The sequence below is a fragment of the Heloderma suspectum genome, chromosome 1, assembly GCF_057233095.1.
Source record: "Heloderma suspectum isolate Gila_16-S chromosome 1, 16-S_ref, whole genome shotgun sequence".
In the NCBI taxonomy this organism is placed as follows: Eukaryota; Metazoa; Chordata; class Lepidosauria; order Squamata; family Helodermatidae; genus Heloderma; species Heloderma suspectum.
Window position 1 is genome coordinate 312,229,334 of NC_139458.1, and position 61,086 is coordinate 312,290,419.

At 42.2% G+C, this 61,086-nt stretch overlaps 1 protein-coding gene and 1 long non-coding RNA gene across 4 annotated transcripts; one reads left to right on the forward strand and one right to left on the reverse strand.

Moving 5' to 3' along the window:
• Positions 1-9,531: 9,531 nt before the first annotated feature.
• On the reverse strand, positions 9,532-21,410 carry LOC146359354 (uncharacterized). Its single transcript, XR_014786630.1, has 4 exons — positions 21,350-21,410; positions 18,262-18,418; positions 16,631-16,830; positions 9,532-11,548 (listed from the first exon to the last, which is right to left on the reverse strand). It is a non-coding gene; the product is annotated as an uncharacterized LOC146359354 (long non-coding RNA).
• A 1,679-nt stretch (positions 21,411-23,089) lies between these two features.
• UFL1 (UFM1 specific ligase 1) lies at positions 23,090-58,562 on the forward strand. 3 transcript variants are annotated; one of them, XM_084827143.1, is made up of 20 exons: positions 23,090-23,239; positions 26,022-26,167; positions 27,360-27,518; positions 28,683-28,711; positions 29,379-29,476; positions 30,783-30,897; positions 31,819-31,949; positions 33,715-33,773; positions 37,133-37,279; positions 38,189-38,364; positions 42,482-42,661; positions 45,194-45,314; positions 47,920-48,042; positions 48,727-48,847; positions 51,370-51,536; positions 52,377-52,507; positions 53,160-53,240; positions 54,897-54,982; positions 56,641-56,821; positions 58,314-58,562. In XM_084827143.1, the coding sequence occupies exons 3-20, from the start codon at positions 27,491-27,493 to the stop codon at positions 58,527-58,529; spliced, it is 2,190 nt and encodes a 729-aa protein (XP_084683269.1). In that variant the 5' UTR covers positions 23,090-23,239; positions 26,022-26,167; positions 27,360-27,490; the 3' UTR covers positions 58,530-58,562. The 3 variants fall into 3 exon arrangements, with proteins under 3 accessions (XP_084683269.1, XP_084683267.1, XP_084683268.1); XM_084827141.1 differs by lacking the exon at positions 27,360-27,518; XM_084827142.1 differs by lacking the exons at positions 27,360-27,518; positions 28,683-28,711 and having other exon boundaries at positions 26,022-26,175; positions 29,357-29,476.
• Positions 58,563-61,086: the final 2,524 nt, after the last annotated feature.

A 61,086-nucleotide genomic window follows, 5' to 3' on the forward strand; every position in this document is an offset into this window, starting at 1 on the left:
GAAGAGCTGTTTGGTCTCTGCCACCCTTTACAAGCACCCCAATCCACCAGTTAGGCACACCGCTCCTTGAGTTTAGCCACACAGCTCTCAGCCCTGGAAAAAGGGAAAGAGGTATTGTTTGCTTGTCCTGGGCTGTAGGCTTGAGAGGCTTGAGAGGCAACTTACCCTGTAACTTTAAGAGTGTTGATGGTTTGTCCTGTGGCTTTTGAGATGCTTGGACCATTTGTGCTGTCCTGTGGCTTTGAGAGACGTTGCATACTTGTGCTGTGGTGGTGGATTTGAGAGATGTTGCTTGTTTGTCCAGGGCTCTTTGGCTTCAAGATAAATTGTTTGTTGTCTCTGGGCTCATCCAGTCTTGCTAACCATCATGGAAGTTTTTAGGCATTTTGGCAGTTTTTAATGCAGGAAGGGATTTTGAAGGCTGGGCAATTGGGGTGGAATCTTTTTTTTTTTTTAATTTACATGTATGAAAATGGAGTCTGGTGTATGTTAAATATTATTCAGATCTTGGACGTAGCTGTAAGAAGAATATAAAACCATCTGGATGTTTTGTCAACACTGTCATTTTTGCTGTTGAATGGATAGGCACACTTGTAGAGGAATTCTGTCTGTGACAGAAATTCCCCCTTCCTCTCCCTGCTTTGTTTAACAGTAAGATGATGGTTGTTTGAATGCTTTTTTTTTTTAACCATCTGTGCTTTGAAATGGCAAGCTTATGTAAATGACATTTTCATGTATTTTCCCCAGAGTAAAATACAATAGTCATATCTCCAAATCTAGCCATCTCTAGGGCATGTATTCATACCCTAGAGATGGGTATGTATACATCTCTAGAATATGTATTCATAAATCTGTACTTATAATCTAATTTGTTGGAGTAATGTTATTAAGAGAACAATAAGGTGTGACAGATCTTTTGTTGTTGCTGTTGCATACAAATGTTATCCTTTCAAGAAGCCCATTTCTAGCTAACAACCTCATTGCTATTATTCATGGTGTGAATGCAGTTAACACAGGATGAAATGGTTGCCCCGGATAAGTCTAAGCAACCTTAACACAAATCAAAAGAATATCTAAGCAAGACAGTCTGTTTTGTATCATGGTGGAACTATATGAACTGGATCCATCCAAAGATTATTTCAGGCCAAGAAGAACAAGAACACACATTCTGTATTGAATTACTTAGGTTTCAGCTTAAAACTATCCTTAACTCAATACCTGATGGAGTGCCTCTCCTGGTATAAACCTACCGGTACACTACAATCAACATCTGAGGCTTTCCTCTGACAGCCATCTCTGAAGGAGGTTCATAGGATGGCACCAAGGGAGGAAACATTTTCAGCTGTGTCCCCCCAACTGTGGAATGCTTTCCCCAGTGAGGTCCACCAGGAACCAACATTGTCATCCCTTGGACGTCAACTAAGACTTTCCTCCACTCCCTGGCATTTGACAGCATGTGATGGGCTTCTTAATTTAGGAACCACCTACACTGGGCTTTTACTCCGGGGCGGGTGAGAACCGAGGTCCCTTGTGATAGATGACACAGTTGTGACTTTGCAGCCAACCATGGTTTTCGCCCGGAAAATGCAGAGTTCCAAGGAGTTGTTTTACTGCAATTTGGGGGATTTGCCGTGGGTTTCCCCTTGGTTGCGGGCCATCTGTTCCTTCCCCGAACCGACTTCACATTTTGCAGTGGATGTGTTGCGGGCATGCGTAGTGCCTGCATCACTCTGTGATGCCCCTTTACTCCCCCAATCCCTTCGCAGCTGTGCAGCTACAGAGGCACAGAAGGGCATTTTCATCTATTTAATCACAGTTTCGCACAGTTTTGCAGGTTCGTATCTTCGCAACGGTTGTGGACTCAGTACCCAAAGGCCGGGGGGGGGGGGTTCTTGTGGAAAGACCAACATCACTCCGACCACCATTTTGGAGCGATGGCTAGGCACATAGCGCTCATGCTTGTGAGTGCGAACCATCACAAGAGTCTCAAGCTGGGAAACTGCCAAACTGATGGTATGGAAATCAAGGAGCACAAAACACCCACTTTTTACCTAAAAAGGGATGGAAAGACACAGCAGAGCCCGTCAAATACAAAACAGCCACTGAAGTGTCGCACCCCCATACTCACGGGACTGCACAGCTGTACATTTCAGTAAAATGGCCAAAAAAAAAAGGGCACGGCAAGTCTGTTAGGGAAGTATGCCATACATTGCGAGTGTATCGCAGGGCATGCTGACTCAGAGCCGCATTTCTGCACAGTTGCGACGGGGTGGGGAGTCATAGAATCCTAGAATAGTAGGGTTGGAAGGGGCCTACAAGACCATCAAGTCAAAGCAGTGCCATATAGATCAGGTTGTGGTATTTTATTTTTAGTTGCTTTTAGCTGTTTGAAATTGTTTAAATTTTTTGTATGTTTTAATTTTTGTAGTAAGATGTTTCTGAGATGTCTTTATGTTGCAGAACTCAGAGTCAGAGAGACCACGGAGTGAAGGAAAAAGAGTTCTTCTTTATTTAACGCGCGAGCTTAAGGCTGGAATCACTTCCAAAGAGCCAAAAGCCCCAATTTACATCAGCGAATTGTTTTTATAGACATTATGACACATATACAAAATCTCCCCCGCCCCTTTCTGTGTGGGTTTGCAGTATTCAGCATTTCTTCTCCTAGCACCATTGTTTATAATACAAGAAATGGGTTATAGGGTAGCCATGATAAGCAGAGAACAGCAGAGAACATGATATACATATCACTATGACCTTAGCCTTTGTTGACAAGTTAAGAGATTCCTGCGTCTCGTCAGCTTACAAACATATATTTCAGAGAGCAAGAGCTCAGCAAGAACATGAAGCATGAGACTGCATGAGGCTACTTCATCTGACCCCCGATATGGCTGCTACATTCCCCCCTTAAATGCATAATTTCATTACAATTATAGCATTTAATTACGCAAATAGACATTCTGGTTTGCGAAGCATAACACAGGACTCTTATAGCAACCCTCTTACTTAATATCTTGTTGAGCTATTAGAGCATAGCGGGCGGCTGTTTTTGTGGCTGAGGCAGTAAACATATTGTTTAAGCAACGCATAAACCAGGGAGTGCAGAAGCATAACAGTACCCTTACTAATGCCACTGGTAAGATCAGAACAAATAATGCTTTGAGCCAGCTGAGATCTGGAAGCCAAGGGGTCAACCAATCGAGCCAATCATGTTGTCCTATTTTGATGTCAGCCACTATATGGTGCAGCTTGTTGATCTGTTCATCTACAGCATTACTATTATCAGTTAAATTAAAAAAGCAAAGCTTATTTATTTATTTATTTATAATTAAATTTATTAATCGCCCATCTGGCTGGTCACCCAGACGCTTTTGGTGCATCTCACAACCCAGATGATGAAGAAGGAAGAGGTAATCTATACCAGCTCGATTTTTTAGAACAGCACCTCTTAGATTACACAACTCTTTATTTAATAATGACAAGGCTCATGAGGTGGCATTTGTTCTGGCTACGATGGGAGTACGTAGAGTGAACTCTGTAGGGGGTAAGATTTTCGTAACTATGCCCCAGTCAGAATTTTGGGAATAAGTCAAGTTTATATTAAAATTGCTTAACATAGTCTCGTTTTGAATTCTTTTAGGATGCTTACAGACAGGTATTAGGCAAGCGCTAATAAGCCTGTTCACAGGTATGTCTTTTGGTAAACAAAAATGCTTTACTCCAGTGATGTTAGCTAAGTGAAGCCAGTAATTATCAGCGAATCGCTGGGACAGACTTCCCCCTCCAGGGGCAGACCCCCCTTTTTCACACCTTATTAGGGAACTATAATACAGCACCACTAACACTACAACATGCATATTTGATCTTCTTTGAGATCTGACCGTACGCTGGGCAGCTATTCACCTGGCTAGCTGCAGTAAAGTCTAGTCCCCTTTTTCAATTTTCTCCAGTGGCAGGTCTGACCATACGCAGGGTGGACAGTCTCCCGGTGTGCCCACAGTAAGGTCTAGCCTGAGTCTTCTTACTGCTTTTTCAGAATAATTTTTAAAGGATTTTCAGGATTTCTGTTCACAGTCCATTCCCCCCCCTCTCGCTCTCTTGACTCGTGTCTAATGTATCCAGGGTTTAACTCCAGCTACTTTCATAGCTGTGGGGGTGGAAAGTATAACAGTTTTTGGTCCTCTCCATCTGGGAGTCAAAGGGTCATTTTTCTACTTTTTGACCCATACTTTATCTCTTGGTTGGAAGGGATGAATCTCTGTAATGGGAATTGGGGGCTTATTTTCTAAGACAAAGCGACGCTGGGCTTGAAGAACTTTGCCCAGTGTTTGGACTTCTTGTTTAAGGCTAACGTTTGCTTGCTCTTGATGCCGCTCCAGTGTCAATCATGAAGTCAATGTCACGGCCCCTCACAGTCAATGTCATGGCCCCTCTCAAGCTGTCTTCTCTCTCGCCCGTTCTGGCTCCTTTGGTTTTCTCCTTTGTGTATTTGATTTATTTTATTTGGGCATTCATGCCACCAATGTCCATCTTGTCCACACTGGGCACACTGTGCCTCTGCCTCTGCTGGGTCTTCTTCTATTTCCTTGTCCACGTCTTCTTGGGCCTCTGGGTCGAGGGGGGTATACTGGCGATAGGCATCTGAAAGACGCTCTAAGTACGCTCTGGGGCCTCGGTGGCACCTTGCAGCACTTTAGACACCTTGGTCATATTAACTGACTTCTTCATACCTGCCTTCATGGCTTCTAACAGCAGGGTTTGATACTGGGTGAGGCGCTCTAGCCCCGCTTGTATTTTGGGATTCCAGTGGGGGGGCGGGTTACTTACAAGGAGACTTTATTGGGTAACTTACAGCATACAGGCGTACCTAATGGTTGGATCAGACAGCTTCTCTGAACCACAAGCTATTGGGCTAAATGGGTTTTATACCATACATGTTACCCATGAGGCAGCACAACACTAGCAAGCATTTTTAGCATAGGCTAGAAGTGTTTGGTTCTCAGGCACAGCCTCCTGTAAACAAAGTTCGCTTCCCAGGCAAAGTGCTTGATAACACTTTCACTCATTAGTATGGAAAGAGAAATCTCTCTTTCTTTCGCTTTCTTTTTCTTGCTGATCTGCCTGTATTGCAGATCATGTTTCAAACTTTCTACATAAAACTTTCCGCTCCATGCACCAGCCTTGTCTCTTCATGTGTCTTTTTCAAGTTAAACTCACTTACTTAAACCTTTCTGCCCTACACTAGTCCCAATGACGCACATTTGGGATAGGCTCTTCTTCTCCTTCTAGTTACATTTTCTCATCTTAAAGAACTATTACATTATTGTGGCTACTTTACCCCCAGGTAATAAGCTCTAGGCATAATCAACTGCTTTTAATTTACCCTGGGGGCAACTATGGCCACGCTTCTTCTTTACAAATGTTTTTTCTCTTTGCCTTTTGCCTCCTCTTTCTTTTTTTTCCCCCTTCTCTATCTGTCTGCCACTTTCTCTATTTCTCTGTCTTTTCTACTTGTCTTTATCTTTTCTTTTGTCATCCATTGGGAACCACACTCAGTATCATTTGGAGTTGCAACTAACACTAATCTGCAAATATCACATATATTTTATGATATCTAAGAAATCATAAAATACACACAACAAACTTTTTTTGCAATTTAACATAATGAATGGAAAACACTTTTTGCATGGTAAGGCATGATGGAGCAGATCCAGCAATTGGGGGGGGGGAAGCTCTCGGGGCTATCTATTACTAGACAAGCTAGCCAGGGATTTACAATATCACACACACACACACACACACACACACACACACCTCTTTTCTTCTCTTCCCCTTCAACTTGGTACACGAAAGCAAAGTGCTGAAACTCAGGACGCTGGTGGGTGATGGGCATCGCCTTATACTTGCATTTTTCAGGCAGCCATTAATCTTCTTCGGGGAGGTGGTGGGGTGATTTGCAGGACTTCAAAGGCAAGCTTCACAGTTTGTTTTTATTTGTAAATCCTAAGCTTAAAACAGGATACGATGAGGTACAGGGCAGCCAAATCTTTGCTTTGGCACGGGCAACAAATAACTCGGGTCAGCTTTCTTCGCTGGGGTCTCAAACAGGAAAACAGTCTTAAAGTTGTAACATTACTGACAGCGTCAGCTAGCCAGCTACACAGATTTCACTGTTTTTTAAGACAGTTACTCCAATATCTTCTTTTCTTCTCAATCAGGTTGGGTCTCCCAGCTTACACAGTTTTTTGCAGCTTCCAGGAGCATGGTAGTAGCATGATTTTGGCTTGGCCAGGAACATGCTGTCTGGTTTCTCGGTCTCTTCAGCACACACACTCAGGCAGTCTAACACTGGACACTTAAATTAGTGAGATTTGTTCATTGCAGGGAATCCCATGGCAAAAGCTTAACGGTTACGCTCTTCAGAAATCATATAGCTGATGGTCTACAGGCTCTATGAAATTCTAGGACAATTCAAAGCTAAACACGGCTACCTTGACAGAGATCTTCATCGTGGGCTTTCCGCTTTATTCTGCCTTGGGACAGTCTTATGGCACTTTCTACTCGAAGAGGGGTCTAGCCTGTGCCCTGGGGGCTGATTCTTCACCTTTATTCCATTTTGCGCCTTTATCTTCTGGGTCTTCATTTTCAGTTTCCATTTCTTAGGGATTGTATTTCAATTAGGCGAGGTGATGATGTTGCACAACTCAGAACGTTGTGGGCAATTCTCCTGCCCCCCCTCTCGGCGCACTAGGCTAACGGCTCCTTCTTCGGCCTCACACTCCCACGCTTCGTTAAAAGCTAGGCTGTCCTGCAACATTTCTCTAATTAACAGCCTCAGATCTTGATCTTTTTTTCTCTCTCAGCTCGACCTTGAGCTTTTTGCTGTTTCTTCTCTCTATTCTGAATCCTTTTTAAAAAAATCTTTTTCCCTTTTTTTAACATACATCTCTCATCGGGGGTGCAAGTCTTGCTTCCCCCACCTCCCATAGCCTCTCACTTAAGATGAAGATGGACACAAAGAGGGAAGGGGATTGGTCAGCGAGTAAGGGGTCTCACTGACCGGCACAAGAGGAATTTTTACACCATGCACTTTGCTACTGGCCTGGGCACCCGGACGGTCAACGGTATGCAACAGAAACCGCAGTAGCCACTCACACAATCATCAGTTTCACCACTTCATTCATATGTCCCTGCCACCCACTTTCCCACTAGAGCAAAGCAGTTTCCTCAGCGCCTTGCTGAGTATTAGTGCCTGCTCGGGGGAGTGATCAAGTCCCCCCTCCACCCCCAATCGGGTGGGTCACCTTTTGTATACGTATACTAACACTGACCTTCTTCATAAGGCGGGGCCCTCTTTTTTTCTGCCCAGTGGCCTTTCTCCTAAAGGCGGGGCCCTCTTTAACACTGGCCTTCTTCATAAGGCGGGGCCCTCTTTTTTTCTGCCCAGTGGCCTTTCTCCTAAAGGCGGGGCCCTCTTTTTACTCCATATACTTGCCTTTCTCCTGAAGGCTTCCAATGTGGGTTTCAACTCAATTGCAGCTGCAGTATGGGCAGGGCTCAAGTTCCTTCCTCCGCTTCCCAAAGTTCTCTTGCCACTCACTGCCGTTTGGGCGGTCCTGGCGCAGGCTTTCTCCCGTTCACCCGACAAAAAGGTCGGTGGCGCCAAGAAAGGGAGGTGTGCGCCGAGCCCTCCCTCCCGGTGCGGCGATTAAGAGCAGGCAACTGCCACTTCTCTGTCTCAGCGCCTGCCACAATCTGAGTCACGGCACCATTTATGTTGCAGAACTCAGAGTCAGAGAGACCACGGAGTGAAGGAAAAAGAGTTCTTCTTTATTTAACGCACGGGCTTAAGGCTGGAATCACTTCCAAAGAGCCAAAAGCCCCGATTTACATCAGCAAATTGTTTTTATAGACATTATGACACATATGCAAAATCTCCTCCGCCCCTTTCTGTGTGCTTTCAGCATTTCTTCTCCTAGCACCATTGTTTATAATACAAGAAATGGGTTATAGGGTAGCCATGATAAGCAGAGAACAGCAGAGAACATGATATACATATCACTATGACCTTAGCCTTTGTTGACAAGTTAAGAGATTCCTGCGTCTCGTCAGCTTACAAACATATATTTCAGAGAGCAAGAGCTCAGCAAGAACATGAAGCATGAGACTGCATGAGGCTACTTCGTCTGACCCCCGATATGGCTGCTACAGTCTTAAAACATTTAGGACACAATTCTATCCAGATGCTCATCAGCCTCCGAACTCGGAGGGTGATGGGCATCCTATGCAGGGCGGGGGAGCGCCGAGACAATTGTCACCTCCGCACTCCTCTTGTCCTGCATTTTTGCTAGACGGGCACTTTTGCCTGTCTAGCTAGGGCTCTGTGGATTGGAAGGAAAGGAGGCCAGAGGATTCTTTGTAAGCTAGCCGCCCCAGTTTCCTCCTGTCCCTGCCCACACAACTGCCCCTTTTCTGTCCTTCCCCTCCCTCAACACTATCTAGGGGCCATAGGATTGCTCTCTTAATCAATAGTAGTAGTGGTAGTTGTTGTTTATTATTATCATTGTAATGTGAATATAAAATCAACATTGATGAGAATGTTTATTTGCATTAGAAATGTCTTTCTCTTCTGCACAAACAACAATTGGATATCAGTGTTTTTATACATGAGGACTTACACCGACTTTGACTCTTTCTTATGCAATCTTTAAATTGAAAATGCATTATTTTATAACATTTGAATGAGAAAAAAGACAAATTTACATCAGTGTTATCTAATGGAACTGACATCAGATACAACTGATGATAAAACAAAAACTCTAATTCATTCCAGTTGTGAATCAGTGATATTTCTGGTGTATTTTCAGCATTACCCTTTGGAGCTGTTATCACACATTTTCTAAAACTGTGTCAGCTCTCTAAAAAAAAAAAAAAAAGCTTCCCCCTCCCCCCGCTTCCCTCCAGTACCTGCTTACTGTGAATTGATATTGTAGAACTGAGTCTGCAAACTGATTCTTTAGGCAGGTGAGTAGTTGATTGTCCTTTCTGTGTACTTGATAAATGTTTGAATGTAATGCCATTGACAATCCACTAAATGTGCTTTTTCTTCTATACTGAAATCATTCGTAAAACCCATTTAACAATATATCTCCACCCCTCCTTATATATCTTATTGTATCAAATCCATATTGGAGTGTTTTTCAAAATATGCACCGCTACCTAACTGAATCAAATTCCTAAAATTGACACCTATTGTGAAGGTGGTGTTATTTTTATTTAATGAATACTTAATTCTCACAGAAGAACATTCTCACAGAAGATACATTTCACAGTTAATATGAGAGATTCTGCTACCTAATGCTGGAAAGCTACCAAATCAAACCCATCAGAAGAAAACTCTTTGTCTCTTCCCATTCATCTATTCTGGCTTGAAAAAAATAATCAAATTAATGTTTAGAATCAATGATATGTTAGAGCATCGCAAGCCTAGTTTATATACTCGGTACCAGTAAATAAAATGGAAGCTGCTGATCAGGTGGTAAAGGTGTATTGTTTTCCAACTTGACAGTAAAACAGAAGTCAGAATTTAGCAGACTGTATAGCTAGAGAACTAGAAGGCGGCAACATTCACAAGAGAGAAAGAACCTTTATTCATTCTCACGCTATAAATCAATGTAGGGAGAACGGTACCCGCATGCTGCTGTTTTCACTCTCTTTCCTCTTAGAGCAGGGGTGGACAGGTTGTGCCCTCCAAATGTTGTGGTCTGCAACTCCCATCAGCCCTGGCCAGTATAACAAATGGTGAGGACAATGGGAGTTGTAGGCCAAAACATCTGGACTCCCACAAGTTGCCCACCATCTTAAGGTGCAATCCTATGCAGGTTTAGACAGAAAAAAGTCCTACAACTCCCAGCAGTCCCCAGCCAACATAGCTGGCTAGGGAATGCTGGGAGTTGTCTTTTTCTGACTAAACCTGCATAGGATTGCGCCCTTAGAGGCTGAAATACATACAGTTCATTCTGTCTGGGACTCAGGAGTTAAGGATGTCTCTGGCATGCGCCCTCGTTTCCTTTCACTTTGGTTCCCCAGAGCTGTTTCACACATTGCATGGCAGCACAATGTGTCACTGTACATATACTCAACAGGAAGGCATGGCTAATTCTGGCTCCCTGTTAAACATACTTGTATGATGCATGCGTGTGTGTTTTTGAACAACATTATATATAGAAAGAGGTGGATGTCCTCTGGGTCACAATTTATTTGCTTTAGGTTTGGGGTGAGTGGGAGCCTTCTCCTTCTGCTGCTACTGATATGCTCCATACCGTCACAGAACAACGTATTTCTGGAGTGCCACAATGACAAACTGACAAATATGCCCTCTAGTACTCTAATGTCCCCAGATGCTTTGCCTTCACAGGAAACTTGCTGGAAGTTAGCCCATAATGAAGCACTCACTGGTGGTCATTTGGATCAGTACTTGCTCTAAATTAAGAACACGTTTCCTCCCATTCTACTGGCTGTCCTGAGCCCTCCTGCCTGAGGCTGGCAGAATGGTTCAGTGACCCTTTGTCTTGGGTCCAATTCTTTGCTCCACAGAATTTTCCTTCAGCATTTCTTATTATAAAAGGAAGTAAAAGTCATAGTGTTCTCCAAACTTCCATGAACATACATCACATGTGTACGCCACATAGTTTTAGGTTTAAATGGTAAATAATTTTATTGGACTTTTATTGTATGTTTGGTTGGCAAAAAAAAAGCAGCAGTAAAATAGTAAAAGAGAAATGCAGTGAAACAGGAAGGAAATTCTGTCACTCTATGTTTGAATGCATTTGCTTGGAGTGAAAAAGCTTTTCTTCTAAATGCTCAATATTCACTCATCCATGCTGCCATCTAGAGTCCATTATCGCAAAATAAAGAAATGCCAACAGAAAAAAATAACAATATTCACATTGAACTAAAGACATAAATCTCCATATTTTTGCAGAAGAATTCTAAATGAACAGCACTGGTTTAGGCAGGGGATTCAGTGGAGGAAAAGAGAAATGTGTCAAGGTGTTGTTTTTCTTGTGTGACGATTTTTGCAAGAAAAGTATGCTCTGTGTTACTCAGTTGATAGGTTTCCAGAATAATAGTAACCCATGGGTAAGCTACTGATAGCTGCTCCATTTTGCCATTTTTACTCCACATTTTGAACTGAGGGAGGGATGTTGGCCAGCACTCAGTGAAATCTTGAAGAATTATGGCCCAGCATTTCCTCCTCAGCAAAACACTACAAATGCAATAGAATAAGGAACCACATGGGGTAACCTACTTAGATATCCAAAAGGCAGCTTGGAAAATGAGCTACCCCTGCCATTCTTTAGAAATAGCTAACAGTAGCAAGTCAACCCAATTTCCCAGCTGACCTGAAGGAGATGGCAACATTCATTACAAAGCTTCTATTCAGGGCTTGAGCTCTCATGCTGGGTATAATTTGTTTAGGGATGAGCTGTGAACTTGGATCTCAATTTGCACAACAGGACACGGTTTGATTAAATGTGTCTGGATGCATCTGTAATGGAATTATAGATTTCAATTAGGGGCAGCAACAACCACAACAAGATAATACTTTCTAATGCTAGTTTCAAAAGTCTGGATCAAGGGCAAGAAATGTTAACATGGTAAATAAATAAAAACTGCCCACCCCCACTTCTCTGCAGTCTCTTCCTGATCACTGCCCCTTCCCTTATTCATGCTTCCTTTTAATTTTTCCTAATTTTGCATTCTAGCTGTGCAATCCTACACGTGTCTACTCAGAAGTAAGTCCCATTGAGTTCAGTCAGGCTTACTCTCGGGTAAGTGCATGTAGGATTGCAGCCTAAATTACATTTTTGAAATTGCAAGGTTGAAAATAGATGGGAAAGCCAAATACTTAGGACTCCTCCTCATCATCCAGTACTAAATTCATACTGCTACATTAGACTTAGATCCTTATGTCAAACAGAGGAAAAGGCCCACCGTTCCATGCATGCCACTATTTTCACTTTGTGAGAAACATGCAGTTGCCCAGCAAGCTTCAGCTATTGCGTGGTATAGAAATGAAATGAATAAACAAACAAACAATGTCAGAAGTGCCATGAAAGAATGTTCAGTTGGAACTGCATCTTTTCCATGTTTGTTTAGGGAACTCACTGAGGGTGTCTTGCCTGAGGTTCCCCAAAATCTTGGATCTATCATTGCCTTTGAGAAGCAAATAAAATACAGAATGAAACGTTCCAGATTCCCTCACAATAGTGAATGCTCCTGGTGCCAGCAGCAACACATTGCCATTGTCTTCAGATTGTAAACCCGTGAGAATCTGTGACACCATCAAATTAATCCTATTAATTAGCAGGCCTCTCTCTGAGCAATTGTACTCCCTAGCTGTATGTGACATAATTAGCCTGGCCAAAGTGGAAAGAAAAGACAGCATATAGGAATTTGTATGAGGGGATGACGAAAGAGAACTAATATTAGAGATAAAAGAAGATATTCATTGTGAGGGGGTAGTAAAGGGCAGTAGTATTGTAACTGTTTTAAATTGTTTTGAATTTTTGTATTTTAAAGTTTTTACATTATGTTTTTGTTATGGTGTATTTTGGGGTTGCCCTTTTTGTGAACTGCTCAGAAAACTTTGGCTTTGGAGGTATAGAAATGAAATGAATGAAATTAAATGAAAGGGGCAAAAAAATACAATAAAATAAAGGGAAAACATTAGTATTTTGTTGTTGTTATAGTATTTAAAAATGCAAAATGCTTTATATCATGAGTTCCCAAACATTTTTTTTTCCTGAAGACCATTTGAAAATTGATGGAGGACCAGTTAATAAACTTCTCTTTGTTCTGCAAATCAAAGCATATACATATCCCATATTTTAATAACGGTAGTCTAGCCCCTTCTAATGCAATGGCTATGCCTGTTTCTGTGAGCAAAGTTCTGTAGAGGTGGGTGCAATGTTTGTCAGCCTCAAGTCAGGTTCAACGTTCAATTGATTGATTGATTGATTGATTGCATTTCTATACCGCCCAATAGCCTCTCTGGGCGGTTCACAAAAATTAAAACCAAAGAGCACACAATAAAACAATATAAAATATATAAAACATTAAAACCATAGTATAACAATACAACCAGAATAAAACCAGAATAAAACCTAGCAGCAGTGCAGGGATTTAAAATACAGATTTAAACCAGCAAAGCTAAAAGTCTAGAAAGGTAAAATGCTAAAATGCCTGGGAAAATAAAAAGGTCTTCACCTGGCGCCAGAAAGAATACAGTGTAGGTGCCAGGCAAACCTCACTAGGGAGCTCATTCCACAGCCAGGGTGCCACAGCAGAGAAAGCCCTCCTCCTAATATTTAGACTGGAGGGTAGGGATGTACGAAAGTCACTTACCTTTTTGCAAGGGTGCTTCGCGGTGGGGAGGAGGTGCTTCGCTTCTCCCCCCGAAGTTCAGGCAACGGGGGGGAGCCGTCCCGCCTCGCCCGGCCAAAATTCAGGCCGGGGAGAAGCGCCCCGTCTCCCCGGCCGCGAAACAAAGTGTAAAAAAAAAAAAAACCCATGATAGGCTACGTAACGATTAACGTAGCCTATCACGGCTAGATTTCCAAAGTCAGCCGTGATAGGCTACGTAAATCGTTACGTAGCCTATCACGGGTGACTTTGAAAAAAAAAAAAAGCACGTACGCAAATAGCGGCGGCCTATGGGCGCCACCATTTGCGTTCCTTATTTGGTCCCGGTAGTCTACGTAAAGATTTACGTAGACTACCAGGACCAAATAAGGAACGCAAATGGCAGCGCCCATAGGCCGCCGCCATTTGCGTACGCGCTTTTTTTTTTTTTTCCAAAGTCACCCATGATAGGCTACATAACGTGATAGGCTACGTAACCCGTGATAGGCTATGTGATAGGCCCTCCAGGGGGGCGGAGAATTTCACCGCCGATTTCGGGGGGCTGAATGCGTTGGCGCTTGGCCCCCCTAAAATTCGGGGAGAAATTCTCCGCCATCCCTACTGGAGGGTGGCAAATGATGAAAATCCCATGTCGCACAAAACATGCTCTGTTTTGGCCCTAGGAAGTTCTAAACACTTAACCAGAGTTCATCAGGCCTTAGCCTCAAAAGTGCGGTCTGTAATTTGACAGCACATCAACTGAAAAGTTAGCATCACCGATGCAACGAATATGAACTTGAGCACACTCTGGGAGAGAGTGGAGGACAGGAAGGCCTGGCGTGCTACATGGGGTCACGAAGAGTTGGACACAACTTAATGACTGAACAACAACAACAACACTGAAAAAAGTAAGAGGCAATGGATTGAAAGGGAATTGACAAGGAAAGGAGAAGAATAAAATTCAACAAAAGATACAACAGTTGAAACAGATAAGAGGAAAAGCATGGGGAAGTATGTCACAAGAGTCCAAAGAGAAGAGGGAAATGACAATATTAGTAGAATGATCTTCAGCAACAAAAACAACAGACCAGTGAAGGACATTAGAGAGGAAACTAGTTAGAAGCAAGGGAGATAAACATCCACTAGAGAGGAAAATCTAGACTTGCCAAGGGCAAAAACAGAAATGACACTGGACGATTTGATAATGGCAAATTTATGTGGACTAGACAAAAGCCAGATTGGAGTGTGTTGAAAGAAAGAGTAGAAGACAAGACAAGGCAAGGCTGTGTGTGTGTGTGTGTGTGTGTGTGTGTGCATGTATAAGGGAGAGAGAGGAGGACCAGGTTCGCACAATCACCACAGCTCACCATGGCTTATTTAAGCCATGGTGGGTTGTGGCGCATGCCAGTGGCTATTTTAAATATTCAACCCCAAGCGGGGGGTTGCCATGGTTTGTCATGTTTTCTGAACCCAGGCAGCAGGATTGTTTGAGGGTTAAAGAACCTTCAAATATCCCATGGTCTGTTGTAGGGTTATTTGAGGGTTATATAACTCTCAAACAATCCCTGCAGGACAACATGATAAACCATAGCAATCCCTCTTCAGGGGTTGAATATTCAAAATGCCCACTGGCACACGCCACAACTAACCGTGGCTTAAATAAGCCATAGTGGGCCGCAGTGATTGTGCGAACCAGCCCAGAGAGAAGGGGGCAGATTTTCTCTGCCTTATCATTACATAAAGGGTGTGCACACTTCAGGCTTGCAGGCTCTGTTTTTTACTATAACCCTGAGATCCACCAGCCAGAGCTGGGTGCAAAAGACACAGACTTAGAATTAAAGAATTCTGAATCCAGGATTATTATTTTGAGTACCAGAACTCAAGGGAGCCCACAGTCCCTCTGCTCACAAACCCATTACTGGTTATCCTAAGCTTTCTTCATTTGAGCACTAGTACAATTTAGGCCACGATGGGAGTCATTTTGTCACTTCTATTGTTAATCATTTGGGAACCAGAAATCCTTGGTGATGTACTGCAAATCACTGTGAGATCTACCAGTAGATCCAAGTCTACCTCCTGACCACCTCTGGCATACACAATGTCCTTTTATTTGTTTTAAATTCATGGTGTGTTTCTGCATGTGTATACTTGCAGTGGACAATGGTGGTGGCTACCAAATGCATACCTCCACCCCCTTCTTACCACCTCAAAGTATTGCAGGTCTCTATTTCTCTTTTATCTCTTTTTAAACTAATATGTAAGGCAATATCCTTATTTCCAGAGTTAAATTAAAAATGTGAAAAACATGTTCAATTTAATAAGAAATTAAAATGAATATAAATCCCAGAATTGACACTTCAAATCCTCTAACTCGCAGCATGACGTGTTCCAGAAAGGAGAAGGCTGAAAGCATAAATGCTCAAGTTAATTCTTCTTATTTTCTTTCCCTAATCCTCATATCAAACTCTAACAGCAGCTTCACTCCAGCTTTTAAATTAGTCTGATACAGCTTTAAAAAGAAAAGTTAATAATCTAACACCAGGAAACATTCAACACTGTATAATAAAAACTAAGAAAAAATGAAGATCAAATTGTCTACAGTTCAGATTACATGCTATTCAATGGAAAATACTATTGTTTCTTCCCCTTTCCCATCCACAAGACCTTATGTTTTTGCTCTGGTCCAGAAAATAACAAGTGCAGGAGAACGTTATGTGCCCACTGCTACACTCACAGCTACTGAGGATGCTGAACAGGAATCTGAATTGGGTAGGCGGTTCCTTTAAATATGTAGTGGTGAAGCCAATTTGCCCTTTGCAATGCCAGAGTAACATCATTTCTCCTTACCCTATTAGATTTCTTTAATGCTAATGGCTTCAGATGCTCCAGGAACATCATTTTTCTGTACCCTGTCATATTTTAGTCCAGGCTAATCTTTTCTGATGTACAGACGATTAAATCTCCTTTTTATTTTATTTTATTGTCGTAATTCATTAGACCAGGCTAACCTAAACAATTCTGATTGGGTAAGGCGTACTTCTGTACCAGCCTCTACTAGGATAACTATCGGTCCAACTACAGCACATATCAAGTTCCAAACCAAAGAATAGTTAAGCCTCTTCTACACCCCCACCCCCAACCTCAGCTACAGCATAGTCTTGAAACAGAGATAAAAAGTCTCCTTTCCCTCTTTTCAGGTATGTTCAATAACAGTCCAGTCACATACCTGACACCTGCTAACTCCTGTAGCTCCTCTTGGAATAAAGATAACATTTTCTGATAGCAGGATGGCCAGGGTCAGAGTAGGGAGAGAATGAGCATGCTCCTTTCTTGCCAGCTCTGCGGGTCTTTCGCACCACATTTGCAGATTTCGCTTAATAAACACAATTGTAGTCTTGCAGTGCATTTCTCACACCGATTTGGGTGCTGAAAAACACATGGCACAGCACTGAGATTTATCTTGTCTAAATGTTGAACAGAATAATGAAATCTCATAGGAAGTGAGGGCAGAGAAAGGGAACCAGACTTCATTTTATGGTACTTAAATGTGCAGGCACCATTGCATTTGAGCATGCTCAGTAGCATATTTTAAAGAAATCCAATGCTGTACATGAGGGAACATGATGTTACATTGGCACAAGATATTTTTCCACCTGACGCAGAGACTAAGAGCTTCTTCACACAGAGCCTTTATCCTGCTATTGGGATTGCTCAGTCATTGAGGTTTGCAGGTCCTTTTCATTATGTCATCAACCTTCGGGGCTTATCCAGAAGTATTTCCTGGTTATTCCATCTCAAAAAGATCCGGAAATAATGAATTATCCAATTAAGTCAGATTGTAACGCTATTAAAACAGCCACTAGATGGCACTGTTTCATTGAGATCTATGGAACCTTGAAAATTAAAAACTTCCCCTCTCAGCAATCATGTGGTTGCCGTCAGGGAGCCCGATGTAAACCCGGAAAGGCTCCACAATGGGAGGACTTCGGGTTTTTTCTTTAAAGGCAGCCTAAATGACCTGAAGTTCAGCCCAAACAACACCCACCCAGCCTGCTAGGTCCAATGTTTTCAAAGTCTTATAGCACCATTCAGCACTGATTCCTGCCTTCATCTATTCATCTCCCGCCACTCCAACCCCATGGTGCTGCCTGGCCCTTTGTAAGGAAAACCCAGTACCCTGAAGACTACAAGAATTCCATACACAGCCTGTAGCATCGGTACAATGTCTCCCAGCAGCCAATCTCCTGTCTGTGCAACAGGCAAGGAGACCTTAGCTGAAAATTATGAGGTGAACAATTATAGTCAACAACTTGCTGATGGCGGTGGGTGGGGGGGGGGGAGGCAGCTGTAGCCTGAATAGTAGGATAGTTTGATAAGAACTTCGGTCACCACAGCAACTCTAAAAAATGGCTTCAGTCAAGACATGTACCTAGGAGTGCCACAAGATCAGAGCGGTCACCAGGGCCCATTGGTGTTGAATACCAAAAAGAAGCCTAAGGGCACACGCATCACAATTCTAGCATTTTTTCCCTTCATAAATGAAGCCTGATGAAGTCTGATGAAGCCAACGTTGTGAGAGCAGCAGGTTCAGTAAAATGTATGAAAGCCCATTTAGCCTCCTCAGCTGTGGTTTGTTTCTTATGCAGTAGACCACAGTCAATGGCTTTGTGTGTGAGAGCAATGGCTGAGGTATGCTCCTCTTATGGATGCGCACCTGTGACCTACTTAGGAGCTGAACCCTATTCGCTCCAACATCTTAGCCAGCTACTTCATTTGCAGTTTCAGATCCTGAGCCAGCTGTACTGCTATAAGAGCTCTGTCTTCTTCTCCACCTCACTGATCCTTTTGCTGACTTACCCCTTCCTTCATGCAACAGCTCACATAAATGTATTTTGCCCTTCTTGTTCCATCTGTTCGTTATCCTGTGAGCAGTACGCTGCAGAGGCCACATACCACATTCTAAAAATCCTTCTTTGGAAGTTGATATTCAGCCACAATGCAGATATCTTTTAACCTAAGGCGGAATAGCAAAACTGTAGTAGATTTCACTTTTCTGGAAAATAATGAGGTCTGAGGGAAAAAAGATTTTTTCCCAAAGACATTCAGCTGACACTAGAAAACTGAAGTCTACAATAACCACTATTAGGATTTTCTTTTAAAATCTTCTAGCTATTTTAAATAATCAGCATAGGGTGATGTGTGTTTGGTTTCTTTTTAATTGCTATTTACAGCTGGCAGCAGTTTAGAGTCTGGGAGCCGGGATGGGTGGGGGTGTTATGTAACTGCTTTAGATGCTGCTTTAGCACCGTGAATACGCTGGGGAATAAAGGCAGACACAGTCACCAGTACAGGAGTGTCAGTGGCTGCTCCAGTTCCTGTGATGGCACTCGGGTTCAGTACCAGAAGTGGTGCATGTTCTAAAATTGGTGCCAGGAACTTTATGCCAAATACAATAGGCCACTGTCACACATAAGAGTATTGTATGAAACTAAGATCCTTGGCAGATTTACTTGCTGTATGCACATCCCTGTCTCCTGAATCTGGCTTTTGAGTTAAACAGAAATGCGTATGTCACCCCATTTGCACACATGGTTCCTTTTCCAGATAGGATGCATGCACTTGACATAATGCTCTAATTAGATCATGATGTATGTGCTGAGGGTGAAGACATAATGATACTTCTTCGTAGACTAAATATTTGCAAATATTCAAAATATGTAATGGTATATTTGCAAATACCTGTTCCTATTCTTTCTTATAAGTCACGTCATGAAGCCACATAGTCAAAGTAAAGAATGCCATATGTTAATTGGAATGCTGTAATGAGTCTGTTAAAAAATGCAATGCTCTGCATAATATTAAAACTGTATACCTCCACATTGCTTGTTCCACACATGATAGACTGATCTAGCTTCTTCAATCAAGTATTTAGTTGCATGATGACATGCAGGTGGCTAATCCAGTTTTGATATTTTTCAACCTACTAACACAACAGTACATTTTATTTCAAACTGTGCAAAAGCCTGGGTGCATTAAAAATGTATCTTTCTTCTTCTGAAAAGACATTGCATGGTATTCAACAAACTGGGTAAAATAAATAGTGTCTGTAAACCCCTGATAATTTCAACACATTCCAAATACAAGATCAAAGCCAATTTGGCACATTCGAGTGTGGAAATGTATTTAGTAAAGTGGTTTAGTACATTTGGCCTTAGTTCCAACCCAAATAGAGAAATAAGAATTTACTGTACAATCCTATATGTCTACTCACAAGTAAGGCCCATTGAGATAAGTGGGTAAAGCTTTAATGCCTTCCAAAAATAAGGATTTAACGTGGATTTAAATATTTTGAGTAGGAAGGGGAAATTGGCTGTTATTGTTACCCGCCCCAACATGTGAGTATTCCGAGCCCAGGGACAAACATAAGGACAATTGGTTCTCGAAGCAACTCATATTTATATCCTACACATCCCCAGCCACTTAGGCATAGCTGCTGCTTACCAAAAATGTTCTACTGCACAAACCACCAGGTACCCTATAAGATGTGTTATTCCAAGATTTTACTCAAGCACATTGGCAGAAGGCACAGGAAAGTGTGCCCTGTGAATAGCTGACAGCCCTTTTCGTTGGGCAGAAGCAGAATACATAATGCCAATACAGGCAAATTTGAAGAAATTATACATCACATAATTCAGCCTTTCTTGTTACCAAATGTGTCCCACCCTTGTGCAGAATTTTGATTATGTGCATGTACACATATATGGAGGGCATACAACTGTGTCTACAAACAGTTGCTAAACTTTCCTGACATCTTCCAGAGTAAAGCCTTCAGTGTAAAATACAATTTTTGCCTCACACTCAGCACCTCTTTTTCTTGGCTAGTTTGCAGGCCACAAATATAACAGACTAATTAAATTGAACAAATGAGTGCTATGAAATGGACAGAGGCTTGGACTATCCAGCTGTGCAATATAGGACTATGCAGCTATTCAGCACCCAAATGGCCATCTTCACTAGCACGGGGAGCTGACACAGAGGGAAACCATCTCTCTTCTTAGTGTCTTGCTTATGCAGAAGAAGAAACCGAACAAAAATGTGAGTGAAACAAAAAACAAATAAAATCAATCCAACTTTTCTGAAACCGACTGTATTGGCCATCGAAACATTGTATATTGCTGTAAAGTTCTCCAAAAATTGGTCTCATGGATCTCAATGAATCTCCCGGTAGCTCTTAAGAGTAAATAGAATTGGCATCATGTTCCATTAACTCATACTTGGTTAAGCAGCTAGGAGAAGTGTTTGTTCCTATATGAATGATCAGTGACTGCAAATACCACCTATGGGTATTATAGTATTTTATAACATAGTATGTCACACTTGGCGTGCTATGGTCCATGAGGTCACAAAGAGTCGGACATGACTTAACAACTGAACAACAACAAAATGTCGCACTTATTGCATTGCGTCATTCTGACAACCTTAATAACGTGGAATTTGCCTTTATTGTTTCTAATTAGGGTTGGCAAATGGCTTTTCCCAGAATGAATCAATATGGAACAGTTGGTGAAATGTATATGTTAAACCTGCAGTCATTGTATTATATTATTATTATTATTATTATTATTATTATTAGCAAATAACTATCAATCAGGATTGCAATACTGACATAGTGATTTTTAAAAAATCAATCCACTATCTGCCACTGCTCACCCTCTATGAATCTGTATAAAGAGGCTAAATTGTTTTTTGAGCTTTATTACCAGAAAGCTTGAAAAGTAGCTATAAAGTGGAAAAGGAACCCAATAAACTAGTTGTTTATATTACTAGCTGTAGTCTGCGAAAATGGTGTACCACCATGCAGGGCTAGCGTCACGGGTCAGCATGGTTGGGTACCTGCTGAGGACCCACCACCCAGCACGGGGCCTACTGACAAGAGCCCCCTTACCTGTTCCAGCTCTCACTGTTGCAACCTCCTTGCTCCTCCTCCTTGTGCTTTGGCCCAGCGCTGCTGGTAGTGAATAAGAGGAGGAGCAGTAGATGTCACTGCCTATTTGCTCATTGGCTCTCTGCCTGTCAATCAAGCAGATGGTAGCAACGATAAGGAAGAAGCCCGGCAGCAGCTGGTGACAAGCCTGAGGGAGGGGGACCCCCTGAGGGTGTGTCTTACAAAGGGCCTTCCAGAACCTGGAGCCAGCACTGCCACCCTCCCTATCCGGGGAGTTGTCAGTTCCAGTTTTACTCCAGTCCCGAGCAAATGTCAGAGAGGAAAAAGGCTTTGCCCATTGTCATCAGCCCGCTTCAGTTCCAGGTCAAGACAGGGTTATGCAGTTGGGGGTGACGGCAGTTGGGAAGAGCTGGGTGGCGTCACTTGGACATAAACACATTTCTTCCTTCTCCCCCCGCCCCGCCCCCAAGCAGGCTGCACCAAAGTACCTCTCCTGTTAACAGGTCCTTATTCCATCTGGCTGCTTCACTGCACAATGCCAGGGCACATCAGAAGAAATCCGTCCTGTCTGGCACTTTAGTGTGCCTTAGTTTGATACAACGGCAGCTCCAGCTTTAGGGATTTATGAGAAGCCAGTCTGCCAAAGGGTAATTAGAAGTCACACTGAACTTTCTTCTATGGAATGGCCACAGCTCAGTGGCAGAGCACAGGCTTTGCATGCAGAGGGTCCCAGGTTCAATTCCCGGCATCTCTAGGTAGGACTGGAAGCTCTCCTGCCTGAAACACTGGAGAGCTGCTGCCAGACAGTGACGACAGTACTGGGCTAGATGGACCAATGGCCTGACTCAGTATGAGGCAGCTTCCAATGTTCCAAAGAGCACATAAACACCTGACATTCAGCATGACCAAATGACAAAAGTGTGCATCTATCTATTCCACACAACTCAGTTCTCACAAAACCTTCTCAGACCTAATATCCATGGTCATTTATTATAATAATTGTCCCAGTTGCAGAGAAGCCCCTGGGCAGAATCAAAAATGGGCAGAATCCAAGCCGCTCCTTCCTCCTTTCAATAGGAGATGGCATTGTCAAATTCTAGCATGGAAACTGGTGGAACTATTTGCCCATCAAAATTTATCCAACAGTATTTTCTATGACACACACATAGGATCCTTTCAATTTTTGTCAAATTAGAGCGCGCAAGTAAATCCCATTCAGTTCAATGGGGCTTACTTCCAGGTAAATGGTTATAACATTGTCGCTAATAACAGCAACAGCAACAATAATCACGGCCTGATCAAGGGACTTCCTCTGAGAAACCATGCACAGGATTGCAGCTACATTAACATTATTTCATACACTTATTCTAAGAAGCATTCCCAACAACCCACTGTGTTGGAGATAGGTTGCTTTGGGAAACGCCAAAAGCCAGAAAAGTACGCAGCGCAGGCTGCAATAAGGACTACCCGCGGCTATTTGCGCTGCCTCTCCCGCCCCTTCCCGTTGTTCCGGCGCACAGACGCCTACAGAAGGGATTCTTGGCCGAATAGGGACTGAGCCTTAACTCTCTTCTACCCCGCTACCGCAGTCACTATTGCCACGCCGAACGAGCTCTCCTGCAGGTGGCGCTGTCGCGGAAGAAGACCGCGTTCTACGCGGGGGGAGGTAAATTGTCCTCCGCCGCGCCCCGTCGCCGGAGCGGCTGTTGAGCTGACGTGTGAGTTTGGAAGGCCTCCTCTGGACACGCCCCTTTCTTCCCGCTCTGTCACCCTCTCCTCCCCCTCCCCGCCCCTCCTCGGACCCGTGGCCGCGATGGCCGCGACATGGGAAGAGATTCTGAAGCTGTCTCAGCAGTTCCAATCCGCGCAGTTCGCCCAGGCGACGCAGAGGTGAGGGGAGGGGGGAGATCCGCGGGAGACGAGGAGGCGGAGCTAGGCGCGAGGCCCTCGCGGAGTTGACTCTCCCCCCAACCCCCATGCGCGCGCCGCCCCCACCCCAAGCTCCTCAGTTCTACAGCAACCCCTCCTCAGCTCTGTGCCCCCAGTCAGCGCCCGTAATGCATGTATAAGTAGCGCGCCCCTTCTCCGTCTTCAGTAGGTGGCCTCTGATCTCTGCTACCGTAATGCCCCCCGAAACAGGGTTGCCTGCCCGCTCTTCTTTTCTGCCTGCTGGGTCCTACATCTGCTCCGCTTTTAACAGCTGCACGTCAGGATGCTGTCGATTGGATGCCGCATTTCGCACCGTGTTATCGTCGGGCCGGAAAAAGATTGGCTGGGTTTTTGTGTGTGAAGCTGCTGTCGAAGGCACAGGAGCAGCCTGCATAGTGAAACTCACTCCGGGGGCGGATCCGGTGTAAAACACGCGTCCCGGGGAATGTGTGCTGGGGGCGCCGCTGCCCCTTCTGTACGCAGGCGCGCACACAGGGCTGTCGATGTGTTTTTCTTGTTAGCGGGCCCCTGTGACTTCGACATTTGCAGGAGACGCAGAAAATGGATTCGTGAGAGACCTGTCCTGGTAACAACTTCCCCAGGGCGAGGAGTATCAGTCAGCAACAGCCGGTGAAAAGCGCCGGGAGGCTTGTAACCTTTTAAGGCAGCTTCCTGGCTTCCTACAGATGTGTTGGACTACATCTCCCAGCCAGCCCTATAGCCCAACACATCTGGAGAGCACCAGCTTGGGGAAGGCTGCCTTAGAAGACTTACCACGGACTAGAGTCTAGAGTATTGTGGACTAGAGTCCCGCGTCTGATAGCGGCCTCTACTCAGCGGAAGCTTGTGCCACAGTCAGTGTGTTAGGCTTTAAGGTGCTAAAGGTTTCTTGGGATTTTTTTTTCTTCCCTGGTGTTAGGCGAGGGAAAAGCTAGAAAGCTCAATCTGCTAAACAAAAATCAACCTGCCGTGCTGCTGTTAAAAGATGATTCTGCCCACCCTAGAATCAGTGTCGTGCCATGTTGTCTGCACGCTTGTTGGAGCAGGTTTACCGTTTAAAGATTTGTATGAGACCTTTAATAAATATGATGAAGTATGAGGATAATGTTGCTGCTTAAGTTGTTTCTCAGAGTGCACAATTTACAAAGAGTGGCCCAAAATACATTTCTGGATATTTTTTAAAATAACAGGATATCGTACTGCAGATTATTTTATATTATATAGTAGTATAAAATTGAAAATCCCATGGCAGTCCTCAAGTTGTTCTAGTTTTTTTCTGCGGGGGCCCCCAAATTATGGAATGCCCTCCCTAGAGAGGTCTGCCTGGTGCCTACCCTGTAGACTTTTCAACGTCACAAAAAGACCTTTTTATTCTCCCAGGCCTTTTAAACTGCTGCTTGCTTATTTTTAATATGTGCACCACTGCATTTTAAAATCATCTGTTTTTAGCTGTCCAGTTACTTACCTCTTTTAAATGCTGTTTTTTTTTGTTGCTACTTTTAAGATAATACTTTTAAATGTGTTTTATTATTGTTTTTTATTTTTGGTTGTATAATTTTTTTTGCTCTTATTATGTTTGTCTCCCCGAGAGCTTTGGCATTTTGGGCAACTCATACATTGAATAAATAAATAAAATAGTTTCTGGCTAGGAATGTTGAGTTGCATCCACATATTGCCCATGGAAGTGGTGGATGGAAGTTGACTTTCAGGGCCTTCCTCTTCCCACCAACCCCCTAGCTCCTCCAGAATGCTCCCTCGAGGGTCAGGGGTCCTTCTGAGAGAACTGGGCTGTGGTGCAAGGAGTCCCTGGGAAAGAGCTAAAGGGGAAGTGGGAAATCAGGCGTAGAGCACAACGTGCCTCTGCCTGATTTTCCACAAGCACCCCTTTCCTTCTTAGTTCCCCATGCCACAGCGTACTCCACTCAGCAAGGCCCCTGATCCTTGAGGAATTATTTTGGAAGGACTCTGGAGGCTTTTGGGGAGAAGGGGTGGGAAAGTCAGTTTACATGGCTGCAGTAGGATATCTGGATCCAACCCATTGGACTTGAAATGCATTTAGATGGAAATAGATGTCAGTGATTCATACTTAAGGTTTGTTCAGGTTAGCAGCTCAAATTGTCGGAAGGCTATAACACTTCAAGAAACCTTGCAAGATATTACATTTGTAAAGTTCTGATAAACTACTGCAGAAGAATCTCAAGCAGTTAAATTGACAGTGCATGTCTGCTCATTGCTATTTGGCGTTCAAGAAATACCTTGGAGGCTAAGGATTTGGCAGGGGATGTTAGAAAGTAATAGATGTGAAATCCCAAACCTGATTTTCAAACAGCTTCAAACTTTCAGATTTATGACTTGAAGAAGCACACAGCCACGATACTTTACTGTTGCATATAAGACTTGATACTTGTTTTGCACCAAATGTTAATGGGAATAAATCAGTACAGACATCTAGTAATATACTGAGAATCACCAATATTTATTACTTGACCTATATTCATGGGAAGGGTTCAACCTTCTGGCCCCAGTGTGAAGTAAAATAGAGCATTAAGGGATAACTTGCTTGCATCCTAGATCTGTTAGAAGCCCTTGTCTTAACTGAATATACATGCAATATAAGTAGGCTGCTTAAGCTTCTCCAGATTGTTTTAGTAGCAAAGATTGTTTTAGTTGCAAAGTATCACATATTTAAAATCAAGTTCTCAGGAACTCACATAAGGTGTTTTGGCTGTTCTTTATGATGCAGACTGTCGGAGCGTAATTGCATAGAGATCGTTTCTAAGTTAATTGCTGAAAAGCAGCTTGAAGTAGTGCATACTCTTGATGGAAAAGAGTATATTACTCCAGCACAGATTAGCAGAGAGATACGTGATGAACTTCATGTTCGTGGTGGTAAGTGTGTGAATATAATATATATATATGTATTTAAGAAAAATACATTTAAGTTACAACTCTATGCATGTGTATAGAGAAAAAAAGTACTACAATTCTCAGCATTCCCATACACATGCATAGGATTTCACCCTTAGAAGTTTAAATGTAGAAAATAAAAACTTAACTTAAAACTAACATGTCATACAAATGTGTATTTTCCTCGTTGAGGCATCTCAGAGTCATTGTCCTAATATTGTGCCATACAGGTACATTGTCCTAGTACTGTAAATTCGTAACACAATATTTAATATTATGTACTGTGTAATATACTGTATTATGTACTGTAATACTATGTAATATAGTTTTGCTGGTATATCATCAAGGTCAAGGGCACAATCCCATGGGTTGCACCTTCAGTGATAGGAAGCCCCCAAACTCGGATGCTTCTGATCATGCAATGCAGGACGGGAGGAGCGACGGAGGCCATCTTCTCCACCCTGTCCTCCCATTCTGCGTTTTTCACTAAATGAACTAGTGGTGGCGCGTTGGAGGGGCAGGGAAGGAGGCTGGGGAGGCCTCAGGATAGCTCGTATCCCAGCCTCTCCAGTCTCCTCCCCTCCTACTAAAACGCCCCCTTTTCCCCCTGTTCAAAGTCGCCTTTCTGACCTCAGAGGCCAGCCAGTGCGGTTCTTTCCATGCCAGCTGTGTGTGTTTGGGGGGGGGGATCTCCTCCCCTTTTTGAGGTTGAAGCACTGCCTCTGACCTCAGAGGGGGGAACCCCAGTATGCTATGACCCCTCAGACAATGTCTAGGGGCCAGAGGATTGCTTCCTAAGGCTGATGGGGGTGCTAGGTGAATTTTGCAAGACAAAAACAACACTCATATGTCATACGTAACAGATTATCCAGGATGCCAGTAGCAATTTTATTTAACTTTTAGATTGCTGTCCTATGCATGTGTACTTAGAAATCTCACTGAGTTCAATGGAGCTTGCTCCCAGGTAAGTAGGTATAGGATTGCAGCCTCTGAGTCATGCCACTTGCCTCTCAAATTACTGCTGAACCTGGAATACTCAGTGTTCACTTTATCCATTAAAACAAACTGCAAGAAAGTATCTAGAATATTTGTATTTTAGATTTGTAAACTGTGGATTACAAGCACAGTTTAACACTCTGTTGGAATGTTATATATTTTGTCTGTATTGAATAAGAGCATTGTAAAAATCAAGTGACGAAGAGTCGGACACGACTTAACGACTGAACAACAACAACAACAAATCAAGTGAAATTAATTTAATTGAAGACAGGAATTTTATCAGTTCACCAGGGAGAATTCAGAGTTATGTTTGCAGACCTGTCTGATCTGAAAGGTACCTAAAAGCCAAGTTCCATGTTTGAATCTCCCATCTCTTTTCATTTTTGTAAAAAGTATCCATGGAGGAAATGGGGAGGCTCAGTGTGGATCACTGGAGGTGGGGTGGGGTGTGTGTGGAGTGTTAATCTTCTCCCAGCACAAGTTTCCTGATGAAAACTGCCTCTTCTCCCCTCCAAAGCTGCCGTTTGCCTTGTTAATGAAAGCGAGGATTGTGTTTTGTACCATTGGAAGTTAACCCCTATGGTATGTGGAAAGGAGTAACTGAGGCACTTTTCTTCCCAGCAAACATTTGTTGTGATAAAAACGTGTAGCATCCTTTTCACAATCAGCACAGGAATAAAGACAAAGGTCTGGGACCATTTGATAATCCATTGTAAAGACTGTCCATAATATGACTACTGTTTATATTGCATAGTCTAAGAAGAAACCATTGTCCATGAGCATTGTCCTCATGTACAGAATGTAGAGTTTTCTTTCTATGTGTCCATGAGCAGGCTTCATGGACAGAAAGTGGGGCTTACTCCCACGTAGCACAGTTGATACAAACCTGAATATACAGAAAAAGCATTTCGACAAGCAGAATTCCAGGTTCATTTCAGCCAGGGAGGGGGGCATCTTCATGCTCAGATCTTCTTTGCTTTCATTAAAAAATCCCCCCCCCCGGGGGGGGTGAAGTAAATTGCAGTGCCAGTTTGGGCAGACATGCCAGAATTCCCATGCCTGCAAGATAGGTCTGGACTGCAGCAAATATTGCACTCTTTACCATTCCTGAGTGTGGTGCTGCTGCCTCTGCAACTGATCTCATACTGGTCCAGATATTTGTAAAGAGTTCAGTAAAGGGAATCTTAGGTGGCAATCCTATGCACAGTTCATGTCTAGGGTTACTTCCAAGTAAATCTACATAAGATCAAAGTGTAATAAGATCAGAGTGTAAATGGTAATGAAGAAATAGTTCACTAAGGGTGCAATCCTGTGCATGTTTAGATAGAAAAAAGTCCTGCTACTCCCAGTATTCCCCAACAAAAATGGCTGGCTGGAGAATGCTGGGAGTTGTAGGACTTTTATCTGTCTAAACATTAATAGGATTGTGAATGTATTTTCTGTACCTAAATTTATATCTTTAAACCTATTTGTTAATATATTCTTCATATTGTTACAGGTCATGTAAACATCGTTGATTTGCAACAGGTAACTTCCTTTAATATAAACATATTTTATTCTAACTGTGCTTAATTGGACCAGTTTACAACTGCTGATAATGGTTGTGTCATTAAGCAGTTGCTGAATAGAATATAAACACCTAACTGCTAACCTGTATTTCGTTGTTATTAGCTGTAGATAATAACAGCCTCTTTAGGTTCCATGAAGTTGCTCTCTTTCTTTGTAATTTTGCAATCAGCTATTTTTATTCGTACTGAGAGTACTCCATCAAACTATATTAATTTATTTGAAACCTGTTTTAACCTCTCAAGAAAGCTGGGCTTTCTTTTTTTATTACTCATTCCTTGTTAAATGTCAGAGCGTGTATAAATAAAAATGTCTGATCACTGGGGCATTCAGAGAATTAATTAATATCTCATTTCCATTAACCTTTTTCTCTTCCCCAAACTTCAAGTAAATTGAAGCCTTTCAGAATGGTTAGACATTTTACTGAAATTTTACTTTGTGTGTTAACTTGTCTTGATTGCTATTTTAGTTTTAGTATTGCTATTTCTATTCCAGTTAAGATATTTCTGATGTGTTGGAGTGATTAAAAAGTAGCTGGTATATAATAATTTAAGAATTTGGAAGAAGATAATTTTAACAGCAGAGAGTAAATTGACTTCTAGACAGTAACCTGTTTTTTTCTCCTCAGGTAGTAAATGTAGATCTGCTCCATATTGAAAATCGAGCTAATGACATTGTAAAATCAGACCGGACGGTTCAGCTAGTACTGGGACAGCTTCTAGATGAGTAAGTTCCTTCAAGGGTAATTAAATGCAATGTAAAAGGCTTTTAGATGTGATGAACGTAGAATAGGAATAATGGAGGCTGTTCGTTATGAATTATGATTGAGGATTCATTCTAAGGCAGTGGATTCCACTGCTTTTATCACATTAAAGAGCATATTGCACCTGTCCTGAAAGACCTGCACAGGTTGCCAGTTGCTTTCCAGGTGCAATTCAAGGTGTTGGTTTAAACTGTTAAACTGTTTAACTGGCTATCTAAGAGAGAGTCTGTCTCATTATGAATTTACCCAGTTATTAAGATCTACAGGAGAGGCCCTGTTCAAGACAGCATAACCTGTTTGTCATCCACATGTCATGCTCCTATGTTGCCCCTAAACTATGGAATCTGCTCCCTCAAGAGCTATGATTGGCCCCCAGTCTCTTGGCCTTTAGAAAGGCTGTGAAGACCTATCTTTTCAATTTAGCCTTTTAAAATATTGTAATGTTTTTACTGTAATGTCGTTTTTATTGTTTTAAGGTTTTAAATTGCTGTACACTGCCCTGATGGCTTTTTAGCAGATAAGGCAATATATAAATGTGTAAAATATTATTTTATTAATAAACTGTGCACTTTTAGAGTCCCACAAAACTTTCTGGATCACTATTCTAGAGTCATACTCTAATTTCCCTAACGTAAGGGAAAGTATTTAAATCTTCCTGCTGCAGTTGGCACAAAGATAAATGGCTCATCTTGCAGTCTGTATTGTCATGTTCTGTGTGAGGAAAATTCTAAGCAAGAGAGAAGGATCACAGATACATTCCATGTAGTATGATTGAAATACTCCTTAGGCCGCAATCCTATGCATGTTTAGACAGAAAATAGTCCTACAACTCCCAGCATTCATCAGCCAGCTATGCTGGGAGTTGTCAGACTTTTCTTTCTAAATATACATAGGATTGTGCACTTAGACAGGGAGTGCTAGAAACAAAAAGCTTAGAGAAAAATAGGGATTTTGTGACCCTTTTATGTCCAGTAACTAAAGTGGAGATGGATGAAAATCTCTAGCATTGGTAGCAGGGAGTCTCTCTTTGGAGGGTTTTGAGATTGAGAGAGAGAGAGAGAGAAAGAAACTGCAAGGAACTCTTACTTCTTAGATGAAGGTTGTCTCCCCTTTAAGAACTGCTACTATAGAAGTTCTTGTTTTGAATGTATAGCTAAAGCTTTTATATTGTGCAATTAAATATAGTTACTATAAATAATTATCTCTATGACATACATAAAAGGCAAATTTGGAATTTTATACAAATATTTATTCTTGCTTTCATTCTAGGCGTTATCTAGATCGAATAGCAGAAGAAACAAATGACAAGTTACAAGAATCTGGCCAAGTAAAAATATCTGACTTGTGCAAGGCATATGACCTTCCAGGAGACTTCTTGAAGCAGGTAGTTCCTGTGAAAATGGGCCATGTTTCACTAATATTGCACTTCTCATTGCTATCATGATTGTGAGGATAGTAGTCATATGTCCTAGGTTGTGTTCTTAGTATGGCAACATTGTTGTAACTGAATATATATATATATATATACACACACACACACACACACACACACAGAGTGGCCCAAAAGTAGGTATACAGTTGTTTAGAATGTTGGTGGGAGGGGGAGAGAATGTGAGAGTAGAAGATGTGTGGGTGGAGCCAGAATGACAGTTAGGAAGATTGAGTGTAAATGTAATAAACGTCATGTAATGGAATACATTTCAAGCACTTATGAGATTGAACAGTGTAAAACAAATGTAAATGTAATAAACAATGTAATAAAATGCAAATAAACTATACTGTATACCTACTTTTGGGCCACTGTGTGTGTGTGTGTGTGTGTGTGTGTGTATGTGTGTGTGTGTGTGTGTGTGTATATATATATATATGGTTTTGATTTGCTTATTACTGCTATATACAGTTACTGCAATATTGAATCTAATTTCCTGGCAGCCACTGTGCCTAATAACAGGGACGAGAAGCAGTGCCTTTAAAGTATAAAAAAATGAGTGCCTGTCTGATCTACTGCTTCATTAAGCTTCTCTGAAAAGACCAAAATAGTTCTTGTACACATGTAGAGTGATAGCAAGCCATTACTTTAACACAGACCTTTAGAACGTAGACACTGAAAGGATTTGTTGATCCACACTGTGGGGGAAACAGTGTGCAGCCAAAGGTAAATGCATTTTCCTGAGTTAATGTACATGCAAAGTGAGTTTAGCAATTTGGGTTATAATACATCTAACTCTTGTGGTCCTGCATATTCATGTCAGTAGCACCTACATTATTAGTAATGTAATTATCCAATTAATTGCTGTGTTGTTAGGCATTTTCCATCCGTTTGGGCAAAATTATCCATGGCCAAATTGATCAGGACAACCGAGGGGTGATTTTCACAGACGCATTTGTTACACGCCATCGAGCCCGTATTCGTGGACTCTTCCGTGCCATTACCCGGTAAGTCAAAATATGCTTTTTGCTTGTGGCAGTTAGATGACACCTTTTTTGGGGGGAGGCGGGGCACACAGGGCAGTGTGTGTGGGTGTACACAAATAAATAAATAAGAGAGACTTTCGGTGTGTTTAGAAATGTGCATGGTATTGGATACACAACTGTGATAATTTGTTCCTCTGCTCTTCGTGCTAGTTAAGCAAACACGCATACTCTTCCTGCAAGACTAGATGTCAACTAATCCTCCACATTTAATAGGCCATGTTTCAGCTTTTTCAGATTCTGGTGTCACTCTTTCAAAGCTATATAAGTGGTACTTTATAGTGGTAGGTTACGTTAAGCAGGCTTACTATGTCTTCTGTTCCCTCTAACTTCTTTAGTGTACCCTAATCAAGAAAGGGAAAGAATCGTTGGCGTGGGTTGAGCTAAGAACATAAGCACCTTAAGGAGCAAGGGCATGTATCGTTCTCAAAACCCAACCCGGTACAGTTTGCACTGGAATTTCCCGAATATGCTCGCAATTTGTGTGGATAGCCAGCCAGATGAGTGCAGTTCAGCCTAGGGGACGTCTCTCACAAATGGAGACTGCATCACTCGTGGCGCTGTCAGCCGTGGAGATGTTCTTCACCAGCTGTTCCTCTATTCCAGGGCCAGGTCTGGGAAACTGGCAGCGACTTGGATGAATGGACGAGAAAAAGGGAAGAGAGATCTGTGTCCCCTTTTCTTTGCCCATGTCGTAATCTCTGCTGCTCTTGTGTGCTGATGGTTGTGGTGGCAGTAGTCTAATGCACGGACTCTTTCTCACACACCAGCCCATCATAAGTCTCAAGCAACAGAGCAGATGCAACCCCCCTGTCAACCCTGTATGCCCACACTGCTTTTGCCTGCCATAAGAGATAAGGGGGGGGGGGGGATACTGCTTGACTAGCTTCACCAATCTCAAATAATGACACCCTTCAGATTGCTGAGAATTAATGTTTTGTTCATGTAAAGCAAGCTTCCATCCTTCATATTTGTGAGGAGAAACTTTAAAAGGGAAAGATGGATGTGCTAGGACAATACAGAAATGGGTTTTCACTGGCTGAATGTAGGAGACAGAAGGAACCCATTCATGCTTCACGGTGTTTTTTTGTGCCTCCTCAAGAACACATGCTTCAGATCCATAAGCCCTTACCTGCTGCCTAGCAGCATCTTTACAAATTATGGGAAAGATCCAACAGTGCACTCCTCCTAGTGCTATGGATGTTGCGCTAGCATAAACCAATGCTTACGCAATGGAGAAAAGTGGTCATTTCCCACTTTTCAGTGGGAATTTCAGTGGCAAATTGCCACTTTTCCACATTGTGCTAGTTACATTGTGCAACCACTGTTTTGCACTAGCACAATGTCATTAGTGCTGGGACACCACTGGATACTACCCCAAATCTTTACACAAATGTCAGTAATTATAGTCCTGAGGAGAAGTATGGAGCTATGTGAAGCACTGAAATCCCAACCCCGAGCATTCCCTCCCCAAGATTTCCACACATTTCCAGTCTTTTACCATTGCAGATACAATGGTAACAAAATTGACATTGTGCAAACACCAATCTATTCTAACAGCATTCCATTTGCAAAGTAGAAAATAGCCAGTTCTTCTTTATTTTAGAGCTTGCATGATTATTCCAGTATTCAGAAGCTTTATTTTTTTAATGAGATAAAAGTACTGAATGGTCATGTATGTATGCAAGCACGTATGTATGGCTTTCATGTCTATCGCCTCTCTCTTTAGACCTACACCAATAATTAACCTAATCACTCGGCATGGATTTCAAGAGCATCTTCTTTACTGTGAGTTTTGTTTGGAGTATTTCATGGTGATATTAGTTTTGGTAATAAATCTTCTAACAGTGTTAAATTAAGCAACCTAGGGTGAGGTATTGATGGCAACATTGTGACAGAACTCTTCATTGAGCATATGGAAAGGTATTTGTAAAGCACAGTGGCTGACTAAAAAAGATACCTTTCCAGCCTGATGAAGGAATCTGTATAACTTGAAAGCTTGCTTGCCTTTTTCTTTTCTTTTTTCTCTTGAAAGCTAGGTAAAACTGATGCAGTGAAATGCATCTTCCTTGTGTTGTTTACCCTATTTTGGAGGACCAACACAGCAGCTTCTGTCTATACTAAGTTGGTTTCAGATAAATAGCTCTGACACAATATGTTCACAGCTTGAGAAGCAGCAAGTGTCTACATACCATCCTACCTTTAGAACTTCTCTATCCCTCCACCAATTAAAGTTCTAGCTCTGAAATGGCCATGGGAGCAGGATGGAACAAAAAGTGCAGCACTAGTTTTGTAATCCCATTTTTTTTTGCCCTTGGCAGCTTGGTGGGGCACACACAAGGGTACAGAATTCACTTAAGCCATAATGACATTAATGGCTCAGGATTTGTATTTATAGTCTTGTCCTGTAATAACAGAGCCAGAGACATTGTGATTCTCTCAGCTTTATATGTCAAAACATAAAGCATCCTCTTTATATCATTCATTCCCTGTTTACTTTTCATTTAATAAAGGTAATGCCTCATAGTGACAGCCTGACCTGGTTACCAAAAGCTTTCTGAACCCCTTATTGTGTGCCTCCTGAACAATTGCAGCTGTTGCTTGCTGCAGAACATTCTAGCTTGTTCATCCTGCTCGCTACCATCCAATTTCTTCCCCATTTAATTTTCATTTATTTTTTTCTGGAACCAGGCTTTTTCGGGTTTAGGTTTTCCTTGTTTAGGCTTCCCTGTTCCTACTTGATAGTGTTTGGAAGCCTGGAACCACATTGGTGGAGCAAGTTGTGTGAGTCCTTCCCACCAGATGGTCATCCTCCCTCCTGGCAGATAATTCATTGGAGAGAGCACACATGATTGGCCCTGTCCCTGTGATTCTGAGCTTCCAGATGTTTCCTATGTGGTGAAGATGTCACCACCCAGGAAAAGTCTGTAGCACATTGGTAGAGTGTTACATGCAAAAGGTCCCATATTTGATCCCCGGCATCTTCAGGTAGGGCTGGGAAAGACTAATGCCTGAAACCAAATGTGGGCGTATTTGGCACTTTGAGAAACTGTCATGGGCACCACCACAAATTGGCTGCCATGGAAGGCGTGGCAAAGGACAAGTAACGTGCCTAAAAGACTGACTAGAAGGCAGAGGTAGGGGCTGAGCCTCAACATACTGAATTCCTTTGAACCCCAGTTTTCAGCACCAACAGAAACCTATTTCACAGCAATACCAGCTGCTGGTAAGAAAATAAGATTATTTTTTTAAAAATAAGGGGCACCTTGGTGGGCACCAAGAAAAGTGTTGGGGTGGTGGTGTTGGTGCCCATAGGCACCACATTGCCTACCCCTGCCCTAGACAGCTGCTGGTAGTCAGTGTAGACAATACCGAGTGGTCTGACTCAGCTGGCTTCCTGGGTTCTATGTTCACTTCATTAACATGTGAAGGGGCCCTAGTGCTCTATCCATTCTGCTTCAGCCAGGAAGGTAATTGCCACCTCTGTCTCGTCCCCATGTCTCCTTCCATAGTCTTACAGAAGGCCCTATGGACTTTATTCTGGCACCTCTACGCTGTGTTCGCTTCAAATTAACCCTACAATAGTATCATTCATTTGCCTGTCCTTGACAGAAAACAGAACAACCATGGTGTCAACACAGTGGCTGCTGCCTTGAGTGCAGTGACATTGGATTAGCCCAGAGGTGGGTGCCAATCTGCCCCCATACACCTTCCTTGGCACCTACTAAGATGCCCTACCCTTCACAAATTCTCTTACCTGCAGCTGGGATTGCTTCAAAGCATAGCGAGGGCCTGTTGCCACTGCCGTCTTAATTTCCTGTTAGTGCCTCTGGGCCACACACGGAGCTCAGAGACATTCTTAGGAAATAAAGATGGTGAGTGGCTGCAGGCAAATGCTGTCCTCTGCAGTGTACTCAGCCACCAAGAAAAGGGGGTGGGGAGGAAAAGGGACTCCTGTCACTTCTATCTGGTAAGCTGTGGGAGGGCTAAAGAGAGCAGCAGGGGCAAGGGAGAGGAGTGCTTGGGCTCAGACCCTACCCCTGCCTTGTCCTCAGTCTTTTGAGCAGTCTTAATTGTCCTTTTTGATTTAGCCACGCCTTCCATGGCAACCGGTTTGTGGCGGTGCCCAGGACAGTTTCTCAAATTGCCAAGTGTGCCCACAGCCCCAAAAGGTTGCCTGCCACTGGCTTATTTGGTTTGTTGGATTACGTTTTGAAATGAATTGGTATTAGACTGTTTATTGTAGTGAGGCATTGATCTGTATTCTCAAACTTTTGTTGTGAGCTGCTTTGTGTGCATTTATGTGGGAAAGTGGCATGCATATTAATCATAATAGAAGAAGAGACAACATTCAAAGGGAGGGGAATTGGGCTGTGAGGAAGCAGGTCCCTGGAGGAGATGTACATTTCTGTTTCTCCTGGGATTCTTTAACTTGTGAAGAGACAAGAGCCCTCACCACCAAAATGATCCTTAGGATGAGGGGAGGGGATTGGACTTAGAGGTCGCATGCCACAGCTCCACTGCCAGTGGGAGCCGGTCCTTGATGCTGAAGGGATCTTGGGGGCTGGGGGGGAGTATTGTGCTTTGAGGTCCTGCATCCTGTGGTGGGTCACCTGCTTACTTTCAATTCCCCCAAATCTCAGCTGCCCTAGTAGCCTGAGGGCAGCATGCACATTAAACCTTTGGCTCCTACTAGTTTTGAGGGTTTCATAGAGACCCTTGCATAACTTTCCCCTGCTAGGCATCATGGATGTCTGCTTGCAGACATGTGTCTTTACATAATCATATGAATTAATAATAATAAAATATTATGAGAGAGAGAAATAAAAAACCACTTTTAGATACAGTAGTTACAGATACCTGTAAACATACTTATGCTCCCAAATCCTAGGTCAAGCTGTAAACTGTTAGAATCTCTTTTAAGACTAAATGTAATCATTTCAGAGAGGAGAACCAGGTTGCCATCCATCTAAATGCTTTTAAGCATGATACTATATCAGCTCTGTTACTAGGAGCAGCCGAGAGGAAAGCTCTCCCATGAAATGTAGGTGTGCATACACCCCTCTGGATTGTGGTGATAACTGCTGTATTTTTAGCCCTTAAAAAAACAACAGCTAATGCAATGGCTGTTTCATTTCTTTCATCAGCTGTGCTGGAAGAGCTTGTTAATATTGGGCGTCTGAAAGGCACAGTGGTTGGTGGAAGACAAGATAAGGCTGTGTTTATCCCTGACATTTATGCCAAGACTCAGAGCAACTGGGTGGATTCATTTTTCAAGCAAAATGGTTATTTAGGTAACTTACTCCTTTTGAACAAAGTTTTCTTTCTGAAAGTTATTGCTCACGAGAAACATGTATTCAGGATCTCTCTTGTGTATGCATCTCACTTTCATATTCCAGTTCTCAACCTTCTATTCCACTATTGTGTGACCAAGAAACAGAACCCATGATTTGACTGTGTAGACAGGAGGAGGTCTGATTCTTAATGGCGGGAGTCATCAAGGGCAAGGAGTTCCTGAACACACCCTTTTCCTTTGTCCTATAGGGATGATTGGCCATGCTGTCTGGGCCTGGTAGGAGTGGAAGTCCCAAACCTATGGAGGGCACCAAGTTGGGGAAGGCTGCCCTCAACACAGGTTCTGAGGAAAAGGCAATGCAGAACATTGCCACCACTACCCCCCCCCCCCAAAAAAAAAACATAGTTTCTGGCTGGGAAGAAGGAAGTGGTCCTTACTCTCCTTCTCAGGGCCTGGAGGCAGTGATTGAGTTAGGTAAGAGGCGGCAAGGCCATGTCTGGAAAAGCAGGTTTGGCCCACCCACAGCAATTATGGGTAAGAGAGCAAGGATGAGCAGGAGAAGTACCTATGCCCAGCTCCACCCCATCCCCATTAACCCGGAGGACATTGCTATTGTATTCCAGGAAGCAGAAGCCAGGGCAGCTTGTCCTGTTGGGGAAAATGTCAGTGATTGGATTTGTGGAAGTCTCCCAACTCTTGCCCATCCAACATGACAGGCTTTTACCTAGTTAACATACAAATGCTGCTGTTTCATTGCACTTGTGTGTGAGCAAGGAGAGCCCACAGCAAGATGATGAAGAGAGAGGCTGGCATCCTTTGAGAGGCAAGCTTAGCCCCCTGTGCCCCCTCCCCCCATGCCTAATGTTTTGGTTTTCTCCAAAGTCAAGGACTTCCTGTAATTTTATAGAATTTGATGCATTGTCCAGACTTGGCATCCCAGACCCTGCGAACTACATAAAGAAAAGATACAAGTCCTTGCAGCTGTTGTTTCTGAAAGCGGCTTGTGTTGGTCAGGAAATGGTGGATCAGGTGGAGGCCTCCGTGGATGAAGCCATCAGCTCTGGAACATGGGTAGATATAGCGGTATGCACCTTCATTTTTCTTTGTTTCCACTGGACTTATGTTAAGGGAAGGGCTGTAGCTCAGTGATAAAACACATGCCTTGCCTGCAGGAGGTCCTAAATTCAATCTGTGGCATCTCCAAAGCCTGAAAAGCTACTGCCAATCGGTGTAGACAGTACTGGGCTAGATGGATCCATGGTTTGACTCTGTATAAGTGGCTTACTCTGTTCCTGTTTGGCTGCAAAGAAAACTTTTTATGCAGTTATATAGAGGAGCACTGTATACCTGATAAGTCACAGCTTAAAGCAGTGATTACTGAAAGTAGACTGGAATTTCCAGAGGATAAAACCATTGAAAGGTCACCACTCGCCAGTCTCATTTGTTCCAACTTGAAAAGCATTAAGCCCTATTTCAAAACATAACTTTTTCCAAATCAGTATTGAGCCATTCTTAGGGTTGACTGGTAGAATCTAATGCCACTCAAGGCGCTTTTTTTTTTTTTTTTTAGCAATTCCTAAAATAAAAGACTTACTGACAAACTTTACATATTAATACAAGAAATTCCAGACATATTCCCTATTTCTCCAATCCCAAGAACAACATTTGGCTTGGAATGGAGAAAGTGTCTCTTATGTATAAAGTTGCTATGGTATGGCTCCTTTCGAGACTGAAATCACACTTTTCTGCTTGATTACACCTTAGAGAAAAAGCACTGGGTGTTACATGCTTTTTACATTTACTGTGGGGTGGGTGGGGAAGTCAAAGTTGATCATGGCATAGGTAGATCTGAATGAGAATGATAAGAATGATTTAGGATGCAATCCTATGTTTAGACAGAAAAATGTCCAACTCCCAGCGTTCCCCAGCCAGCCATGCTGGCTGGGGAAGCTGAGAATTGCAGGACTTTTCTTCTATATGACCTTAAGATTATGACCATAGGATTGTGCTGTTATGCTGTAATCCTATAAACACTTACCTGAGAGTAAGCACCACTGAACTTGATGGACTTCTGACTAGACATGTATAGTGATGAATTGCGCCATTCATCACCAAACTAAACTCACAAGTTTACACTCAATATTAGCTTTTATGTTTAATGCCAAGTTGAAATTGTTCATATAACTTACTGTAAAACGTTGCCTGTAGATTTGGGAACACACTTTAGCCCATGGGCACTTTACTGCTATAGATGACTCTTGCATTCATGCCTTCATAGGTGGACACCTACTATAGTTTGGAGCTGCAATAATCTTCTGCCAAAGCCCTGTACCAAGGTTTTTGAGAGACAGGGAATTATACGCATAACTGTCCTCACCCAGGTAGAGCAGTGCTTGGGCACAGATTCATGCAACCAAATTCTATAGGTCGTGTTTTGAATTACCTTACAAATTGCCTTAATATCATGCTTGGCCTTTAAGCTGATACTTTATTTGAATACACATATGATGATCAAGTTGTTCGAAATGGTTTATCTTGTGAATTTCTTTTAGTCTTGACTGATTTCCCAACCTCTGCCCATCTCCTTCCTTCAATGTTGTTTTTACAGTCTTGGCCTTCTGTAAAAGCTCCTCCCTCTTAAAAGACTTTAGGTCTTAGAACCCTTTATACAGTATTCCAGATTTGCATCTATTCATATCTCCATACGATATTGGAGATATTAATAGATATCTGTGTTGTGATGGATTCTCTCCATCACAACACGGAAGAGAATTAAATGAGCAGAAAGGCCAGATTTTGCATCAAGGTAACCTAAATTCTGCACCAGTTGAAACTGCTTTCTGCAGTTGATGTATAAACTATGCAGTTTAAGCAATTGCAAATATTTGTGCATAAGTTTTTTATCCTTCTGCAAAAAGATATGCAAGATACTAAATCCTGCGCTCACCCACCCCACGTATCCTCCTGAGATTTCACTAGGCATTGTGCACCCTTTTCAAGCCTGTCATTGCAGCTAATAAGGGCTAGAAATTTGTTTGTATTTTATATTTTTAAAACATGAAATGATGTTCTCAGACTGCTGAATTCTTGCCTGGATGAATACTATGCATCATATACAGTCAGGGCCAGAAATATCGGAACAAGGATAACTGTTTTGGCAGTTGGCCTCTGTACACCACCACACTGAAGTTGAAAGAAAACACACCCAGATGGGAGCGAAGTCAGGACTTCCAGCTGTAATTCAAGGGGTTTGACAAAAATGGGGCACTAACCATTCAGGAAGGACAGCCAGTGACATACACACACACCCATCATTGGTGGCTCATAAGTAATGGAACGAATGGCTGACAAGCAGCTGCATGGCCAGGTATGGCCTGTTTCCTGGGTACCCCATGACCAGTCAAGCAGATAAAAGGCCTGGAGGTGGTTACATTCTGAGTGTTACATTTGCATTTGGTAGCTGTCACTAGAACTCCCAACGTGAGGTCCAAAGAGGTGTCCATGGGAGTGAAAGAGGCCATCATTAGGCTGAGGAAACAAAATAAACCCATCGGAGAGATAGCAAAAACAGTGGGAGTGGCCAATACAACAGTTTGGAACATCCTGAAAAAGAAGGAATTAACTGGCAAGCTCAGCAACAGCAAAAGGCCTGGGAGACCACGGAAGACAACTAAAGTGGATGACCGCAGAAGTCTGTTCATGGTGAAGAGGAGCCCTTTCACAACATCTAGCCACATCAAGAATGCTCTTGAGGAGGTAGGTATGTCACTGTCAACAACTACAGTCAAGAGACGGAATGTATTTATGAATGTAAATACAGAGGCTTCACAACAAGGTGCAAACCACTGGTAACGCTCAAGAACCGAAAGGCCAGATTAGCCTTTGCCAGCAAACACCTAATAAAGCCTGCCCTGTTTTGGAATAAGATTCTTTCGACTAATGAAACCAAGATTAACTTGTACCAGAATGATGGGAAAAGTATGGAGAAGGAAAGGAACAGCTCATGATCCAAAGCATACCACATCATCTGTCAAACATGGTGGAGGCAGTGTTGTGGCATGGGCATGTATGTCTGCCAATGGAACCGGGTCACTGGTGTTTATTGATGACCTGACTGCTTATAAAAGCAGCAGGATGCATTCTGAAGTGTATAGGGCTATACTTTCTGCTCAGATTCAGCCGAATGCTGCCAAACTGATAGGACACCGCTTCATATTGCAGATGGAGAATGACCCAAAACATACAGCAAAAGCTACCCAAGAGTTTCTCAAGGCAAAGAAGTGGGATGTTCTTCAGTGGCCAAGTCAGTCACCTGATCTCAACCCAATAGAGCATGCTTCTCACTGAAGACAAGACTGAGGGCTGAAAGACCCACAAACAAGCAGCAGCTGAAGGCAGCTGCAGTAAAGGCCTGGCAAAGCATCTCGAGGGAGGAAACTCAGCCTTTGGTCATGTCCATGGGTTCCAGACTTCAGGCAGTCATTGACTGCAAAGGATTTTCATCCAGGTATTAAAGGCGATCCTTAAGTTTGAAATGATGTTGGTTTGTTCCATTACTTATGAGCCACCAACAGTGGGTGTGTGTGTATGCCACTGGCTGTCCTTCCGGAATGGTTAGTGCCCCACTTTTGTCAAACCCCTTGAATTACAGCTGAAAGTCCTGACTTCGCTCCCATCTGGGTGTGTTTCCTTTCAACTTCAATGTGGTGATGTACGGTGGCTTAGTGGTTAAGACGCTGAACTGCAGACTGGAAGGTCGGCAGGTCAGCAGTTCGAGACCCGAGTGCTGCGTGACGGAGTGAGCTCCCGTCTTCAGTCCCAGCTTCTGCCAACCTAGCAGTTCGAAAGCAAGAAATTGCAAGTAGATAAATAGGTACCGCCTCGGCGGGAAAGGTAACAGCGTTCCGTGCACCTCGGTGTTCAGTCATGCCGGCCACATGACCATGGAAGCGTCTTCGGACAGTGCTGGCTCTTCGGCTTAGAAACGGGGATGAGCACCGCACCCTAGAGTCGGACACGACTGGTTGGGGACACCTTTACAGAGGCCAACTGCCAAAACAGTTATCCTTGTTCCAATATTTCTGGCCCTGACTGTATACAAATGACTTTAGCTGAACGTACATATGAACTTAAACATGACTTACTTTCTTTCTTTCTTTCTTTCTTTCTTTCTTTCTTTCTGCTTTGTTTTTGGCCCCAGCCTCTGCTTCCAAGTTCATTATCTGTTGAAGATGCCAGCATGTTCCTTCAGCAAGTCATGAGATCCTTCAGCAAACAACCTTCAACTTTGGTCTTTGGGGACACTAATGTAGTCAGTGAGAAATTTATCAACAGCTGTGCTGATTTGTTTAGTGATCTTATGCACCAGAAAGCTGAAAAGGTTTGTTACTGAGCATATTGTTTTAGAAAAGGGCTGCATGACCTATGGTGCACCAAGCTCAATGCATCAATGAATATTGTGGCCTGCCAAGTTCTCATCCCCTCCTCAGCTGTCTTGGCAGAGGGAAGCAGGAAAATCAAAATATTTATTAAGCCCCTGATGGGCTAGTAAGCTATATTCAGCTTGACAAGTCACATGTTCTGCAGGCCTGGGTTTAGTACATCTTCTTAAGGTATCCCTTTATTTTAATCTGAATTGTCTGTGGAACCAGTATCAAGTCCCTTTTTGTGTCTTTCATTTTTGCATTGCATTTTACTTACAGTTAAAGAGGAGCTTTATTTTGTAAGATTTGTTCAGTGCTTTTTAGGGAATGTTGGGATACCATCATAGAGGCTGATTTCTTTGAATTTCTCTGTCCGTATTACATATCCCAAGACAGTCACAGTCAGATTCTTGGCTTTCGTGCTGCTAATCAAGAACAGAACAGTAGTTTTGTCCAGTTAATTATGTCTAGGTATGTGTTCTAAGCAAGACTACAGCATAGAAAAGCGTACACACTTTTGCTGTATTTTAAGTATTGGTTTCATTATATAAAGTTTCTCTGCAAGGAAAAATACCCTGCAAAAAAAAAAGGTGGGGGAGGGGGGAGAAAAAGGAATTATGAAACGTATATTTCTTGGCAAATGTTTCCTGTCAAAACCAGCATAGGCCAGTGGATAGTGTTAACATCTAAGATAATAGTGTTGTGCCTGGACTTGATAGATGAGCTACCTCATTCAGAGATTAGCTGAGTATGTGTCTGTCATAGAGACATAACAGCCTTGCTGGAGTAGGGCAAAGGTGTATGTAGTTCAGCATTTTCTTTCTAGACGTTGCCTGCTAGATCCCCTGGGAAAGGTAGGTTTCAGCCCTTCCCTGTACTGAACAGCTGGAATACAGAGGTATAATGCTTCTAGACTTGGGGCTCCCCCTCCCCCCAATCCCATCTTCTCTGTGTCACAAAACAAATGATTCATTGCTGAGGGAGGAGATGACTGCAGTGAGCCACCCACAGCAGGGAGGAAAGGGCTGATGAGTTCTATGTGTGCAGGCACCCTGCTACTTTATTTGCAGATCTCTGCACCAGGCTGCAACCATGTACACACAACCAGGGCAGCAGTATATAGGAAATAGCTCTGCGTGCACACAGAGTCTCTTGGATGTGAGGTGGGAGCAATCCGCACATGCCGACTTCTTTCCATGCACAGATTGTCCTTGGTGCAGGCTAATAGATTCAAAGGGTAATGGATTCAAAGCCCTGCTCAGCAGCGAACTCCAAGGTCACCTTTTCTTTCTCTCTCTCTCTCTCTCTGTTTTCCACTTTTGAAAACAAAAAGAATTGTGATCATTTTTGCAAGTTTGTTCTGACAACAAACACAAGGTAAAATGGTAACGCACTTTAATATTCTAGAAGTTCCATATGATTGTATTACAGAAATGATATCTTGCTGCTAGCAAATGGCAGAAGAATAAACTCTTGCTGCTACCAAAAAGACAAAGGCAGAAGAAAAAAACCCAACAATGTAGTAATTAGTCATTGTAAGAGTTCGTGATTGCTCATGTGTTGTTATACCTTCTGAAAGGTGTTCCTAAATGGTGTTGTACTCCCCAGATAGCAGTCCAGATGTTACTTGCCAGCCTCGAGCAGCTAGATACATGGACTGATTAAAACAGTTTCAGAATCCTGTGAGTCAGGTGTAGGGATTGAGTACTGTTAAAATATCATAAGTACCAATATTTTGGGAGTGGTGAAAGGCTTAGGATCATAATAGTAGGATTTGCATGTCCAAACAGAAGAAGACCACTACCATCTTGTGAGGCCGCCGAAGCATTTTGCTTAAGCGGGCTCAAGGTAGCCCTACTTAGAATACATTACAGTAGCCAAGCTTCAAGATTATGAAGACATGAATGACTTACCAAGAAATAGACGCAGCTTTCCTAGCAGAGAGATCCGAATGAATGGAAAGTTTACCTGAGCACCTGAAGTATGGATCATTGTTCGGTGTTAGGGCACATGCTTACATACAGAAGGGGTGATCTCCAGTTAAAGGACCTCTAGTAACAGGGCTGGAAGGACCTCTGTCTGGTGCTTTGGAGAGGTGCTGACCCTCAGAATGGACTGAACTGGGTAGATAGACAGATGGCGACTTCATATCTTCAGAGCTTTATATCTTCAGAGAGGTACAGAGGGCTCACCGGTGCTATGACTCTTTTGTGGCCCTTGGCTGGTCACACCACTGTTCAGCTGTTGCCACAGCACATCCTTGGCTGGATTTAGAATCTGTGGAGTTCATTTGAAACTATCTTCAGTTTTGAGACTAGAGACTGAATGAAAAGCATTATCGCTTCAACATATTGAAGTCATGCTGCTCCAGACTTTCATAAGTTTCGCCCAGGGGCGTGATGTCTATGATAGTATCAAAAACCTTGAGGACCTGTAGGAAGTCCTAATAGAGCAGATATAATTGAACACCTGTATGGTCTTCATTTCAGGAAATGAAAAATAACCCTGTTCACTTAATCACAGAAGAGGACCTGAAACAGTCTGCTCTTATAGAAAATACATATTCGAGCAAAAAAGACAAAAAGGATGAAAGAAGGAAGAAAGCAACAGGTAGGAAAGTGGGGCATTAAATGGTTAGAGTCGGGGCTGTCACATTGGCACTCCAAGGACTTCGTCCCTCATTGCTCACAGCAGTGACAATAGAGACAAAGGTACCGGGATGAGAGACTATTGCTTGCAGTACTTGCTGGCTACTGTCGGCTTCCACTGCGGCCAGAGGTGTAAATAAGTCCACCGCCATTACACTGTAGTGCTGGTAGTGGGAAGCAGTTGAGCTCCTCCCTCATGGAAGATGAGGGCTCACCCATGGAGGCTTAGTCCCACCTTCTAACTCTTTTGACTGCTGTTTATGGCAAGCCAGGAGAGCCAGCAAGAAGTGGAAACCACACACGCATGCATATTCATTCTCTCTCTCTCTGCCTCTTGCATAGCCTTGCACCACCATCTGCTTAGCCCATCAATCTCTTCGTGGTACAGAGCATGACAAAGACACTTTAGTCTTAAGCTACGTTGAAGCAAACTGTGTTTAGCGATAAGGGGTCAGAGTGTTAATGGAGTTGTACCTGGTGCTTAAGTTCCTGGAGAATTATAGAAGACACACAGTGCTATGGCACCTTCGAAATGAATAAGTTTGTTGTGGCATGAGCTTGCCTAGGCAACAGGTCCTCCTACACATAACGTGAGTTGACAAAAGAACACATGGAATGCAGCATGTTAGCTGCTCTTAACCCTTCAGAGTTCAAAAACAGAGTATCGGTGCATTTACATAAAAATAAGCAAAACAATTTGTATGCTACAGTAGCTTCAGGGCTTTAACGGAACTGTGCTTAGATTAAAAAGCACACCCGGAAATTGGCTCCAACCTGTCAAACTCAGTTTCTCATTTCCTTGTGCTCTTGTTCTCTTCCTCTGTTGTCATCATTCTCAAAATCTAGATTGTAAGCATTTTGGGGTGATAACCTGTCTTTTTGCCCTTGTTGCCCTGAAACTCCATGTTGTTGTTGGTGGTGGTGTTCTTAGCAGCATAGCAACTTATTTGTGTAGTCCTGGCCCATCATAAGGGTCTGACTTAATCAGAAACAATTTTTTTTTCCCCGTCTGGGAGAGGACATTAACTTATACAGTGAGAAAGCAGCTTTCTGTTGGCGTGAAAACCATATTGATGAAAAAGCCCCCAAGAGAGTAGATTTTTCTAGAGCATGACGGTCATAGAAACTCTATAGACAGCAGTACTCAAGGCAGTTTCAAAAGCTATAATTAAATAAAATATTAACATCAATATTCTATATCCTTTATAACAATTTATTTTATCCTCTGTATTAGACTTTTTTCCAAATGTGCAGTTATGCGAAAGTCAAGAGGCATATATTACTCATGTAATGCTACTATTGCTTATTCCGTTGATAAAACCATACAGCTCTGGTTGTGTTGGAGGTGGTTGTATTACCTGACAGCATGATGCAGAATTAAGCCCCTCTGTTTTCAGTTGAGGAAACTGCATATGATTGTGGCCCATGTAAAGAATATTCATTTAACTGGGTCATTTCCTTTTACAAGTGATAGGATAAAAAGGATTTGCTGCAGTTTAGAAACTATTTACACTGAGGGTGGTATCCACTTAACCTGTCCCACCTATGAAGCAGCTTCCATCAGCAGAAAGCGGATTGATTCCCCCTCCCACCTGCTGCCCCCCACACCCCCTCAAAATCTGTTCTGGAGGGTCAGGGGACCACTCATGGCCACTCGCATGACATTGGATTTTGCCCTGAATGAAATCAGCGAGAGATAGAAGTGTATGGTGTTTATGCTAAGTGATATTTAACAACATTTTACAGCGGATAGACAGCTGATTTGACATAAAGTTTTTCCTCCAAGAATGAGTACCCATGGAGGAATAAATACAAACTGTTTACATTAGAATGTATCCAAAATTCATACAGGTGAATTTTGCATTATAGCATTAACATTTATTCAGGCAGTCCTCGTAAAGGAAAACATTTCATCCGAAACACTTCACTCCCTCATTAACAGTGCAATTTTATCACTGTCTACTTGGAAGTAAGTCCCATTGAGTTCAGTGGAGCTTACTCCCAGGCATAGAATTGTATGCCTAGGGGTATAGAATTGTAGCCTAGGGGTTGTGATTAGTTGATTGGAGGTCATTTTAAATAAAAGAGGACAGGGGATAGTTAGTTCTGTTTAAAATGTGCACAATAATAGTTAAATGTATATGAATGTTGTCCTTTTCAGCAACACTGGAATGTGTTAATTTGATTGTTCGAGAGCTAAATGCATTTCCTGTCATCTTGAAGCTGCAGTGTATGATTATGGAGCCTGCTGTGGATGTTGCTTCCTTTCATTTTACCACTAGCTCTATTTAATTTAAGTAGGAGTCTCATTTTCATACAGTTCCATTTGTTTTAGTGATGAAGTAGAAATTAGAATAAATATTGAATTACTGATCTCCTGGTCTGGGTTTTTTTTTTTTTATGCATCAAGTTAAGTATTTCTTGTGGTTTCCATACATAATATGTTCAGCATTACCATTTTCCCTGTTTGCTTTTACAAGGGCCCCAGTTTGATTTGTCAACATTTGTGAAAACATCACTTGATTCAGTACTACTTTGCATGCTAATCAAATCATTTTTTCCACCAGAGGGCACTGGAAGTGTGAGAGGTGGCGGCGGCGGAAATGCCAGAGAAATAAAGATTAAGAAGAACAAGAAAAAGGGGAGAAAGGATGCCAACAGCGATGAGGAATCGCAAGCAAGTGGCACAAGTTTGTAGTTCTGTTTTTGACTATACTAATCTTCCCTTATGGTTTTGTAAGTCTAGTATTGTTGCCTTTGTACAAGTGTGAGCTTGTATTATGTTATTTTTATGTAAACATATATATTTATGTGTGTATATACACGCATCACCCATTAAAATACTGAATGTATTAGTATGATTGTTAGTTTGCTTGATTTTTAAAAGATATTTGAATGGTTACATGAAGTCCATTAATGGTAACAAAGAGATCAAAATCAAGTACTAAAGAAAGGAATATGAAAAATATAAGCATCTTTATCTGGATATTTTAAATTGTATCCATTTTTTACATCAAGGAATTATGTCAGATAAGTGTCTGGGCAAATTAGTTACAGCAAATGACAATGACCATGCGAAATAATAAACCACTTTTCGGCGGGAAAGTCCATTTTACTGGTGCTATTTCCAAACTCTTCTGCTGGATCAATCAAATCACAAAATCAGAACAGAAAAGAGAGAGCCTAAGGATGTGGCATGAATACGCAAGAGTAATTCTGAAAAACTTCAGTAGCTGCTGTTTTTGTGTGACCTGGAGGAGTCCTGAAAAGAAGACAGTTTCACATTTGGCTTCAGTAACATTCCTATGTCCTCTTCCACCAGAGAAGTTTTAAGGAAATTAAAACTATTTATTAGGCTTGTCATATCATTGCAGATAGGAACAAGCACCTCGAGATCCCTTTTATGTCACAGGAAGAGATTGAGGATGTTTTAAGAAAACATATAAGGGACTGTCCTGAAGAGCTTATAACAGAACTCGCTGATCATCTAATAAGGTAATGTTATTACTTTATCTTGGGTTGGCCTTAAACTGTACCTAACTCATCCTATAGTGTCCAGAACTGAGACTCAAAGAGAAATCAGAATCCCAGTGTTTCATTTTGTGGGGCCTCTTGGAAAACTACATACTACTTGGAATGGCAGGAGCCTGTTTCGTCATTTTAATAAATATAGCTATGATTGATAGTAGCTTGTAATATTACTCAAAGATGGGCTGCTATAACATTTGTTATTTTCAGGCAGACTTTGATGTGATCTCTTAAGTGCTTATGTGTCAGAATGCTATGTCATAACTAACCTGGATGCCTGTCAGACTCTGTTGATAGATGGACTCTCCAAAAATGACCTTGTAATCAAAAATTGATATAACTTTTCTGCATGTAGGCACCCATGGGATCACTTTCAAAACTTGTCCAGAGATCCAAATTGTAAATCAGAATCTGTCCATAGTTTGGCAGGCAGTATTTGTTGTGTGTCACTGTCTTTTCTTTCCTCTTCACATAACATGTAGCACTCTTTGAGGAGACCTTGCAAACACAATGCAAGCCATGAAGATGCTTGTCTTTGCCATTACCACAGCAGTGTTTTTTTAAAAACAAAGAACAGAGTGGCTACTGTGGCAACTGGAATACTGAATGATACAGGCCTTTGGTCTGATCCACAGGACTCTTCTTATAAAAAGAATCAATGCTGCAGTCAATCCAGCTGTAGCCCGAGTTAGCACCCACATGGTCTTTAGTAGTTTCCTTCACACTTCATCCACCCGAAATCCTCTGTAAACCAGGAGGATCTGGTGCCTTTAAGCAATCATAGATGACAAGCTGAAGAATGCTCCCACCTCTGGTAGCCAGCAAGTGTTCTTTAATAAGAACAGAAAGAAGATTCCCTGTCCTCCATCCCCTTTTTGTGTAATGCACACAATAATTCCTCAGAACCACTGGCAGGTTTCGTGGCTGTACGTGTTGGCTATTCTAAATAATTCAGTAGTTCGATATATACTACCTAACTGTGCAAGACAATTCTCTGGACCAGTGCTGGCATTGGCATGCAGCCCCACGTGCAAATGCTACAGCCCTAGCTCCCTGGCATAGCCTACCACTGACACCTCCAACACCCATCCTATTATGGTGTTCCCTGGCCCCTTTAAGCATCTCTTCCACAGGGGATGCAAAGGAACACTGGATACTGCCGTGGTACTTTTCCTACAATGCCCCTGACATACTATCACTCTGGAGTGAGGCAGCGTTGGGGACGTTGTGGGGAAAATTAACATGCCAATATGTGGTGCTCCTTTGACTGCAGCTGCCATCACCTGGTCTACTCTGGGCCTCGTGGCCCATTCAGTTTTTTATTATTATGAATATCAAGGCCTCTGTGCAATGGCCAACAATGGTGGTGCTTAGCAATGGCAGGGGCAGCAGGAGAGAAGGAGCCAGAGGAGTCATCTGCACTATTCTGCCTTTCCACCTACCACCACCACCTGCAGCTGATGCTGGGGGGAAAGGAATAGGGGCCAAAGTACCACAGGCCTGGCTCCTTCCTCCTCTGTTAGCCGCCATTGCTGCCCACCAGAGATACTGGTTGCACTACTCTGGGCCTTCATTGCTCAACACTTCCGTTGTCACCCCTGCTGCCTGGTAAGCTTGCTTGGGGCAGCAGGGGTGTGGTGCTAATGCCCACTGACATAGGGTGAGCTGATGGGATGGTGGTGGAAGGCACCTTGCCTGGGGCTCATTCAGTCGTGGAGCTGGCCCTGCACTTCGCATCAACAGCGAAGAAAAAAAGAGTGGCCTGTGTTGATAGCGCTGCTATAGTTAGTGTGATGTAGTTATCATGAACCACCCAGAGAGCTCCAGCTATTGGGCAGTATAGAAATGTAATAAATACATAATAAATGTATACAAAAAACTGAAATCAGTTTTTACTCTAGTTTCATTCTGTTTTAAAGTTGTAAAAGTTTTATATTTTCATTTTAAGGGTTTTAATTTTTGTGAACCACCCAGAGAGCTTTGTCTGTTAGGAATTATAGAAATGTTAATAATAATAATAATAATAATAATAATAATAATAATACCATCGCCACTGCCACCAATTGCAATAGAAGTTCTTAAAATATACTATTTAAAAAAGTTTTAATATTGGATGAGTCAGGGTGCAATCCTATGCAAGCTTAGACAGAAAAAAAAGCCTACAACTCCCAGCATGCCCCAGCCAGCATGGCTGGCTGGGGTTTGCTGGGAGCTGTAGGCCTTTTTTCCATCTAAACATGCATAGGATTGTGCCCTTAAAGTCTGGGGATTTGCACCTTGCTGAATGCCCCACCCTGCTTTACTAAAAGCTGTGTCCTCCCCTGGAATGGCATCCCTGCCCATAGCCTCAAATATTCAGGAGCCAATCTGGCATCAGCATTCGCTGATCAGACAGCATGTCTTCCATTTTTGTTTTTGTTTGGGGGTTCTATAGTTTTGGTGAAATCCTAGTTTCCTGTTATATGTTGTCTTTTCCCCCTGTTCTTTAGGCCCTTAACAAAAAGCTACCAGGAAGTGTTGCGTTCAGTATTTATGTCCTCAACTTCTACTATCTCTGGAGCTAGCAGGAAAAGGACCATTAAGGACTTGCAGGAAGAGGTTTCCAACTTGTATAATAATATCCGGTTATTTGAAAAAGGAGCAAAGCATTTTACAGGTGCAGTAAATCATTTCTTTTCGAAGCAGATTTACAGTTTAGCGCTTTTCTGCTAGGGTGTTGTTGATTACAAAGAATTCTGAAGAGCAATAGTTGAACTTGGGATGCAGATTACAAACATGCTCGGAATTTACAATGAAGACCAGCATATGAAGAATGTATGCACTGCTGCTTCACTCTCATCATTCCAAGTTTCTCTTTCATTTAAACAGGAATAAGAAGAAAGCATTTGGGTATTCCTAGCTAACAGTGGTGAAGTGGTTTGAAATGCATCTCCTTGCATTCAACTTCTGTAGCTCTCTCCTTCACGCATAGGGTTTTTTAGTTTATTAGTTGAGTGGTTTTTTCCCCCTTTTGCTTACCATGCATCCTCTTTCTAACTACTCCTTTATACTGCCCATCTTTTTTCTTAAACCTTTTCCTTTTACAGTCTGGCTTTCTATTCTTTTCATTTCCCATCTAACCTCTTCATTTCCACATATATTTTTATTTTTGTGTCGATCATTGAGTTCTACAATATGTGTTCTACATAGAGCAGCCTGTAGGAGTCAGTTAAACCTTCTCTTTTTCTGCTTGAAGCAAGATGGCCTAGTTTGAAACCTCTTATCTGACCTTTCTAGTAACATTTATAGGCCTTTCATGCTTTTTTATGCCACAAATATTTTAACACTGGTAAAAGCAGCTGGAAGCAGGGAAAGTTGTACATTGTGGCCAGGATGCTTACTGGGTGTCAATTGGTACCGGTAGCAGAAAATGTTTATTGTGAACCAGTGTAGATTTGCTAATGTAATGGGCTGGTTTATAAACCTGCTTTTTAATTACAGAAATGTTGTTTTGCAGATGAGACACAAAGTAACATCGCCAAACACATGCTGAAGACGGTTTGCACAGACATCACTAATCTTATTTTCAACTTCTTAGCTGCTGATCTAATGATGGCAGCAGAAGACTACACTGCCATTACAGCCGAGGTACCTTAATATCATTGTCTGTTATCTCATAGTTGCCTAATGAACTGTAGAGTATTAGTTCCCAAGACATTTGCTCATTTGCAAATTGTCTACATATCTTGGAAAGACACCACCTTTCTCTGTGTTTGGTCTTGACCTCCAGCACCAGCCAGAAGTAATCCTCAAGTAACTACCCATACATGCATCTTTCCCATCCATATGACAAGAGGCATTCACATTGGCTGCCTCCTAGTTACCAACTCCTGTGACCTTGGTGATTAGAATGTTTTGTGCTTTTATACTAGGGTTATAATGTTTTCAGTTTTTACAGCGATCAAAGCTGATTGTATTGATAGGGATTAAGTTGCTGTGATGTATGCATCCCCACGCCTTCAGGAAAGGGCAGAATAAAAGTGTAATTTTTGCTGCCACTTTCCCAAACTAGCACATGCACACATGACAAGGTTTATATGACATGAACACTCAATTCCCATGTTGCCCCAAGATGTGAGGGCATGGGTGAGAGCGAGAGAAAGGAGAGTAGGCTTGGTGCACGTACACTCACACCAGCCTGTAGACGAAAAAGGGTATTTCTAAGAAGACCTAATAATCTCAGTTTCTTGAAACTTAAAGATTATCTTCAGTGGTTTTCATCCTTCTTCAAACCCAATAGATGAGGAAAAAGATTTTAAGTACGTTACCTGAAGAGACAAGAGGTCCTTTAACAAAACTCCACATTTCTCTAAATGGCAAGGTAAGTTCCACTCTACATTAAACGAGCATAATTTTTACTCTTTTCATTGTTCTCAATGTATTTATTCTTCACTTATTTCCTTAATAAGCAATTTCAAAATAGGCAGACAATTAGCACTTTACTCATACATGTGAAAAAGCAGAGAAGTGTAAGGAAGCGGGTGGAGCAAAAAGGTCAGTTTTCATACCTCTGTGTGTGGAGAGGGGTGGGGCAAGGGATTGTCATAAACTTTCACATTAGGAGAAGTTCATTAGGTGAATTCCTATAGAACCCAGTGGAAAATCTCACTTTGACTTTAAAGGAGATGTAGTTTTGCTTATGAATGGATTCAGATGAGTTAAGCTTAGTTTTATTTTTTGTTAAGACAGAATACTTCCACAATTGTGCTGAGCAGTATTTTTCCTTCCCAATATAAGAAGTGGCACTGCATATATTTATGTTTTCACTTTCTCTGTTGCTGTATTCCCTTTTCCTCAGCCGACTTCTTGGTATGTTATAAACATTCCTATAACATATAATGGGTGAGAAGAAAGGGAGAGAAACTGAAAAGCAACTTTGAGGTTTATGCCTCATGCTAAGTGCTGATTGGATGCAGCAATGCGGTCCAGTTTTCTCTGAATAGCATTTATCCAAATTTCTATATTTTATTTTGTTTATTATTTTATATTAAACATATCCTGTCTTCTAGTACTCATGTGCTAATCAGAGTGGCTCATAACGATTAAAAAACACAATACAATATAAAATCATACATCCAGTTAAAAACAAGAAAAATACAGAGGCAATAAAAAAAAAACCAAAGCAGAGACCATAGATAAAACAAACTAAATTCTTTAGCAGGCAAAAGCCTACCAGAATAGAAATGTTGGGAGGAGCCAGAGGCCAGGACCAAGGCAAAAAAGCCTGGTCACATGTTCCTTGCCTGTCCTGGGCAGTGGGAGGAGTTAACCCATGATGGATGTCTCCTGTGCACTGACTTGAAATGGAACTCAAGTTAAGTACCAGTTTTCCAATCTGGAGGGCTACAGGTTGGACAAGGCTGAAATAGACCGTGGAAATGTGTTGAAGTTTGTAAGAAAGAAAATACTTTTTCTTTTGCTGCTCCTTGAGCAGCAAAAAATAAATAAAAATCAAACATTTGTCTGCAGGAGATCAATTATCCATTTTAATTTTTTGATTTGATTTGGATTGTACTTAGTCACTGGGGCTGTTTGCATGACACATCAGCCCACCATGGGTTATTTAACCCACTGTGAGGCTGGGGCACATGCGGCCGCCATTTTGAATATGCAACCTCTGCTTGGGGGTTGTCGTGTTGTGTGAACCTGGTGAACATGGGTCATGCGGGAGTTAAACAACCCTTGCATAACCCATGGTCTTCTTTTAGGGTTGTTTTAAATTATAGCCCATAATCCACACTGGCCAGGTTCTCACAATATGACATCCCCTGAGTGGGGGTTGCATATACCACAATGAGCTGCAGCGTGTTGTCCAAACCCGGTCATTGTCTCTTGACCCTTTAAATATATATACTACTTTTGCTTACTTAGTTACTCTTTGCCCCACCTTTTTTATTTCTGTATGGATGAGAATATTTTAATCAGTAGGGGATATTGCTGGAATTTGAATTAGCATAACCTTTTTTCTTTTTGAAAGAGTCTAGAAGAGTTTGTTTCCTGTCTTGATGCTGCTGCAGAAGCCTGTGATATTATGGTGAAAAGGGGAGATAAGAAGAAAGAAAGGTAACCATTAATTTTTGTGCAATATATTGTTTTTTTTCCAGCTTATACAGATTATCACTGTTTCGAAGAGTAGGACCAAACTTGTCAGCTTCATTGTTGGTAGGCTAATCCTGATCCTTGCAGGAGTAGTATGGTACACTGTAATACTGGATGCTGTGTGGTAATTAATTTTCCCAGAATAATGTTTTCCAGCTCTTTGTTTATGACCTTAGCTTTCTTAGTGTTAATCTAACCATGCAGCTACATCTTGTGCCTTTAAGAACATAAGAAGACACTTAACAGTATCTTGCTCTGTACCCTCTTACTTAGGAGTCTCAATTGAACTCAGTGGGGCTTACTTCTGAGTAACTAAGTGTAGGATTGAACTGTTACTCTGTAATTTGAAAACTGCTTTCTGGAACAAAGGGGAATTGAAGTCTCTGAATATTTTAAGAACTGAAACATTTATTCTCCTGAAGTTGTGCACAAGTGTTGCAGCTTACGTGTTCCTAAATTATACGTAGTTGAGGGAATATCCTCAATTTTATTCAACTGAAATTAAAAACGACGTTCTCTTTTCTTTTTTTAAAGGAAGATATTTCAACAGTGTTTTAACACACATTTGTTTTGGGAAAGTCAGGTTTAGCTATTATTTATTAGAGTATATTCTGAGATTGATCAGTGGGGAAGTGCTTGAATGTTAAGCCCGCTTAAGAGGAAAGAGAATTCGAAGAGCTGTGGAATCATATCTAACTAGCTAGGGGCCACTAGCAGCTTTTATAATGTATTATTACCACTGTTGTCCTCTAAGGGAATTCCACTTTGTCACACTGCTCCCATCTGTAATGGTTGTCCTTACTGTAGCCTCAGTGTTCCAGATCTGTCCAGTAAAGTCCCTTAACATCATGTTCAAAAAGTGTATGGAGAAATATTAGGAATTCGAAATGCATATTCTGAAGGTACATGATATAGAACCCATGCTGAAGCTATGCAGGTTTGGTCAGTGCCTGGGGGACCACCTGGGAAGCTGCCTGCATGTCACCTTGAGCTTCATGATAGAAGAAAGGGAAGGCAAATAAATAAAATAAATTTGTGGGGCAGCTACAGTTCTTAACCATATTTAGCACTAGTAATTTTTCTTTACTGTTCTTCTTAATATGTAAAATAATATACAGCCTTTCGAAGCTGCTGCGAAGTAAGTCGCCCTCATCAACCTTGTAGAGATAGGTTGTAGAGATAGCCAGTGTAGTGTAGCGGTGAGAGTGATGGACTGGGAGCCGGGAGATCCAGGTTCTAGTCCCCACTTGGCCATGGAAGCTCACTGGGTGACTTTGGGCCAGTCACAGACTCTCAGCCCATCCTACCTCACAGGGTTGTTGTTGTGAGGATACAACGGAGAGGAGGAGGATAATGTAAGCCGCCTTGGGTTCCTTGCAAGAGGAAAAAAGGCGGGATATAAATGCAATAATAAAAATTTTTTTAAAAAGGAGGGTGACCTGAACAACAGTTTCTTGTCAAAGCCACCCAGAAGAGAATGGCAGAGTGATGGTTTGGGCTTATGGTCTAAGTCCAAAACATGGCTTGCAAGACCACATTGTTTTGTAACAATCCCAAAGCTGCGAGAAATTACTCTCACATTAAAAACCTTTCCTAAACATATATCCTGTTCCTTACCTTAGGCAAATCCTTTTCCAACACAGACAAGCTCTGATTGAGCACCTTAAAGTCACAGAAGATCCAGCTCTTGTTCTCCACCTGACGTCTGTCTTGCTGTTCCAGTTCTCGACGCACTGCATGCTTCATGCACCAGGACGATGTGTGCCACAGATCATTACTTTCTTAAGTACAAAGATCCCAGAGGTATTTCCACTGAAAACCCAAGGTGTTTTTAATTGAAGTACCTATTAAGTATCTGTACTATATTTTTCCCCTTTGTAAAAGATGGGAAAGTGTTAATGCTCAGAGAAATTTATTTTTGGATGACGGATGGAGCAATCCTATGGCCACTAGTCAGCAGCTAGATGGCCATAGGATATGTGGTTTTCCAGGGAGCAACTTTGGAGCCTATGCTCCAAGGTCGGTTCCCAGAGCACCTTGCCCCCCCCTTCCCTGCTGCCTCTCAGTGGCAGAACAGCCCCGCACTCCCTGCCCAGAAGAGAAATGGGGAGTGGCCGAAACAGGGCGTTCCAGGGGGCATTCCAGGGCACAGAAGGCGGAAATGCTGGTACAACACATCCTGTGTGTTGTCCGGCAGCCTCCTCCCCCACTCCACTGTCCCACGGCTAGACAGCTGAAAGCAGCTGTCTAGCTGCAAATGCAGGGCAGGAGACGCACGGAGGGAAGGATCCCCGCTGTGCTTCTCCTGCCCTGCATTGGATAGGTGGTCATCTCTGGGTTTGGAGGCGGCCGCCTATCCCCATAGGATTGCGTCCTTAAAGTCATACATCCTAACCTTCACCCTCTCCCCAATTGTTGATGGCTGGAGGGGGCTATGATGTAGTGAAGGCTGTGGAGAGAAACTCCACTGGGGAGGGAGCAGAAGCCCTGACTATACCAGGGGGTGGAAAGCCATCAATGGTGGAAAGTTCCAGAATGGGGTGTTTTCTGGGCAGTCCAGGGGTAGGGTGCTGGCAGCTCTGGATCCAAGCCCTGTGGATCCCCCCAATGAACCCAAACCTTAGACCCTTCAGCTGTGCTAGTCTGGAGCTGGCATAATGAAAAGGGAGCAGCAGGGAAATTCCTTCTCCACCTTCTTGCCCTGGCCAACACAAGCCAGAATAGCTTGGGATGTGGCGATGGACTCCTCACTCTGCTACTCCCTGATCCCACTTTGGATTGCTTTGCCCACCTGCAATCATATATCCACTTTCTTGGGAGTAAACCCCATTGAATTTAATGGGATTTAATTCTGAGTAGATTTGTATACAATTGTGCTATTAAATACTTGCATTCAGCTGCCTTAGTTAGGTGGTTCATTTCCACATAATGGGATTATAATTAACCATATGCAGTGAATTCTGTTGGTAAATAACAATAAATTAAGCTTGGGAGAAAAAAAAATATGTATGCTGTCCAGAGCATTTAAAAGCTGAAGATACTATGTCACATTTATCTGTAGTAGAATGGTCTTCCTGATTGAGCTGTAAATATTATGTGACACATCAGAGATAATTTAAAATGGTCTAATTTGGTTTGATCCTATACACAGGCTTAAGGTGCGCTCATAATTATGCTCTGCACTGAGTTGTTTTTCTCACTGTAGTTCTCCCTCTATTTTTGTGAATATGACACCATTTGATTTTAAGTTACCTACATTGTCTTCTTAATAGCCACTTTTTATTATTATTTTCAGGATCAGCATTCCCTTCTTGTCAAATACCAAGGGTTAGTAGTGAAACAGCTGATAAGTCAAAATAAGAAAATTGGGCAAGGCGATGACGATTCCGTGGATAATAACCTAGATGCAGAAGAAAGCATAGAAGCAATCCGAAAAGAACTCCAAGAACTGTCTGGCTCTATCAAAGATGTCGTTCTCAGACCCAGAAAATCTTCTGTAACGGAGGAATGAATGTCTTAATAAAACTCATTCAGGATTTTCAAAGAGTCAGAATATTTTTATTCAGGAAAAACTTGCTGATAGTGCCTGAAATAGCCTTCGATTTTAGAATCTTTGCTTGTAATAATTCTATAGAACAAAACACAGCAGTTGCTGGTAGAGTATGTGTGAACTCAAATGCTCAATGGGCATTAATAATGTAGAACAAAATGCAAGGCAAAATATCCAAAAAAAGATAAAGCTTTTTTACATTAAGAATATTGTAAGATCTGGGCTTGAGATTATTTATTTATTTAGTTCTATGATCAGCAGGATCCGGAGGTGTTCTTCACCAAGTGGAGTTCTGGTCAGAACACTCCCACTGGTGGAAAGGAAGGTGAAGCAATTTTCACTGATTACCTCCTCTTTGTGCAGCCCCTAGCTCCACTTCCTTCACTCTGGAGCATCCCCCCAACCCTCCAAAGCAGATTTTGGGGGGACATAGGGGACTGCAGGGAGAATCTACAAAGATCTTACTTCCCTGTTCAGCCAGCAGAAAAGCTCTGGATCAAAAGCCTCCCACTGACAGAAGGAGCCCTTCCATCTGCAGGAGGCTTTTGCTAGATTACATATTTTTCTTCCCAAATTACTAACAGTTTTAAAATGAAATGTCACTGGTTGCCTTTATGCAATACGTTGTAATTTTTTGTATGAAGAATACATAGCGCTGTACAAAGGTACCATAATCGCAAAACCAGCGTATCGCAAATGAGAATTTCATCATGATGGAGAGAAAATGAAGTGGCCAAAGATGTTAGGCATTCTCCTGAAATGTTTAACAGCTTCCTGTTCCTTCAGTAGAAAAACATACGCCAGACACACAGACCTGGGTCACACGTAACACCAACCCATGGTTTATTTAACCTATAGTTCGTTGAATTCTGGGTTGTCATGATGTGTGAATGCGGCCACACTATGAACCATAGCTTATTAATCACAAATAACTCAGAAAGAAAACCCATGGTGAACTCTGGGTTGTTTAAACCATGGTTTAAACAAGCCAGAGTTCACCATGGGTTTTCTTTCTGAGTTGTTTGTGATTAATAAGCTATGGTTCATAGCGTGGCCGCATTCACACATCATGACAACCCAGAATTCAATGAACTATGGGTTAAATAAACCATGGGTTAGTGTTACATGTCATTACATGTGAACCCAGAACTGTAGGTAGTTTCACCAGGCTACAGAGGTGGCAGACAATAGCAATTTAAAAAAACAGCCGCTCCACTTTAAAGACATTTGGGATACTGGCAGGGAGTGGGCGAAGGAGAAGGAAAACAAGGAACCCAGGGATTGAGAAAACAAGCCAAGGTTTCTTTGATCATCTGCCAGTCAAATCCGGGACAGGGCAATAAACATGGGTTAAATAAACATGGGCCAAATCAACCATGGGTTAGCATTATGCGTGAACCAGGCTAAGATAATCCCTAGATGTTCCTTAGAGGGCAAGTGCACATCATACATGCTTTTCTTGACATATGCCAATTAAAAGGCAAACTTTTAAATAAGATGTATGGTTGCCCATTGCTAGATACACCTGTGGTGTTTAGCAGTATTTCTATTTTGTGATTGGAACTTTGTAATACTCTTATCAGTGTTACAGGTTTTTAACCTCTTTCAGGAGACTATCATTAGTTCTTATGCCCGTCTTTTATATATGCCTTGGTTTTATGGAGTAAGTTATTCTCCCATACTACTACCATTCTTATGGGGGTGGGGGTGAGGGTTGTTATTGTTTGTTCCTAGAGTCTTATTTTTATTGCTGTCACTGCAGTTTTTTGTGATTATATGGATTTGTGTTAGGGATGTACATTAAATTAAGCTTTAATGTATAAGCGGTATTTAGTTTAACAGAATGCATTGCTGATGCCCATTATTTTTAAGTTCTCTTGCAACAGTAATGAACCACTGGAATGCTAGCGCGTTTTGATGCCAAGTTCTAGTCCTCCACCCCACCCGCCTTTTCTGCATTCATGATGTGTCTCATGGATATTATTTCTGAGCCAGATAATGAAATATAATCATGACAAGGATGCTGTGTCTGAAGTGGAAGCACAGCTGTCTTCTACCTAAGTGGATCTCTTCGAACTGTGAGTGGGCTTCAAATCATGGCAGTGATTAGAACGACAATCTTTTCTCCATTTCCTTTTTGGCTTTCTAACTTCTTCCCATCAGCTTCCTCCCCACACATCGATCCCAGTGTGGTCCTCTTTCCTTTAATCACATCATGTTTCTGCCCCATTTTTTTGTGCATAGGTACATTCATCTCCTTTGAATCTCATGTCACTTCAATTTTCTTTCCACTTGTCTATGCTTCTCTCTACTCTGTCTACCTCAGTGCCTCTGCTTTATGTCTTGAAAGCTCTCTTTTATCCTACTCTCCGGTGACTCCTTTCTGCATCTGTTCCTGGAAAAGGTAACATTTTCCAATTAAGTTTGTGAAAATTTTGTAATGGGAATATGGTTATTTCTCTCAAAAAAATCACTGTTTTTTGTCTCATCAAGTAAACGTCTGCATAGTAAAATGCAG

Coding starts and splice junctions, on each gene's coding strand:
- UFL1 (XM_084827141.1), top strand. CDS start 23,163: ATGGCCGCGACATGGGAAGAGATTCTGAAGCTGTCTCAGCAGTTCCAA. Junction 29,477..30,782: donor CTGGGACAGCTTCTAGATGA/GTAAGTTCCTTC, acceptor CTTTCATTCTAG/GCGTTATCTAGATCGAATAG. Junction 30,898..31,818: donor CAGGAGACTTCTTGAAGCAG/GTAGTTCCTGTG, acceptor CTGTGTTGTTAG/GCATTTTCCATCCGTTTGGG.